General features: G+C 36.5%; 3 protein-coding genes across 3 annotated transcripts; all 3 read right to left on the reverse strand.

Moving 5' to 3' along the window:
- Positions 1-1,348: 1,348 nt before the first annotated feature.
- On the reverse strand, positions 1,349-15,803 carry LOC141398349 (fibroblast growth factor receptor homolog 2-like). The gene is made up of 2 exons (XM_073975638.1): positions 14,238-15,803; positions 1,349-1,828 (listed from the first exon to the last, which is right to left on the reverse strand). Exons 1-2 carry the CDS (start codon positions 15,759-15,761, stop codon positions 1,349-1,351), a joined length of 2,004 nt encoding a protein of 667 aa, XP_073831739.1. The 5' UTR covers positions 15,762-15,803.
- Positions 15,804-44,043: 28,240 nt separating this feature from the next.
- LOC141396507 (uncharacterized) lies at positions 44,044-44,782 on the reverse strand. The gene has a single exon (XM_073972001.1). It carries the CDS (start codon positions 44,660-44,662, stop codon positions 44,300-44,302), a length of 363 nt encoding a protein of 120 aa, XP_073828102.1. The 5' UTR covers positions 44,663-44,782; the 3' UTR covers positions 44,044-44,299.
- Positions 44,783-53,191: 8,409 nt separating this feature from the next.
- On the reverse strand, positions 53,192-65,319 carry LOC141398005 (odorant receptor 2a-like). The gene is made up of 3 exons (XM_073975095.1): positions 64,092-65,319; positions 53,768-54,128; positions 53,192-53,428 (listed from the first exon to the last, which is right to left on the reverse strand). The coding sequence occupies exons 1-3, from the start codon at positions 64,919-64,921 to the stop codon at positions 53,378-53,380; spliced, it is 1,242 nt and encodes a 413-aa protein (XP_073831196.1). The 5' UTR covers positions 64,922-65,319; the 3' UTR covers positions 53,192-53,377.
- Between the last annotated feature and the right edge of the window lie 2,126 nt (positions 65,320-67,445).

The following is a 67,445-nucleotide window of genomic DNA, read 5'->3' on the forward strand; positions in this document are numbered from 1 at the left end:
CTTTTCAACGGTGGCAAAATACCCCTCAGTAATGTTGGCGACATTTCCTGAGTATTTCAGCCATGTAAAACTTCTCTACAAAAGTGGTGTTTTAGACACGCCGTTCGGACTCGGCGATAAACTGTAGGTCCCATATCATTGAGCTTAATATGAATCGGGGTGCACTCATTGATATGAGAGAAGTCTCCCTTGTCCCTTATGGGAAGTTTGTGGAACAATTATATTTATATATTGTGGCATTAGAGTCCACCAAAAAATGTTTAAAAAAATCCACGCCTATTGTGGCCTTAGAGACCACCAAAAAATGTGTAAAAAATCCACGCCTATTGCGGCCTTAGAGTCCACCAAAAAAATGTTTAAAAAAATCCACGCCTATTGTGGCCTTAGAGTCCACCAAAAAAATGTTTAAAAAATCCACGCCTATTGTGGCCTTAGAGTCCACCAAAAAATGTTTGAAAATTTACGCTTATTGTGGCCTTAGAGTCCACCAAAAAATGTTTAAAAAAATCCACGCCTATTGTGGCCTTTGAGTCCACCAAAAAATGTTTGAAAATTTACGCTTATTGTGGCCTTAGAGTCCACCAAAAAATGTTTAAAAAATCCACGCCTATTGTGGCCTTAGAGTCCACCAAAAAATGTTTGAAAATTTACGCTTATTGTGGCCTTAGAGTCTACCAAAAAATGTTTAAAAAAATCCACGCCTATTGTGGCCTTAGAGTCCACCAAAAAATGTTTAAAAAATCCACGCCTATTGTGGCCTAAGAGTCCACCAAAAAATGTTTAAAAAATCCACGCTTATTGCGGCCTTAGAGTCCACCTAAAAATGTTTAAAAAATCCACGCTTATTGTGGCCTTAGAGTCCACCTACAATTTTTAAAAAAAAACACGCTTATTGTGGCCTTAGAGTCCACCTAAAAATGTTAAAAAAATCCACGCTTATTGTGGCCTTAGAGTCCACCTACAAATGTTTAAAACATCCACGCTTATTGTGGCCTTAGAGTCTACCTAAAAATGTTTAAAAATCCACGCTTTCTGTGGCCTCAGAGTCCACCTAAAAATGTTTAAAAATATCCACGCTTATTGTGGCCTTAGAGTCCACCTAAAAATGTTTAAAAAATCCATTCTTAGAAACCTCACTAAAATGTTAAAAACCAGAAGCATGTCACCACTTTTCTCTATAATTATAATTATTTATTGCAGTGCACTGAACCTACCTATATTACTTAATATACTTCTCTGTATATTAATTTATTTTGTTCTTCTCATTGAAATTAACAATCTACTTATGTATAACTTAATAATAAATTAGTAAAACCACAAAACTATTTTGTATTTAAATATTACTTTATCACAATTGAGTCTCAGCCGTTGGCATGTACACAGCATCTTCGATCGACAGCTCTGCCGAGCTTTGATTGAAATTCTCCACTATTTCTGAAAATGTTGGTCTCGTATTGCGGTCGTGTTGCCAACATTGTTGCATTAGCATATAAACAATTTGTGGACAATATTGCGGTTGTTCCATTCGTTGTCCGCTATTCAAAAAGCGATATAATTCTTCTACTGAATTGATGTGTGGATATGGTTCTCCGCCATAGGTGAAAATTTCCCACAAAAGAACACCATATGACCAGACATCAGACTGAGAATTGTAAAAGTTTTCCTCTAGCGATTCAGGTGCCATCCACTTTACGGGTAATATTCCGTCGGTATTTTTTCTATAATATTCACGATCTTGAATATTGCGAGCCAGTCCAAAGTCGGCTATTTTCATAATGTAATTATCGGACACCAAAACATTTCTTGCTGCCAAATCACGATGAATGCACTGGAAATGACAATGAGTTCTTTTAAAATTCAAGTTTGAATTTTGACATTAATCGGTTTAAACCGGTTTTGTAAAATAATTGATAAATATTTGATTAAAAATTTGCGGCAAGGGGTAAAGAAAGTATAACGAATTCGTTATTATATACCCAGCAAAATGTTTGCCTCCAAAGATGCAGTTAAAATATATGTACAAGTAATCTGGAAGTGCATCCAATTATGCATTTTCACTCATGATTTTTACAAGAGCGTGACTACTGAAAGATGCACTCCATAGCACTGCATTTTAACTAACCCTTTGGCACTGCATTTTAACTGACCCTTGGCACTGCATTTTAACTGCAAATGGATGTGATTCTTTGGATTGCATCCAAAAGCGGTTAAAATGTGAGGAATGGAGTGTCTTTTTCATGACTCCGTTTGAACTGCATCAAAACATGCCGTGATAGAAGTAGTCTACATTGCACTGCTTCCAATTTATTTTGCTGGGTAGTTATCTCATAATATCCCTGTTATTGACATTCAACCACGAAGTGGGGAAAGCAAAATTAAGACTGAAATTGTGCTCAGAGAATAGTAAAAACCCTTACATATATAAAATTGTGTACCAAAATAATTAAGTTTACATTTTATTAAGTCTGGATTCTCCCTCTTGAGGTGATAACCTCAAAAATTGGGCGTGCTCGGGTCTTATGGTCCCAAAATGAGTACCTAGGGTCGGACAATCGAAGGGTGGAAGTTCGGAGCAGGGTGGTTCGTTGCAGAGTGGTTCGATATGTAAAAGTTCGGAGCGGGGTGGATGGGAGGGTGTGGTTCGGAAGGTGGAAATTCCGAGCGAGGTGGATCAGAGGGTGGATCAATGCGGGTTGGTTCGGAGGGTGGAAGTCCGCAGCAGGGTGGAAGGTCGAAGCAGGGCGGATCGGAAGGTGGAAGTTCGGGGCGGGGTGGTTCGTAGGGTGGAAGTTCGGAGCGGGGTGGTTCGGAGAGTGCAAGTCCGCAGCAGCGGTGGATCAGAGGGTGGATCAATGCGGGTTGGTTCGGAGGGTGGAAGTCCGCTGCAGGGTGGAAGGTCGAAGCAGGGCGGATCGGAAGGTGGAAGTTCGGGGCGGGGTGGTTCGTAGGGTGAAAGTTCGGAGCGGGGTGTTTCGGAGAGTGCAAGTCCGCAGCAGGGTGGTTGTTCGGAAGACTTAATTTTTCCTAAAATAGCGGTTTTATTAAATCAGACATAGAGGAGGTACCAAACCCCTCCTAAATTCAACACAATGTATAGCCTATTTTAACCACGGGTCTTCCCTGTACATTCACTGAAATTTTCTGGAACATCGGTTCTGTAGTTTTGGGTATGTAACGTATTAAAAAAGTGGGCGTGATAAAATAGGGTTTTTATAAAAATAGGGCATGGGGGAGTTACCCGGCCTCTCCGAAATTAAAAAAAATATATAGCCTATTTTCACCACCGGTGTTTCTTGTACATTCCTTGACATTTTTAAGAAAATCGGTTCAGCCGTTTATGTGTCTATACGGAACATACACACATTGTCTTTTATATATTAGACTAGCTGAACCCGGTGCGCTTTGCTGCCCCGACTACGATAAAATATATTGGAATGTCAGAATTATTTTAACGTTTTTAATATTTTAACAAATAAATATAGGAGATATGAAGGCGTTATATACCTATTCAGGGTTGTTATGGAGCTACTATGGTATTTTTGTATGTTTCAGGAGGTAACACTCCTCCGAAAGCCTTTCCGCCTATAAGTATTCCTAATGATTTAGATATATATAATAATAAAACATAAATCTTACGAAGTCTCTCAAAGACATGATACTTAATAGCTGTAGCCTTGGACATGATACTTAATAGCTGTAGCCTTCCTTCCCGACTATAAGTACTTCTGTAAATAATGATGACTTTTACTGACTGCTAAGACTTCAAAATTTCATTGAAATTGAACATACGTAACAAAAACATGAAATCGACCGAAAATATATATGGGTAGCTATATTCCTATATGAACCGCTGTCGATATAATTTGTCATATTTATATTTGGAACAAATTCCGTCAGACATCCCAAATTTCAGCGACATTGGACACATACAGCGTCTTTAGAGCATCAAATACAGAAAATCGGCCTAAAATATAGATATGAGCAATATCCATATCTGAACCGATTTCGATATGATTTGCCACATTTATGTCTAGACCAAATCCCGTTACGCATTCCAAATTTTTCCGAAATTGGACATAAATTTTGAGTTTGGTTTATAAAATACAAGAAATCGACCGAAAATATATGCAGGAGCTATATCCAAATCTGAACCGATTTCGATATAATTTGGCACATTTATTTCAAGACCAAGTTCTGTAACACATTCCAAATTTCAGCGAAATTGGACATATATAGCGTGCTTGGTGCATAAACTACAGGAAATCGGCCGAAAATATATATGGGAGCTATATTCAAATCTGAACCGATCTCTACATAAGTTAGCACATTTATTTCTGGAACAAATTCCGTCAGACTCTCCAAATTTCAGCGAAATTGGACATATATAGCGTGTTTTGAGCATAAAATAAGGAAATTGGCCGAAAATATATGTGTATGGGAACTATATCTAAATTTATTTCTACATCAAATTCCGTCACGCATACAAAATTTGGAGATTGTATCTGTAACAGTTCTAAAGATATTTGCATACAAAATCTAAATTTTTTTAAGGTACCTCCGGTTTTGATGCTATATCCCTAGATCAACGCGAAATTTCAAAAAATAATATAGCCTATTTTCATTCCAGGCGATGTAGCAATGTACCCTAAACATTTCAGTAAGACCTGTTCAGCGATTTTCGACTCTATAAGGCACAAACAAACAAACAAACCAACAAACAGACAAACAAATTTCAATTTTATATATCAGGAAAAATGTCTAAAATTGTCTTTCCCATTTCAAAAAAATTTGATACTACATCAATGATTTTTGGTACATAGATTAAGAAAAAAATCTGCATTCCAAATCTGTTTTCGTTACTAACGTTGATCGTTGCGCGCAAAAGATATGACCGTTTTAATTATGATAATTAGAAAAAATTCTAAAAAAAATCGCGGCTTAATATAGTTGGCTGTTATATCCTATTATCGTTAACTGAATTCGTAACCTTTGCGATGATGCAAAAAATAATCGCAAAGTCTAAATGGATTCGCGAAAAATCAAATTTGTTAAATAATTTCACGTATTTACAAACATACCCAGCAAAATGTTCGATGCCAAAGATGACATTCAATCATGGGTGCAAGTGATCTAGCATGTCATCTTTTTAGCATCTTCATCGATGAATTTAATATGAGCGTGGACCCCAAAAGATGACGTTCTTTTCTGGATCCTAAGCATGTCATTTTAACCAATGCGTTGACATGTCACTTCCACCAATGCTTTGGCATGTCATTTCCACCCATGCTTTGACATGTCATTTTAACCAATGCTTTGGCATGTCATTTTCACCAACCCCTTGGCATGAAATTTTCATGTCTTGTTTGGAAAATGGAAATGCTGCATTGAAATATGGTTTTCATGAAAAACAAAACTCTTTATTAATTCAAACGAATTCATGAAATAGCTACAATTAATTTATTAGTTTAGTTTTTCAAAAGTTTACATCCAAAATTGCAATGTAATCACCACCGCTGCAACGCAAAAGATTACTTCCTCCGTTCTCCGCAACTGATATTCTTTCATCTTACAAAAGGTTTTTTCAAGTATCTTCCCATCACCAGTTCAGATTTCAACATGGACTCCAAATGCACTCCTTTAGGTATTTTTATTTCGTAAATTACTTTTATTTTATAATTTTGTTATTTTATAACAACATTTTGGTAATTTATACTCTTTTGTTTAGTGACGGAAATATGTAGGGATCTACAACCCGGCTTGCTTTAGGGATCTCTAAGAACAAAATGTAACGAACGGGGAGGAGAGACTTTTTATGGAAAATACCATTTATGCTTAATTAATTTATTTTTATTTGTTTCTTTCCAAAAGTAGTTTCTTCTTTATTTTCAGATTCTTGTTCCTTTTCGTTTCGGACTTTTTTTTCAAATTCCAAGAAGCGAGATTTTATTGATTTCATTCTATGTCAGATTTAGAACAGACAAGGGAACTTTTAAAATAGCAATGTGTGCAGTCCGATACTATTTTTAGCTCGATGGTTGGGACTTCATATAATACCAATTGTTTAGAAATTTTAGTTGTTTGATATGCAGGAAATGTAAGACAACATCACGACGACAGTTCTTACAACTTTGGTCTGTTCCAGAAACTGCAAGAATCTACTTATTTTTACTACGATAACAATTTTTCCTTTATGTTATCGAAAAAAAAATAGTAAAAATTAGTAGATTTTTGCAGTACTGGAACATACCAAAATGAAAATAAACAGGTGTGTAAATAAAAACACAAACATCATCTCTATTGGATCGATGGAATGGGTACAAATGCTGATGAAAAGATCGGATCTTTCACGACTTCCTTGGCATTGGTTCAAATCCTAATGAAAAGATCGGATCTTTCACGACTTCCTTTGAACCAATGCAAAAGATGACATGAAATCACGTCATCGCAAAGAACCCCTTCCGTCAAATTTTGCTGGGATATTTTTGAAACAATAGCGCTCATACTTACGAAAAATATATAAAAAAAATTATAACAGCATCCAGACATTTTGAGGAATAAAATGAAACCTAAGTTGTGAAGGTTGGAGCTATAGTATTCATGTTATTTGCAAAAATACGAAGAAAATATTAGAAAAAAATTAAAATCATATTATTCTAATTTTATTTTTTTTTATGGTTTTATAGGAAAAGTTGGAGAAAAAATTTTTGAGTTCTTCGGCATTTTCGTGAAAATTTCACGCAATAATGATGATATTCCGTTGTAACAAATTTTTGGCTAATAGTTTTCCTATTGGATAATATTATTAAATCACAAGGAATTCCAATTGTGGCATAACGTTAAAATAATGTTATATTGAATATTACAACATTTGAGACGCATATAAACCGCGTAATTATGAAAATGACATGATGCGCATCCGATTTTCCAACACAGCTAATCAATCCCTTTTATTTGATGTACAGTTTGTCAAATTCTATTTGGCGGCCACGATGTAGCATCTGCTGCATACTAGGGTACAAAATACAGTAAAATGGTCATAATTTCGGCGAAGTTCATTTACATTTTATGCGCATCCGATTTCAATAATCACCATTAAAAATACATCATTCTATGCCGTTTCAACGCGATCCATCAAGAACCGTGGATGTAGCATCGCACTCAATTTTTAGAAAAAAATCTATTTTATCTCTGGATTTACGAGAGTTTTTAAATATCTGTTTTCGCGCAGTTTAAACACGCGTATCGATCTATTTATTTAAGTAGAACTGACACATCCAAAACGCGTTTTAATATGCGATATTTTCAAAATAATTTTTTGCAAATTTTCGAAATTTGAGGGGTATCATATCCGCCGATCTAGTGGGTGGATTTTTACGCGTCGTGGCTTGTTAGATTCAGAACGTAAAAAAACTAAATTTACGCGAGTTTCCACGGAAATCGAATGACGTTTGTAAATTTTAAACCAACAAAATAGGTTTTTGAGAAAAATTTACGCACAAAAATTTCGTGTTGGGGCGCAGATTACTATGATCCTGTGAGGGCTACACCCTCATGTTATACATTAAAAAATGCGAAATCGCGAGTACTACAACCAAATAATAAGCTTTTAAGGAAATCCAGCTGCGCGTCCCGGTTAGAGCAAAAATTCAAAAAACCCCATTTTTCAGGTTGCAAAATGTCAGCATCCGTTTGAGGTAGATACAGTGGTTATATTAAAAAATCATACATTAGAAACTTCAACTCTGAAGTGTACTCTTTAACTTCTCCGTTGAGCATTAAGCTCTACATTGTGTTGTAAAACCACTAATTGGAAAATAACATAATGAAACTCGTTTAATTCAACGATTTTTTCCGATTTTTTTACATTAGTACGACCACAGCTTCCGCTCAAATTATTATTTTAAGAAACCCCCCCGTGAATCGGGCTAAAACAGTTTATTTTACCGAAATGTGGTCAAAAGTTATGGTATAGTAAAACTGATCGCGAGTTACAATACCCCATACCTCAGTTTCAACATAAGTTAATTTTCTACAAAAAGCTTGATATATAGATAGATGTAGGACTTTTGGTATTGAAAGTGGGCTATGTAGGTCCACGTTTTCGTATAGCCCCCATACAAAGTGAAGCGTGACCCATCGTCGTCTTAAAGAAATTTTAAGATATTTGTCCCATTTGACCACCGAATTGGTTGTAATTTGTTATTTGGTGTCTCCAGAGGCTAAAAAATTTTTCTACCAAATTTTGTTTATATAGGTCCACGTTTTGGTATAGCCTTAATATAAGGCCCCATATATAGTACGCGTAATTTTAAAAAACATTTATACAAAAGTTTGTTTATATAGGTCCACGTTTTGGTATAGCCCCCGTATAACGCCCCATGAATTTATTAGTCCCATTCGACCACAGAATCGGTTGTAAGTTTGTATTTTCTGTTCCCAGAGGCTAAGAAATATTTCTACCATAAAATGTTTATATAGGTCCAGGTTTTGATATAGACCCCATAGGACGATATCTACCGATTTTAGGTATTTTGAAGCTTTTAGCCTATTTATAGCAGCGAAATGGCTGCTATAAATATGGTATTTTGTCTTCGTTGGGGAATAAAACTTTCCCGGAAATTTATAGGTATAGGTCCTCGCCTTCATATAGACCCCATAGGACGATATCTCCTGATTTTCAGTATTTTGAAGGTAGTGGCCTTAATATTCCACCGAAATAGCTGAAATTTGGTGGTTAGTCTTCATTTGGGGAATAAAACATTCCATTTGAAATTTGTTCCACACCCTCATATAGTCCCCATAGGACAATATCTCCCAATTTTCAGCATTTTTTAAGGTTATAGCTATACTACCAAAATGGCTGAAATTTGAAATTTCGTCCTCTTTTGGGATGCAAAACTTTCTCCCAGAAATGTATCTGTGTCGGTCCACGCCTTGATGTACACCCCATGGAACGATACATCCCAATTTTCGGTGTTTTGAAGTGTTTAGCCTCATTATAAAACCGAAATGGCTAAAATTTGGTACATAGTCTTCGTTGTGGGTATAAAAATTTCCACCTGAAATTAGTCGGTATAGGTCAACGTCTTCATATAGCTCCCATAGAACGGCACCGCCCGATTTTCGGTATTTTGAAGGTTTTATCCTCATTATTCCACCGAAGTGGCTGAAATTTGGTATTTAGTCTTTTTCCAGGCTACAAAAATTTGTCTCAGAAATTTGTCGGTACGTTTTGAAAGAACGGTACCTCCCGATTATCGGTATTTTGAATTTTGTAGTCTCATTATTTCTCTGAAGTAGCTGTAATTTGGTATTTAGTCTTTTTTTTTTTGGGCTATACGTGCAGATTTTGGAGGGTACCCCCATAGAACTGTATATCCCAATTTTCGGTATATTGAAGGTTTTAGCCTCATTATAACACGAAAGTGGCTGTAAGATGGTACTTAGTCTTAGCGGAGGGTATAAAACTTTCCGCCTGAAATGTGTACGTATCACCGACGTAGTCAGGGGGGGGGGCGGGCCCCCCGTAATCATTTTAGTTCCCATAGGATATTAGCTTATGATACACATTTTTTAATTTTTGAGTAAAATTTTAAACTGTTTTAAATTGTTCAAGAAATATGTAAAGTTGTTAAAAGCATTACAGATAATTATTTAACTACATTGGTATACTTATTGTCCAACATATTTGAAAATATAAAAATAATGAATAAGTTAGGCTTTTTGAGCAATTTTATGCATAGTTCTTGTTAAAATTTAAGGTGTTGTTTAAGCGTTCAATCGGAATGTAAGTGTTACTGAGTTCAGAACAAAACGTTTATTTGTATTTATTGAACGTTTGTAACATATTACGTCTATAACTTTGGCTTATAAACAACATCCAGAAAAAGCATTTTTCCGATATTTTGTTTTTGAAATTTTTTTATAAGAGCAATTCAACAATAAAAGATAAAACCGTTGCTTAATCTTTGTGGTTTTAAGTGTTTGTATATTTTCTCTAACACGTTTTTATAATGACCTACATATTTTGAAATTCATAACAATTACAAATTCTTTATTATGTTTGAAATTTGCAATAAATTCTGCAATTCTGTTCCACCGCAGTGTCGTAAATGTCTATTGGACAAAAGGATTTTTCTGTCGAATTTTTATGTTTTGTTCGACTTTTCGAATATTAATAAAATCAAGATTATTGAGCTTGAGGTCAATGTTTATATTTTACTAGCTTAACCCGGTGCGCTACGCCACCCCGAATAAGATAAAATATATTTTGACAAATTTATTTGTAGGCCAATTTTCGTCATTCATTCCAACTTTCATTAAAATCGGGTATATAAAGCGTGTTTTGTGCATCAAATACACGAAATCGGACGAAAATATATATGGGAGCTATATCAAAATCTGAACCGATTTCAATATAATTTGGCAAAATTATTTCTAGACCCAATTCCGCCACACATTCCAAATTTCATTGAAATTGGACATATATAGCGTGTTTAATGTATAAAATACATGAAATCAGCCGAAAATATATATGGGCGCTATATCCAAATCTGAACCGATTTCAATATAATTTTGCAAATTTATTTCTAGACGAAATTCCTGCACACATCCAAAGTTTGGAGACATTATCTGTTACCATTCTATAGATATTTGCATAAAAAATCTAAATTTTTTGGAGGTACCTCCGATTCTGATGCTATATCTCCGGATCAACGCGGAATTTCAGAAATGTTTATAGCCTATGTTACTTTCAGGCCATGTAGTGATATACCCTGAAAATTTCAGGAAGATCAGTTCAGCGGTTTTTGAGTCCATAAACTTCAAACAAACAAACAAACGTACAAACATTTTTCTACTTTATATATATATATATTGATTAATTACATATTATTCCCAATATTTTAAAATTACAATGAATTTCATCTTCAGGGATTTTTCTGTCGATTACTCTTTGAATAAAACCAGAAGAAAACGTCATAGAAACCCACAGCAATTGTATTTTGGGAAGTACATTCAATGGATGCACATTTCAAGAAATGTTAATTTTTCCTCCTTCGGTAAAGGACTTTGTGACGACAAACGAAATCTAAAAACTGATCGGAAACCGTCTCTTCTATGTCAAAATCTCAACAAGTACCAGTCGACTTTGCGGACAGGAATATATCCTGAGCATGTGTGAATTGAAACTTGCATCTATAGACAGATCGAATAGCGGCTACATAGCCAAAATCCTTAAACCCAAAAACTATGTATTAGGAGATTTTCAGAACATTTTAGCCATTTTCGTACGTATGAACTTGCAAACAAAATATGGATTTGTAACATTCATCACAAGTGTTGCGGAGGAGGTATGGAGAAATGGACCGGACCGACATAGTTCATTTTGGGAGTAGATCTTATTTTGGGAGTCATTCCTTATAAAAGATATTGCGCCCACTAGTCATTTCAGTTCGCCACTGTATAATTTTCACCTTTTGACCCTTATATCACGAAACATAATACCGCTCTAAACATAAGGAATACCTTCAGTAAAAATGTCTAAAGATCCTCAAATAGACCTTAAACTGCACTTAAACAACTATTTTGAAGGTTTGTGAGGAAGGTACCCCAGTATGGCCCATTTTCGAGAAAAAACTAAGTTTGGAAAAAATATTACTAAATCCAAAGTTTGGATTAAATCTGTTGCTCCGCATACCACTTTTGCTAAAATTCTTGAAATTTGGGGGGAGAATACCAGTAGAAGTAGACCGAAAAGCACCATCTTCGAATTTTGTATATATAAGTCTCGCTGAAATATTGCGATAAACAAAGTTTGGACCAACGCAGTATCCGGTTCGAAAGATGTCGTCCGCAGCAGCCACTACAAATGATTGCCTTAGGTGTTCTTTACAGCTTTCGTGCCATTTTCTCTGGAAGTATAGACTTGCCTCTGAAAAACTCGTACTGTAGTAATAGGGGCCCCGAGAACACTTGTTGCAAAAAAGCAAAGCGTTTCCAGAGATTTATTTTTTTACTTATAACTAAATTATAAGCATTAAGGAAGTGAAGCCATGACCATTGAGGTCTTAAGCCTACACAGCTTATCCAGGGAGGTCTAAAAGTGCACTTCGCTGTAAATTTTGGAAATACTCTGCGGAAGTTTGCCGAAAAAGTAGATCGATATGGCCCATCTTCGAAGTGTGTTTCTTTCTTCCAAACACATTTTGGCCCTAAAGCTATTATTTTGATGATGCACATTTTGGCTAAAGGCTGCGAGTATAAAAAATGTAGATTGAGAAAATTGTGTTTATGAATTTTTGCTAAAAGAATGTATACATGGATTGGGCCGCATAATTTCATTTTTAAATAATTTAAGACTGGATTCCAGAGTTTCCCTTGTTCCTCATCAATTTATGAGAAAATCCAGGATAGGAAACCAGAATTTCTATAAGTGAAGTCCGACGATTGTACGCCAAAATTAGTCTACCGACAGATGCATGTTTTGGCGACATGACCGCGATTATGTGCTTGATGGATAGACTAACTATTACTCAGCATTAGTTCTCGGCCTTCAGAAATTCTTTGTGATAAGACATCGGATTTGTGCATATATTTGAAAACTATAATGTTAAGAGATTTGAAAATTAAATGTTATGACATTTCTAAGGTTTTCCGATTGTATTCGCTTTCTTTTGGTCTTACCGAAGTGATATCACTGAATTTCATAACATTCACTATAGTTGTGAATTATTTGGGATTATTAATATATTAATTGTTTTGACCATATATTAACTGTGACATACTGTCAAAAAGATCTAAAAACAAGATAAAATTGGCCCATTTGAATTAAAAAATAGTATTGGAAATTATTTAATCAGTAAAATAAGTCCAAAATAAGGTTTACATATTTGCTAAATAAGACATTTTCGCTAACACGAACTTTCAAAATTTTGGTCAGTTGGGACCCCCCGAAATGAAATCCTGGCTACGTCCCTGGTAGGTATAGGTTCATGTTTTCATATAGCCCCCAAAGAAATGTACCTTCCGATTTTCTACATATAGCTCGTTCTCCACCAAAATAGCTGATATTTGGTATTAAGTTTTTAACAGAGATATGAAACATTCCAGCCGAAATGTGCCGGTATAGGTCGACGTCCTAAAATACCCCCATAGGACTGTACCTTCCGATTTGTGGTATTTTGAAAATTATTGCCTCAATATACCACCGATATGACTGAAATTTAGTATTTAAACTGCCATGGGTGTATAAAATATTGCAGAAGAGAATTATCAGTATAAGCCCTTTTCTTCAAATAACCCCCATAGCAGCGTACTTCCCGATTTTCGGTATTTTAAGGTTGTGTCATCAATATCCCATCGAAACGGATAAAATTTAATATTTAGTCTCCGTTGGTGGTATAAAACTTCACACCTGAAAATTTCCGGTATTGTTTCAAGTTTTTATATATCCCGCCATAGAAAGATCCCTCCCAATTTTCGGTATTTTGAAAGTTTTAACCACAATATTCAATGGGAATAACTGAACTTTGGTATTTAGTCTTCGCTGGAGTTACGAAACTTTCCTCCAGAAATTTATCAGTAGAGGCTAACTTTTTATACAGCCTCTATAGAACGGTGCTCCCGATGTTGTTAACTATCTAAATCCAGAATATCCAGTTTTAGGTGTTGTCGGTTTTGCCCAATTTTATGTATTTCGCTCAATTCGGAAAATTGTAAATATTGGTCCATGTTTTGGAAAGAACAAAAATGTCGCCCCATATTAACTGTTTCAAAGGGAGTATTATCAGTTGAGATATATGTACTACTTCACTACTACTACTACTACTTTCATAAACGAAATAAAACTAATTGTTCATATTCACTTCAATACAGTTCGTGGTGGAGGGTATAAAAAGTTCGCCCGGCCGAACTTAACGCTTTTCTTACTTGTTTTGTAATATGAAGTCTGTGGCCTCAATAACCCACAAAAATGGTTTTAATTTGTTATTTAGTCTTCGTGGGAGGTATAAAACTTTCCACCAAACTTTCCATAGAACGGTTCCTCCCGTTTTTCGGTATGTTGAAAGTTTTAGCTACATTATTCAACCGGAATAACTGAAATTTGGTATCTATTCTTCGCTAAAGCGACTAACCATTTATACGCGACGAATATTTCGCGACGAGTTTCTAGCGGTGTGACACAATTAAAACAACCCCTCCATCTAATGATGAAGACCATTTAAACAGATACTTACACGTCGAGAAGTAAGATATTCCATGCCACGTGCTATTTGAAGAGCAAATGTTATCAGCTGCTCCACTTTCAGCATTGCCTGCATCTCCATATAGCCATTGTTGCTTTTCATATTTGTCAAGTTCGGTTGATTCTTTTTGAGGAAATCTTTTAAATTTCCATGGCGTGCAAATTCAACAACGACCCACAGAGGTCCGTTTTGTGTGCAGCAGCCCAACAAGTTAATGATATTGATGTGTTTGCCAATCATTTTCATCACTTCCATTTCAGCAACCAGGCTTGCTACATCAGCATCTGTGTACTCATCTTTGACCATTTTCACAGCCACAACGGTTGTGTGGGGAAATAATCCTGGAGCTTGTGCCATAACGACACGACCAAAAGCACCCTCACCCAGTGTGGAATCCAAGGTCAATTGACTGCGCGGTATTTCCCAATTTGGGTCTAATGGCAATTCGTATTCATTGAAGTCATGATTGGAATCAGCATTCCTAGTTGATCTTGTAAAAACTTTACGTTGTTTTACAATTTTTACGACAGGCACTTGCAAATCATCTGTGTCGCCCTCTGATAATGGTGGTGGCTTATCAACTATGATTTTCTTTGTCCAGCGTTCAACCATTTCAATTTTTTGTTTAAGCAACTTTTCACGTCTTAAGTTACGCAACACATAAAAAATAAGAACCATGCCGATTAGAATAAGCAAAACAACAATAAAGGCAATTATTGTTAGTGATGTTGAATCATTTGGATGCTGTTTTGCATTTTCCGCCGCTATGCTATCCACAACTTTTAAGTAGGCACTCGCCACATCCTTTCCCAAAGAATTCATGGCAACACAAGTATACCAACCTTCATCGTCGTGTGTAACATTCGCAAAGCTTAGTCTGTCTGGGTTCTCCGTATCACGCTCGAGCACTTCAAAGTCATTTGTTGAATTCACATTACCCATTGAAATATAAGCGCTTATAAATTTGTCAAGTTCTTCAGTAGCCAAATATTCCTTAATGGATTTTATCCACACAATATGGGGCCATAGATCAGACACAACACGACATTCCAAGGTGAAATTACTATTTACCAGAACTGTTTGATTTGAGGGAAAACTTTTATCTATTCTCGGTGCTAAAGGGAATTTGTCGATAACTGCAACTGTTGTCGTATGCTCTATGCAGCCATGAACATTGCATATTTTACATTTGTAATCTCCAGAATCTTGAGTCACGGCGTCTTCAATTGCAATTGACCACTTTTTATATGCGCCTTTTCCATTGTGTCTCTCTATTGGTGCATCATTTAAAGTCCATGTTATATTAGGTTTAGGATGGCCTTTTACAGGACAACGCAGCAGTATATAACTACCAGAGGGTTTATAAATATTTTTAAAAAGTTTTCCTGGGTTCTTAAATTCGGGAGCTTTTTCTTCAGCCTTAGTTTCATATTTTACATCTAAAGCATTTGTATGTGGAATCTTGACACCAACTCCGCTCACATGGGCAATCATCTCAGGACGCAGTATATGCATGGCAAATGTGGAGAATATTACGTTTATTAAACACGATCTATAATTTCTTGTTCTCATCCTCGTTTTACAAAAAACACGAACCTGTCAAAAACATGGACTCTCATTTTAAAAATCACACGAAATTAAAGTTATATAGTTTTGTTTCAAATTCAAATGGCATCGATTATTGTATTGAAATGGCAAATGTTATCCTCGGCCAAAGATTTTACATTGTATACATATTTTAAATATGAATTATATTTATTTATTTTTTAAAGTAATTCTGACACATTATGTACCTTCCAAGCGAAGTGTTTATTGTAACTAATGGCATGTAAAATTTTCCTACATACTCGTACTTGATCATATACTTTGTATAAATGAAAACGCATTTGTGGTTAACAAAGATCCCAGATGAAGTTATATTTAATTTGTTTGCTGATTTTATGACCAATACAATTGCACTTCTTTTTTTTAAATTAACAAAGTCAATATTAACGGTTCTCAATTATTAACTGTAGCATCATTCGTTGATCTTGGCCTTTTGATGGATCGAAAATTAAAATTTAATAATCATGTAATTTCTATTGTTAATAAAGCGCATGGAGTTTTAGGATTTATAAAAAGATGGGCCAAAGAATTTTCAGATCCCTATATAACAAAACAACTATTTACGTCACTTGTAAGACCTATATTAGAATATGGTTCTGTTGTATGGGACCCTCAATACGCAATGTATTCTGATAAAATTGAATCAGTGCAGAAACAATTTTTGCTTTTCGCACTGAGAGGTTTACATTGGAATAGCGATTTCTTGCCTGTCTTGCCTTCATATACAAGCAGGTTAAAATTAATTCGATTACCTACATTAAAAAGTAGACGCACAATGTTAAACACTATGATGGTGCATAAAATTTTAATAGGTAATATTCCCTCGGATTTCTTAATATCATCTATTAGAATAAATGTTCCTTGTAGAACAATTAGAAACTATCAACCCTTATTTAGAGATTTCCACCGCACGAATTACTCTATGGGAGATCCTATTAACAAAATGTGTGTAGATTTTAATTCCATGTATTGTAATGTAGACTTTGGCATGAGCCTTGACCTTATAAAATCTAACATAATTTTATTTTTAAATGAATAGTATATAAAAATGTATTAGTAAGTAACTAACTAGCTGATGAAGTAAATTCTGTAGCTGGTTTTCAATTTCCCTCTCATACCCCATCATGATGCGGATCATGGTGTGTACGCGATCCCTACGTAAAAGGGAGGTCGCCCCCTCGGTCGGCAGGGGTGGGAAAGTGAGGCGTGGGAACGTTCGAAAAGAAAAAAAAAGAAAAAAAATACGTCCGTATTCCCAAAACGTATGTGGTGAAAAAAGTAGAACACATGTATTCTTATGAGAACTACCGAAATACGTCGAGCGTATACTTTTTGTAAGTTGAACAAATTCAAGTATGACAGAACGTTTTGTATGCATGTACATATGTATGTATATGTGTGTTTTGTATTTTGAAACCTGTAATGGTCACGAGTATGTCGTGTGAATGCATATTTTTGTAGCATCGAAGCATTCTGGTAGTTGGGATAAGGAAGAACGGGGAGGAGCCTTTATTCCCTAGCTTCAGCCGAATTTGGGGGGTTCTTGTCCCTCTCAGCCCAACCCATGTTCACATAACATTAATTATTAAAGACTCCTTAGTGTATTTAGAGTTAAAACAAAATGGACCAATATATTACTCTATGTAAAAAAAATCCCCACCAAAAAAAACATGATTTTACTAGAAAATTGCTGATATTTGTCGGTGCCTGTCATGTTGGTATACCCTCTGGTAACATTGAGAGTATAAGCCTCAGAACCCTCACCTTCCGTAATCCTACTGGCTGTAAATATTATATGTAGAATCCCTATCGACATGACTACAAATCAATTAACCCATTTAAACAAGAAAACGTCGTATTTTTTCTTTTAGCAATTCACGACTTAAGTTTTGAGGATAATTCAATACAATTTTTTTTTGGGAAGAAAGTATAGGTAACTTATTCTACATACTTTGCTTTATAAGAAATCGTACAATATCAAAGATATTAATGAAAATGTTTCTCCCAAAATGGGTTTATTCATTACAATACTTAAACTAATAAGGGAAGTATGAACAAATTTAGTATCACTCCGTATTACCGTCAATAGATATACGCAACGAGATTGCAAAATTTGGCTATTTGAACTATTGTATTATTTATATGTATGTATATCTATATCTCAGAAAACAAACTGAAAAAATAAGAAGGATTAGTTTCATCACATTTAGAATTTGGAATGCCTTACGAAATTGCTATGACTCTCAAAGGGTTAATATTTATCATTATGTATGAACGGTTTGAACAAAAAAAAATAATAATAAGCAATGACAAAAAGTAAAGAAACAGAATTATTTGTGAGAAATCATAATGTTTGTAGCAATCACACTCAATGTTAACAGCAGAGAATATTACAAATGCAAAAGAGGTAATATGAAATAACAAATAATTACTCTTCTCTTCTGTTTTGTGATTGCTTTACATTATGAAATCTCACCCACAATGATCGACGTATCAAAACAAAATCAATAAGTAAGTTTGTAATGAGTTTTTTGTGGTTTCTGGCTTATACCCTTTCCTCCGGTCTGCTGAAGGCCTCCGCTGGACTGGATGCAGGTGTTGTTTATAATTACTCAGGAGAAATTAAAGAGCTAGATGAGAATTTAAATTATTGATTTTGGAGGGTTGGCGTTTTTTGTTTGGGATGACGACTTCTATTTTGTTTTTCAAAATAGTCAGGCTTAATCCCATAGTCGTTGTTTTAATATTTTATTAAAAGAACTTTAATTTATTAGTGGGAAAAAATTGGCGATGTTTACCAAGGGGTAAGGCAGGGAATACTATAGTTTCAGATCTCGCCACAGATCTTATTATTTCTTGTTTTTCAACAAGAAACTTTTTATGTCAATTGCTAGCTCAAATAGATACATGCGCAAAGAAACACTCTGATCGAGAATTTCTTTGACACTACCTACACTCTAGCAACTTCACTTGCAAACAAAACCAAATCTTTCCCACTGCTATGCGTTCGTCAATTCTCGACGAAAAAACACATAACTAATTTGTTGGTATTGCATACTACAGCAATAAACAACATTTTAACGGTGCCCGGTCTCACAATTAGGAGGGTTGGAGTTTTTTGTTTGGGATGACGACTTCTATTTTGTTCTTCAAAATAGTCAGGCTTAATCCCATAGAGTTTAGGTAGTGCCAAAGAAATTCTCGATCAGAGTGTTTCTTTGCGCACGTATCTATTTGAGCTAGCAATTGACACTTGGGTATAAAAAGTTTCTTGTTGAAAAACAAGAAATAAGGGAACTGATGAAGATCTGTGGCGAGATCTGAAACTATAGTATTCCCTGCCTTACCCCTTGGTAAACATCGCCAATTTTTTCCCACTAATAAATTAAAATTGTTTTAATAAAATATTAAAACAACGACTATGGGATTAAGCCTGACTATTTTGAAAAACAAAATTATTGATTTTGTTTTCTTTTTTCTGTTTATCAATGAAATAATTTTTGTCAATGAAATACTCTTTCTTACGTTTCTTTTACTATTTGGAGTGAGACAATGATTTTTACGCATAAAAAATTATTGTACTGACAAATACGTGAGAGGGACGTAACCCCTATTTAAGACATTTATAGAGGCTTTGAATTTTATTATTTTTTTCTAATATCATAAAATATTGAATATTAATGAAAATATTGAATTCCGAATAAGATTCTAAATTATTGATTTCAAAGAATAAGGCTTTAATTATACCGGGATATACATATATGCAAATATTAAACGAATAATACTTTTAACTTTAAAACATTAAACTTTCTAGGGCCATACGTATTCACTATTGGTCGTAATTAGACTTTAGCTTTATAATTTTTCTCTTTAAAAAAAGCTTTAAATTGAATTACTGAGTACACAAAAATATATCCATTCACTCCAAAATTTCACAGTATACACTTCACTGGGTTTCATACGCTTAGCGATGATGTAATGCTAGGATTAATTTCTGTAGTATTTATGAAGCAATGCATATATGATTGATTCAATTGGCTATTCGATGGAATTACTGGAGAGGATGACATTCAGACACAATTTGTTGAAGATATCCACTCTGGGGCTTGATACTGGAATTTTTCCCCAAGACTCTTATTGACAGAATGGTTGTGAATTTGGGCTGTTGTTTAACACTAAGGGCGAAAAGTTCTTGGCCGGAAACTGGGGTGTATGGGGCGCTGTACTCCTGCGTTTCAATCTCCGGTCACAATCGGTCTTTAAATTTCATTGGAGAAAATTCACTTCTGCTGAGCTTTGGTGGAAAATATCACCAGTGTGAAGATCCAATTGAAATGGGACCTTGTTGTATACCCACTGGCGAACAATACTCTTTAAGTTCCAAGTAATACGGTGGTAAATTCGTTGAGTTTGGTGAAACTTGAAAGTGTAATAATTTCAGTCGTATTTATGTCGATCTGCAGTTGAAAATTTTAGTAAATATTTGTAGATTCCCGTAGAATATGTGTTGAAAATATTGACTTTCCGAAATTTGTGCAAAATAATTATTCGATGGTTTTAGAAAAGTTGGAATAATTTTTCTAAGATTTTTGGTTGTCTTATCACTTTGCTGGCTGGATTAAGAAGGAAGTTTCAAAATTTCTTTTGGCAAGATCAGTACTTGGTTTTCAACCACGAGTTAACGGGACAAAGCGAAATTTCAAATTTGCAAGAACGATAATTAGCAGCGATATCGAACCTCGTAAATCGAATTGGTACTACTTTTTTTTAAGATTTATATATTTTTTGATCAAAGTTGTAATATTGGAATTTGAAATGAAATTTAATGATTTTTTTTTATTAAAATTACTTTGGAACCCGTTTTTTTAAGTTTTTAGAACTAATGAAGAATTACTTCTGAGAACACAAGAATCAAATGCATGATGACTTGTAATGCATGACGGGTGTGTCTGGACTAAGTGTACCGTACACATCAATCTTATGGTTTTTGTAGCTTCAAAAGAGAACTGCCAAATATAGGTATTCTATAGTGATCAAAACAAACAAGCAAATAAGATAAAGTCGAGCAGAAAAGGTATTGAAAAAAGAGGAAAAAATATTTTGCAGTTCATCAGTTTTGTGAGTTTTAATTATTTTGGCTTTTTATATGTACATTCAATATCGAATTTTTCCAGTGCCGTCTCAATGAGGAGGGGCTTCGATAGAAGACAAAATGCAGGTAGCTTTTGTGGCGTGAATCTTTATGTACAAAGGTATAGGAAACGAACTGTATCAAAGTGAAGAAATAATATATTATGGTCTTTTGCAGAAACCAGCCGTGTGGAAAAGTAGATTACCTCATTATGAACATTGAGAAGGCGATGGTTTGAAGAAATTTGAGACAATCCAGAGTTAGAATTTCCACTTCAACTACAAAATTTGTGTTGTGAATATCATCTTGATAACAAATAAAATGTGTGTGATCACAGTGTAGTGATATTAAGTTGGGAGAATTTTACTAATGAAAACATTTAAATAAGTTTTGGTCGCGGATTTGGTGTTTTAAATGTGATTTTGTACTCAACGTATTTGGGTAATACGGACGCTCAGAGAGCGTTGTTGTGGTAGAAAGGTGAAATATTTGTGTACGTCCCGTCGTTATTTAGGTTTAGCAGTTAGTGTCAAATTCCTTACGACATTTTATATTTTTATTTCTATTTTCGATGTATATTAGGGACATATATTTTTTGTGGAAACAATATATTATTCAGAAAAAAAACTATTTCCCGTAAAGACTTCTTCATATCAATGATATGAAACCTCCTAAAAGTTCGAACGACGAGCCGCATAATAAAATACCGTTTATAGAGGCCGTACAACATTTGTTGTTGAGGTATTTTGATAAATTTAAGGCCTAATAAACATGTGCTTCTTTGATTTCAAAAACAAAATTTTGAAACAACTTCTCCTTTTTCAATGAATTTTTAGCGACACCAAACATTTTTGGAAAAATTATACTTTCTGTGAGAAATTATCCATTTAGTGGAATGATGTGGATACTTTCAAATTGAAAATGTTTCATGTTTCCCAAAATATTCAATCAAATGTGAAAAGATATTAGTTTTATAAATTTCAATAATGTATAGACATCTTCTTGTTTTGTCTACATGTACCGGTGACACTAACATTACAAACAAAAACAAATTGCTATGTGGTTGTTGTATTTGTTGTAGTATTTACTCTACCTTCTTTGTTCTACCATGCCCTATACCACTATATGGGGACGGTATTATAAGTTGGTTTTGGCCAAAAAGTTTGTATCGCATCGAAATAATACCAAAATAAATGTCACGACGAGCTGAGTCGATCTGGCTACGTGTGTCCGTCCGTCCGTCTGTCCATCTAAACTTTGTAATCACGCTACAGGTCGCAATTTTGATCGGATCGTCGCCAAATTTTGTGTGTTGATGGGGGTTCCGAGGGGGAAGAAGCCTATTGATGGTCGTATAATATTTAGTGATCGGAATGGGCAAAAAAGTTATTTGGAGAAAAAGTCAACGTTTTTTTCCAAAGAGAATATCTCAGCTTCTACAGGGAGAAAAACAAGGCCTCTCTAACATATTTTTCAAATATATTTTGCAGCAACCATATATTTGTTTGCATTCAGTCCCAAGCATAACATATGTTTGGGTCCTGCAAACAAATTTATGTTTGTGTGCAAACAAATATTTGTTTAGATATAATATAAATACAGACCCAAAAGCCAAAAAACACATGCACCAGTGGTCGCTTACTGAGAGCAAGAGAGCGTAAATTTCAATGTAAAATACTTTGAAATGTATGCTCACATGCTCTCAGTAAGCGCTCACTGGCTATGTGGTTTATTCAAAGGCATAGAAATACCAAATACAAAAGCAACAACAGACACATAGGTACATAAAAATTCCAAAGAAATACATAACAGACTTTAATAAAAGACAAGTAAAAAAGTATCAGTCGGCTTTGCCGACAGAGATATACCCTCAGCCTGTGCAAATTGAAACACTTTTTTCCCAAAAAAAAAGTATGTCATTAGGGGGTTTTCAAAATTATGGGCGTATGATCCGACAAAAATGTGGATTAGGGTTAAAGTTCAAAAGTGTTGCCAAGGAGGCATTTAAAGAAATGGACCGACATAGTCCATTATGGAAGTGGATCTTATTTTGGGAGTCATATCTTTGCGATAGATATCGAGCCCACTAGTCATTTCAGTTTGGACCAGTATGCCAGGAAGCATGGACTTGTCCACGGAAAACATAATATCGCTGTAAACAGGACCACAACGAACGGCATCGGTATACATTTCCAAAGGATCTTCGAACAGACCCTAAACTGCACTTAGACAGACACAAATGTTGAACTTTTGTGGGGGAAGTACCCTAAGGAGAGGACCGATATGGGCCATTTTAGAAATTAAACTAAATTTTAACAAAATATTAGCAGATCCAACGTTTAGTCCGAAATGGTTGTCCCGTTCAAGAGATATCGTGCATACCATTTTAATGACTTTTTCAAAATATTGGGGGAAGTACCGGAAGTTGGGAACCGGTATTGCCCATCCTCGAACCTAAAAATAAATTTTGACAAAATATGACGAAGGCCAAATTTTGGACCAAATCGGTTGATCGGTTCGAGAGTTTTCGTGCTATTCAGCCACTACATATGGTGACATAAGGGGTTTCTACGCCTTTCGTGCTGTTTTCTCAAAAAGTATGCAAAAAAACTTTTACCGTCGTATCTGAAGCAGCGAAGGCAAGTTGCTTCAACAAAAATCAAAGTTATTCGAGAGCAAGTCTCAAAGTGAACTTATCCAAAATTTTGTATGGGAGTTACCTGAGGGAGTTGACAAATATAGTCTATATTCAAACCTGATCTATATCTGGTAGAAATATAAGAATATGTAAAGTATGGACCAAATCGATTACTCCCGTCAAGAGTTATCGTGCGCACAAATTTTCCGAACAGTTTCGAACTTTTGTGGGGGAAGTACCGGAAGGAGTGGACCGATATGGCCCATCTTCGAACTTAAAATAACTTGGACAAAATATTACGAAGGCCAAATTTTGGATCATACCGATTCATCCGTTCGAGAGTTATCTTGCGCTCCAACCAATACACCCGGTATCATAGGGTTTTTGCAACTTTCAGGTTATTTTCTGAAGAAGTATGGACTTGCCTCTGATGAAACTTATACCGTCGTATGAAGGGCAGTGAATACATGTTGCTACAACAACAATCAAAGCGATTCGAGAGCAGGGCCTAAACTGAACTTTTCTGAAATTGTGTGTGGGAGGTACCCGAAGGAGTGGACAGATTGAGTCCATATTGGAACCTCATCTAAGTCTGCTAGAAATTTTACGATGCGCAAAGTATAGGCCAAATCGATTACTCCCTTCAAGAGTTATCGTGCGCACAAATTTTCCGAACAGTTTCGAACATTTGTGGGGGAGGTATCGGAAGAAGTGGACCGATATGGCCCATCTTCGAACCTAAACTAAGTTTATACAAAATATTACGAAGGTGTCATAACTCGACTTGGGTTTCCTCTATGCAAAGAAAATTTGACCATGATCACTTTTACGCCCACTTTTTAAATTTTCAGGTTTGATCATTTCTACAAAAACTACTGAACCGATTTTCCTGAAATTGCCAGGGAATGTACAGGGATGACCCCCGGTTAAAATAGGCTACAATATTAGTTGAATTTCGAAAGGGGCGGGGTAATTTCCCTGTACCCTATTTCTTTAAAAATGCTATATCTATATAAATAAAAATCAAATGTCGTTCGTTAGTAATGGCATCAGTTGAGAACGGCTGGACCGATTTCGATAATTCTTTCGGTGAAATGTTCGCCAAAACCCAACCTAGGTTTTTATGTAAAACAATTTTGACCACGCCCGCGTTTACCCCCACTTTTTTCAATTTTAATATTTTCTATAAAAACTATTGAACCGATTTTCCTGAAATTGCCACAGAATGTGCAAGGATGTCCCCCTGTTAAAATAGGCTACAAATTTAGTTGAATTCCCCTATACCCTATTTCTTTAAAAATGCTATATCTACATAAATAAAAATCACGACATTTGCAAAATGTCATGTTTGCAAAAATTATGAATGTTGAGGTTGGGTACCTTTCCCATGCCTTTTTTTAAAACGCAATATGTATAAACCAAACGTATGATTTGGAGCCAAAATAAATATGTTATATCTAGAAAACTGAATACCACTTCCACCCTTTTCAATACATATTTTTCCAAAACTACTGAACCTAATTTTATGAAATTTTTAAAAAAATTTCAGCAATGTCCCGTGGTTCAAAATGCTATATGTATATTTATAAACGAATTTCGGGGGCCTATTGTTTTTTAATCGCTATATTTGCTAAACTTATGAGTGCATCGGCATGAAAATTGCGATGGTTGCGCCCTCGATCAAGAATAACGATATATTTACAAATTTCCTTAAATGGTGAGGTTCAACTGTCCATCAGACATGAAAAACTAAAACATATACATAAGTCTCAATAAGCGGGAGAATTAGACTTACATTTTTTTAAACTTTTACAATTAGACTGATTTATTGTAAAGACATGGAACGTGGACGATAATAAATCCTAAGCAGCACCAATGGGCACAAAATTCGACAAAGTCCATAAGAGAGAAGAAAGGTTCGAGACAAAATCTGTTGATAAATTCAAAATCCTCTTCGGTTTGACAATGGACCAAAGAAGTGATGTAAAAAATATCTATTTTTGAATTGTCAAGTATAAATTCCATAAAAAAATTGTCAATAAAACTAATTACGACGGGCCAGCAACGCGGGCCGGGGTCTGCTAGTAATGTAATAAATTGGTAATCCATATTTCAAATATATGCATGTAAATGAAAAATTACCAATTATAAATGCGTTTTCTTCCTTCTATACACACCATCCTTGCATACACACCACCAAAGCAAAAACAATATTTTTCATCCTCCTGTCGTCGCTTCTATGTCTTCTATTGCACAATACACACAGCTTTTTCCCAGTGGCAAAATGGGGAATGTATTACCTTTGTAATCGAGAAAGGAATGCAAATGATCAAAAAATTGCACATTGATTACCCACTATATTCCCAAATCCAAAGGTAATGGAATTAGTACACAGACAATTCGTAGATTACATACATTCATTTCTTCTGGACACAAGAAAATAATGTGTTATTTTCCTAGGACATGGTCCGTGTTAACAATAATGTATTCTGGAAGCAATAAACCATAGTGTTTCTGCTTTACCTTCTCATTTATCATTGCTTCCATTTTCCCACTGGATTATTATTATGAAATAGCGAGAGCCCTGTTGTTACGCTCTTTGACAAAAATCCTCTCTCTCCACCCATAAAAAATATGTTCTAACATAAAAAATATGTTGGTACACAAACAAATAAAGTTGAGATATGTTAGAAACTGTTGCAAACATATATTTGTTTGGATCCAAACATATTTCTAAAATATATTTTTCTGCGTGTACAAAAGCCTCAATATGAAGGTACCTCCAGGTTTTTGTTTAAAAGAAAGAAAACTGTTCCATTTTACTTCAATATAACTAGTGGTGGAGGTTATAAAAAGTTCGGTAAGGCCGAACCTAACGCCTTTCAGTCTAAAGTTGCGGACACGAAAGAAAACTAATTATTTCATTGTAGTTCAAAACAGTTTATGGTTTTCGGCCCAGCTGATGACGTTGAGGAACCAACAACCATAATATGCTTCTTTACATGGCAATGTTTACACAACATTAAACCCTTCGCAGCTCCGAGGTCCTGTTGCTCTTTTCATACCACATACTACACCACACCGGCAAGTCAAAGCTTTGTTGTTGCCGTAATAAAATCAACAATAATTTCCTTTTCTAGTCAAACTTATCTCAGGCTAAGAAACTTTTTAATCTCAATGACTTCAAAATTAGTCTATCTGCCAGTGTCGTTGTCCGCCTATTTAAGTCCATGCCAAATCCTCGTCATCTACTCTTTATGGTTAAGAGGCCAATTTTTTGCCAAAAAAGAACTGAAAAACGCTGCAAGAAAGAAAAACTCTGATGCAAATACAAGTTCGTCAGAGGAAGTCAATTATTCTGAGTTGTGGCAGGCAGTTTTGTTTGGTGTTGAGATGTTATCATGACTAGCTAGCTGGCAGTTGTCAGTCATCAACCGGTGCGGTTGCGGACTTAAGCGTTTACAATGAAGGAGCAATTGTTTGTGTTTTCTTTTTTCACAATCAAGTTCCCACAAACAGCCTGTGGTTGTTTAGTAAATCTCGCGTATAAAATGTTCTGCGACGTTGTTTTATTTGTTGAAAGCTACTTTTTGGCACTTTTCCAAGTCTCTCAAAATACTTTCGAATTATTTGGCTAAAAAAAAATTTAACATAAAGTTTTTGGGTCGGTTTAGTATGACCTCAACTAACTGTGTTATGATGAAGACCATAAAGCGAATTGAAATTAGAAGAAAAAATATTTATTTTAATTTCAGGAGGATTTGCAAAGTTATAAACAATTAAATTAGTTTATGATTGAATTTGTAAAAGACAAATTAAATTAATGAAATTGTATTGGAATGGGAAGGTTTTCTGTCGCAAACAAATACATACATATGTATGTAGGTACATATTTCCAACCGTACATGGGTAGGAGTGGGGTGATAGTTCCCAGCAAATTTTCTCATTACCAACTAACTGTTTTATATCGTATTTTTTGATCAATAAAATATATTTTGTGACCGCAGATAACGAAAATGTGAATAAAAAAGCGAACGCTTCTGGAGATGTTAAATATTATAGCTACAAATTTCTTTTGATCAGAGACTCATAACGAAATTTGATTTGGAACATTTCTTCCTTTGACACAATCCCCAAAAAGTGAAGTATTTTAGGACATTTTAGCTCAGTATGGAATACATTTTACATTTGGGTGCCACCGTGGTGCAATGGTATGCACGCCCGCCTTGCACACAGAAGGTCGGTGGTTCGATTCCCCGGCCAGGCAACATCAAACATTTTTCAACGGTGGCAAAATACCCCTCAGTAATGGTGGCGACATTTCCTGAGTATTTCAGCCTTGTAAAACTTCTCTACAAGTGGTGTCTTTAGACACGCCGTTCGGACTCGGCGATAAACAGTAGGTCCCATATCATTGAGCTAATATGAATCGGGGTGCACTCATTGATATGAGAGAAGTCTCCCTTGTCCCGTATGGGATGTTGTGGAACAATGTGTGTATGGAATACATTTTAAATAAGAGTCTAAAAGTTTAACAAATAATTTCTACCTATAATATCTAATTTTGTAACGTCATTTTCTTAACAAAGCATTTTACTCAGATATCTAGTTTGTTCTGGAACTTATAGTGAAATTTCTTTTAACACCTTTCGTCTAAAACTAAATTTCATGATACTTTCATGAATCAAACTTGATGTATATATTTTCTTAATATATATTGTAAATACATATTTCTTTTATTCGGCGACTTATATTGAAATTCGATGGAGAATATTTTTGTCTTTGACGTCTTCTATCTAGAATGAAGATTTGCGGCACAAAACATAATAAACTCAGATAAAGTACAACATTAACCCTAAAACGTGATTTTACTTCTGGCAGATTCCTGGCGTTTAGGTACGATTTTGAGTTTTGGTGTATTCGGGGACCTATAGTAAAATTTTATGAGAAATAATTTTGTAGAATATTTTCATCTGATACGATCACTTTTTAATGAGTTTTTCAACGTTTTTGAAAAAAGAGACCAAAAAGACCCGTTTAGTGACTGGCATGAGGGTTAATTTTTTTTCATAAAAAGATACCCCGCATTATTGTCTGTAATATTGCCAAAGACACTTTATACCTAAAATACAAGGTTTCCAAGGAATCTGATGTCGAATATTTCAAAATGGGCGGGACTTGCCACGCCTATTTAGGTTACTTTCCGACGTAAACTTTCAAAACGCCGACACACGTGTCTTCTTTTTTTGGGTCCTCTTTCATAATCTGGTCGAATTGTTTTGTAATTATTTTTGGTGTTGTACAGTGTAGCCAAACTATTTACAAATCATCATTGTCTTAGCAAAAACAAGTAAGAGCGGGCTATAGACGGACGGAGCCAACCATGTCATTCCCGACACCGCTAACCCTGGGTGCTAGTTTTCCACGGAATTTATTTTATATGACTGCGACATTTCTTAGCCGTACGGCCATACATCTTAAACCCTAAAAAGTACCGAAAATCGTGAGGTACCGTTGGGGGCTATACCATAACATGAGCCAACATTGACAACTTTTGGTGGAGAAGTTTCAGTACCATTGGGAATGGTATTGGTATATCTACCATATAACGGTGCCTCAAGATGTTCGGTATTTTGAGAATTTTACCTAAAATTTTTAACGGAACTAGCTGTAATTTGAAGTCTTTAGTGGTCACGAAACTTCTTCACAAAAAATCGTCAACATAGGTCCATGTTTCGATAAAGCCTCCATATAAGCATACTTCCGGAATTCCGGTATTTGAGGATTTTAGCTAACTTAACCGAACTAGCTGTAATTTTACATTTAAATTTCTTAGGGGTCACTACAATTCTTCACCACAACTTGTCAACAGGGGACCATGTTTGGGTATAGTCCCCATATAACGATACCTCCAGATTTTCGTTATTTTGAGGTTTTTAGCTACAATTTTTAACCGAACTAGCTTAAATTTGGCATTTGAGGCTCTCAGACCCCTTTTAACAATACCTACCGATTATCGGTATTTTTAGAATTTTATCAACAATTTTTAACCATACAAGCTTTAATTTAGCATGTGAGGTTCTCTACGGTCATAAAACTTCTCCACTAAAAATTTTCAACATGATAAGGCCCTCATATAACGATACCTTCCCGATTTTTGGTATTTTGAAGATTTTTGCTAAAATTTTTTAGCGAACCAGCTGTAATTTGGCATTTGAAGTTTTCAGTGGTCACGAAAGCCTCCATATAACGGTACCTCCCGATTTTCGGTGTTTAGAGAGTTTTTAGCAACAATTGTTAACCGAACTAGCTGTTATTTTATATTTGAGGTTCCCATTGGTCTAAACACTAATCAAACACAAATTGTCAATGTAGATCCATGTTTAGGTATAGTCCCCATATAACGATACCTCCCTATTTTCGGTATTTTGAGGTTTTTATCTACAATTTTTAACCAAACTTTGTTTAATTTGGCATTTGAGGTTCTCAGTAGTCACGAAACTTCTTCACTAAGAATCGTCAACATAGGTATATGTTTTGGTATAGACCCCATTTAACAGTACCTCCCGATTTTCGGTATTTTTAGAATTTATAGGTATAGCCCCAATATAACCGTACTTTCGGAATTCCGGTATTTGGAGAATTTTAGCTATAATTGTTAACCAAACAAACTGTCATGAAACTTCTCCACTAAAAATCGTCAACATAGGTCCATGTTTTGATAAGGCCCCCATTAAACTATACCTTCCCAATTTTCGGTATTTTGAAGATTTTAGCAAAAATTTTTAAGCGAACCAGCTGTAATTTGACATTTGATGTTCTTTATGATCACGAAACTTCTCCACTAAAAATCGTCAACGTATGTCCATGTTTTGGTATAGCCCCCATTTAACGGTACCTCGACCTTTCCGGTATTTTGAGGATCTTATCTACATTGTATGATGGAACTACCCGTAATTTGACATTTGAGGTTCCCTGCAGTCACAAAACTTTCCCACAACTTGTCAAGATTGGTCCACACGTTGATATAGCCCCCATATCAAGTTACCACCTGGTCGAACACATTTTTTTTTAAATTGGATAAGATATTTTAGACATTTGGGATACCCATGGTCGAAAAATGTTTGCACCTAATACTGTAGAGTCGGGATAATACGTAATTAAAGGGACCAGCCAATTTTTACGAAGATTTTTACGAGGATTACGAATTAACGAGGTTAAAATAAAGAAATACGAATTATAGAGGTTATTTTATTTACCCATTGAAAAAACTCTAATACATATTTAGAAACCGGTTTTATGTTCTAGGGATATTCAGGTAATTTTTGACGCTTTGCTTTGCTACTAGTCAAAGATTGTTAAATGAATTCTCTTTTTTATGCCCTCATCCTTTAGGCTAACGAGGGTATATAATGCTTTTACACCCCATGCGTGTTTGTACGAAATCTGTTTCAGACAATTTGGAGACGGTTGTACCATGTCTGTTTGGCTGGCTGCACCAGCACACCGCACGTTAACTCTCGAACGGATCAAACGATTTGGTTCAAAATTTCGGAAAAGTGCAGTTTAAGACCTGTTCACGAATTGTTCTGTTTTTTTTTTTTTTTTTGGGCAACAGTTTGTTCATGGCTCCAGTTTACCGAAGTTTAAGATTTTTCAGGAACAAGTCCATACTTCCCGAGAAAATGGAACGAACGCTGTAAAAACCCCTGGTGCGCAGAACAACATTCGGACAGGATACTGCGTTGCTCCAAATTTGATATCGTAATATTTTTGCATAAAGTTTGGAAATACTTATTATCGGTCCACTACTTTCGATCAACCGATTTGGTCCGAACTTTGGTTCTCATAATATAGGCTATATCGGTCTGCTTCTTAGGGTACCACCCTCACAAAAGTTCACAATTTTTCTTATGTGCAGTTCAAAGTCTGCTTGAGTATTCTTTGGAAATTTTTACCGAAGATACTCCTTGTACTGTTTAGAGTGATATTTTGTTTTTCGTGAGCAAGTCCTTGCTTCCTGATATAATGGCAGAAAAGATCTAAATTATTCGGTGAACAACTGAAATGACTGGGAGGAACGGTAACTATAGACAGGAATGTCTCCCAAAATAAGATCCACTTTCAAAATGGACTACGTCGGTACATTCCTCCGCAACATTTTGAGCTTTAATCCAAATCCATATTCCAGCCTCCAAAAAGGACCACAAAATTCTGGAAACCCCCTAACTACAAAATTTTTGACGAAAATGATTTTTGTTGAGTAGCCGGTATTCAATATATCTATAGATTAAAGTTTCAATTCACACATGCTGAGGGATTGTGTAATTTCGCAAGATTTATTGATGCTATGCTTTTGGTATGTAGAAATGTCTGACAAAAAGATTTTAACAACAAAATTGTTCAATTTTTATGAAATTAGAAAATGTTTTGAGATGAAAACCTTTACGAATTATAGAGGGGACCAAAATGCGTATAATTTTTACGAAATATCGCGTTTTTCAGGAGACCGGTAGATTGTTACGAATTATTGAAGATTACATATTATCGAGGTACGAATTATCGCGATTCTACTGTGTTGTATACAGGAAAGGAAACTAGTTATTCCATTTTAGTTAAGAATATTTTATTGAGGAAGGTATATAAAGTTCGGCCCGGCCGAACTTAACGACTTTTTACTTGTTATCTTTCACGTCCCACTTCTCCCGATCATTTAGTTTAGTTTTTTCTTTTTCTAAATTACACATTTCTGACTGCATTAATTCGTTCAAAAACTATACACAACATAGTTAATATGTATGTATGTGTGTAACCATCAATAACAACATTTAAGGCATATGCTGTCAAAAATAGCTAAAAGACAATTAAGTTTCCATCACATATGTATTTTATTAGGATCATCTTCATCTGCTGTTGCCAAGATTTATAGTACAAAACATATTAAAATTTGTGCCACATATATAAATTACAGCCTTATTAAGATTTATTAAATTATAACTTTACACTAATTGAACTCATGGGACAAACGAGGGAAAAGGTCTAAAGAAGAGTTGTTGGTTGGCTCAATCTCGCACTGATACATCCATACGACGTGTGTCCGTCTGTTTGAAACATAAGGTCCTTGTGTCACTGTGCTGCTGCTGCTGCTTCTGTTGCCACAGTTGAATGATGACATTGAGCAGAGGGAAATCTCTCATTTGAATAACAGCAACTTACAACAACAACAACTAAAGCATTAGAATATATCACATACAGCCTCAAGGGATCCTATCTAAATTACATTGAACAATGACATGAATGCCACGCCAGACATAACACTTATTCACATTTATGTGTGTATGTTTGTAGGCATGTAACTACAAGGCCACAAGCATAACTACTAGTTTGCTTCTTATGGACATGCTAGACTTTATAATTCGTTTTAAGCAAAACCAGGTAATTTCGAAGAATATCATATTTACATATATTAATTATGAAATTAAAATATTAAGTCAACAAACACGTACATACATACCTTTAAACATAACAATAAGGAACGGTAACAATTGAATAATAAACTGTTGAAGTTTTGAGACATTAATATTAATTACATAAGGATTCAATGACTTCAGGGATATGTCTTAGAAGAGTTTTATTTAACTCGTAGAGTATAAATCTTTGTCGTATGATTGTTCCAGTCGTTCTATGAGCAATGGATTTCCAAACGCTTCAACTTTTTAAATTTAATTAGATGTTTCCTGTTTTGACCTCCCATACCTACTCTGCGGGGAAATAAATTACAGTCGAAATCGCTTATAACGTCGGTCAAGGGACCGGCCAAAATCGGACGCTATAAGCGATAGTCGTTATAAACGATATTTATAAAAGAGGTAATATAATATTATGTATAGTGACATTTGGGTATAAATCAGGGTGTCGGAGTCGGAGTCTACGCGTCGGAGTCGAGCAATTTTGCTGGAGTCGGAGTCTGAGTCAAAAAAAAAAAAAACACGACTCCGACTCCGGGCAAAATTTTGTTGCACGTTATAGAAATATAACATTCAATTTTGAACAAGAACATTTTTTTAAAAATCATTATCTATATTAAAAGAAAGGTATAAGAAAACATATATGCAAACCGTATATTATACTAAGTTAAGGGACAATTTACAGGATATTTACTATCCTCTGAAGTGTAAACTATTCATCCCTATTTTGTTGATCCAATTTCTTTACATTTTTGCAAACAAAAGTAAAGTTTTTTAAAGTAAAGTAAAGTTAAGAAATCTTACTGGTCTTCTCACTAAGGTCTATTAGTATTCTCGTATTGTTTTTATGAGAAGTCATCCTTGTCTTCTATTAAAGACATTGTGTTCTCTATGGGAAATCTTACTGAATACCCTGCGACACAAAATGGAAGTCAATATCTAGGGGTGGAACAATTCTTGTTCGGAATGAAAGCCCCAATGGAGAACCCCCAAAGGATCCCATAGCTGAAATTTCTGAGTTATGACAAAATGATCAATCAATCATTGAGAAAATAGCTTTATATCTCTGTTTGGAGATATTGTTTCATAATTTTTAGATTACATGTTGTCAGTTAAATAGAGTGAAGAGCCTTTCTGTCGAACATGCTGTCCTTCTAGCTCAATTCCTTCCATGTCCTTTTTGTTCTTGAACTCAAAAAGTAAAACAAATCGATATTGTCACGTTTTCATTGTCCTTTCTCATTCATTGTTACTTTCTCAAAAACCGTATGTTTATGTATTTCGGTAAATTTCGCATAATCTATTAACTATATATGAAATTCGGATGGTTACGCTACTGAATTAGGGCATCATATTCGTCGTTGGTCAACGACAGATTCATTCCGCCAGAACTCAGAAGTCTGACAAACGGCGAATCTTTCCTCGAGGATTCATTTAGATGTAGACATTCAAATAACAGGATCTGTCTGCCAGGAACAGAGATAGTTCATGTGTATCCGAGTTTTCTACACAATCAATATCATACACGAAATTCAATGAAATATATAATCATAGAGTTTTCATGAGAAAGGATCGGGTAAAAGTGATAAAGGACATTGAAAACATGACAATATAGATTTCTTGTCCTAATGGACCGACCCTACATAACATTGTTTAGCAACATTTTTGTAGAATATTTTCATGCACGAAATCTCATCGTCTGCTAATTTTTCAGTTGCTGAAAACATCCATCTGCCTACGTGTTGGGTAGTATACACAATATATCTCAAATATTTCAATAAAATTATTCACTCCACACCAAAGTCCAAATTTTGAGCTCTGGATTGTAGTTGATCCCTACTTATAAATTTCAGAAAAAAATAGAAAGTATAAATTTCATAGAATACGTGGTCAAGTTTTTAAGTTGATCGGAACAATATTGCCTTAGTATGAGCGTTGGATGGGAACAATTTATTTTATTTTGTATGCCACATATAATCTGTGTTTTTCTCGAAATCGGCCACATAAATATATGACAATTGATTTATTACTTTTCGAGCTAGAGTTGGCACCGCACAATGCTTTTATAAAAACAGGATTTAGTAGATGGCCTCAAAACTTCCGAATATTTTTCTCTGTCAGATGAAGAAAAAAATCTGCCAAAAAGCTCCGTAGTTTTCTCGAAAAAATCATGATAAATGCTTTTTATTGAGCTTTACAACAGGAGTTCTCCTTTTGAGGCTAAGCACCCTAAAATGTTGGCTCACATACAGTTTGAAACTTGGTCATGATTTGCTTATAATTTTTATTGCATGTAGTCCTTATGATTTGTATTGCCCCTTCATTTTCACATATTTTGAAAGTCCAGAATATCTGTGCAAAAAAGGAAAACCGACTAAAACTTTTTAACTTTGCTGTTTTTCAATGTAAGATTCGGCAGAAACAATATTGATATGCTCGAATGTATTCCAACGAATGCCTTTTCTAATGAATATGTAAGGATAAACTAACACATAAGCCGATATAGGCCAAAATATACGAAAAAGTTAAAATTTTGTGCATATTTTATTCATTTTTAGTGGTATAGGAATTCACTCTCGGAGTCGACCCGGAGTCGGAGTCGTAGCCGGAGTCGGGAAAAATAACTCGCCTGGAGTCGGAGTCGGAGTCGAGCCAAAAATACCTCGACCCCGAAACCCTGTTTTATTAAGTAAATAAATAAAATCAATTCAATTTTTTACTTTTTCATTCTATAAATTACAAAATAATAAAAAATAACGATATTAAATTTATTCTTCAGGAGATCGCCTTCAAAATATCACCTTTAAATAGGATATGGTTCTATTTCTAAGAATCTGTTATTTTAGTTTGTGCTTTTGAATTCCGACATAAGTTTTAAATTTAACTCAGATCTGAGTTTTGAAAGGGTTTCCAAAACACATTTTTGTTTGTAACGTCTTCTGAGTAAATAATTTTTGGAAGAGTTTCTACAGCTAGACACGCCTCTGACACTTACAGCATTTGAAACTCTGTTCATTAGAATTGCCTCCATCTAAAACTTCCAATTATGTATTCGTCATTATATAAGGCAGATGTGAAAACTTTGTCATCGATGGCAAATAATTCATGAATTGAGACCGCCGTCTTCGAACATGTTGTGCATAAGTTTTATATTTTGTTGTTGTTTGAGTTTGTAAAAATATACATAGTACAACAAATTATTAAGAGATAATTTCGTTCTTCGTATGATTTGACGTTATAACCGATAGCAAAATTCAAATATTTCACAAAAAACCGACGTTACAACCGATATGACGCTATAAGCGATGACGTTATAAGCGATATTTATTTGTGTGGAATATAAAGGGCAGAAATTCGGAACTTTTGGATTTCGTCGCTATAAGCGATATGACGTTGTAAACGACGACGTTATAAGCGGTTTCGACTGTAGTTTAAAAGTAATTTATAACTAGTTTAAAAATAACCACAACTGGTTATTGTTTTGATTATTTTCCATTACGCCAACTAACTATTTTAACATGGGGATGAGCTAGGCAGTGGACAATTGTCCATCTCTGCATTACTTTTAACTAGTTATAAACCAACTAATTTTGACTTTTTATAGTCAGTTTACTCTTAAAGAGAGTAAAACAAAAAATTTGTTTATTTTTTTATTTCCTTTTAATTTTCTCTTTTGCTTTTATCTTTGACTTTTTATTTCGACACCAGTTATTTCTCAGTTATGTTCCCTTGCTGTTCCTCTTTTGGCATGTCGAGTCTATCAAAACTAGCTTGTATAATTGTATGTTGCATTTATATCAAAACATTTACGAAAGTGTATATGTGAATTATTTGCATCGAAAACACACTATTGAACATTCAACGTTTTCAACTGGTTGATGACTTTTCAACAAATTTATTGTTGGTTGTAGAATAATTGCTTTTTAACTGACTATTTTCAAACTGGTTGATAACTAGTTGAAAGCAGTGCAGAGATTGTCAGTTGTAAATTTTTTTAGTTTTTAACCAACTATTTTTTCAACCGGTTGAGAAAAGTCCCGCAGGAAATCTAATTGTATAAACGGTACCAACACATAGATTTTACTATGTATATGATGGACATACTCGTACCGCTTATTTAATTTTTCACAATTAATAAAATATCAAAAGCTTGCTTTAAATTGGAAAGTGGATTTGATCTTAATTCTGACCATTCACCAATATGTATGACAATTCACGAATAGAACAAATCCGCCATACTTATTAAACAGATTCACAGATTGGCAATATTTCCAGTGTGTGTTAGAAAGTGCATACGTAAATACTGTGGAACCTGAAACAATGGAAGAAATTGAAGAAGATGTAGAAAATGTCACAAATTTGATATAACCCACAGCATGGGAAAGTACTCCAGATGTTCCCATCAAGCAATATGTCACTTCATATCCACCTTATATTTATAAAACAATTGATATATTATAAACGCCGGTTAAGAAAAAAATGGCAGCGATCTAGATTTCCAGCCGATAAGACTTTACTTAATAAAGTGACACAGCAATTAAGTATTGAAATACAGAAATTTAAAAACAAAAACTTAACCCAACATTTGCAAGGGTAGCGAAAAATCAACAGACTACTCATTGTGGAAAACTTGCTAAAAACATAAAAAGGCCCATTACTCAAATATCTCCGGTACAATCGTCAACTGGAAGCTGGGCAAAAACAAACTCTGAAAAGGCTGATTTATTCTCTTGTCATCTTGCTGAGGTATTTTCTAAAAACACTGTGAACACAAATTTTGGGGCAGAGATAATTTCTTTTGGAGATGAAAGCCCTTGGTGAGTATATTAAGAACCCCGAAGGACAGATCCGCCGTGAGTCGAACTTCCGCGTTATGGCGTGATGAAGTTTTGCTAGAGACCCTGTAAGCAATCAGGAATTAGCGTTATACCTTTGTTCACTGTTGCTTTAGCTTATTTTTGAGATGACATGTCTTCAGTCAAATCGAATGAGGATTATTTTCGTACAACACTTCGACCTTCTAACTCGCTTCCTTCAATGTCCTTTTCGTCCTTTATTTTAAGAGCCGCTATAAAAGTACCAAAAGATGACGTTTTTCAGCTTCGAAATGTTCTGCAAAAATGTCGCTCAGAAAATTTTAGGTACGGTTCTCATTGACAGCTAATCGATTTTGTCGCGTTTTCGTGGGCGTTTTGTGCATTTACCCTGTTTTTGTTCAAAGAAGAAAAAATTGTTTGCTGTACCGTCTTCTTGGATGTGTCACAAGCCTTTGATAAGCAAGGTTTTCCACACGGGCCTTTTGTAAAAACTCAGTACACACTTTCCAAAATCATACTGCATGCTGCTGAAATCATATTTGGAAGATAGATATTTCCGAGTTAAACTTGAAGATGAATATTCCCAATTAAAAAAATAAAAGGGGATCTCACCAAAGAAGCATACTGGAACCCGTTCTGTTTTTAATATATACCAGCGATATCCCAGAAACTGCTGAAACGACTATAGCCACATTCGCTGATGAAACAGCTATTTTGTCAGTGCTAGAACGGAGAGTGAAGCAAAACAGAAGCTACAAACAGCATTAAACTCTGTAGTTGACTGGACCAAGAAGTGGAGAATTAGTGTAAATAGGTCGAAATCAACTCATGTAGATTTCAGCAATAAAAAGGTGACGTGTAGCTCTTTATATATCGATTGCAGACAGATATCTTATGCTAAAACAGCTAAGTATCTCGGTATGGCTCTAGATGCAAAAGCTTCGATGGAACGAACATGTTAAAATTAACGCTGCACAATTAACACTAAAGTGGAGAAAGCTAAATTGGTTAATTGGACGAAAATCGAAATTGTCGGTTGAAAATAAACTTACAATATACAATCAAATGCTAAAACCTATATGGACTTATGGTGCACAATTGTGGGGATGCACAAGCAATAAAAATATAAATGTTATACAACGCTTTCAAAACGAAGCACTCAGGTGCATAGTTAACCATGGTACATACCCAGCAAAAATACTCATTACAAATTCACCTACTTTCTGATTATTTTAGCAAGGACATGTCATTAGAGTTGTACAATCTAGTTCATTTGAAAGATCTAGTTCAATAGCTCAGTTCTTTTAACTGAACTAGTTCAGTAATCTAGTTCATAGCTCAATCATTCGGATCAGAACCGTTCACGGGCTCTTAATCGTTCGCTTGATGAAAACACATAGTCTCTACTATCTATCTACTTTTTATTGGCCAGAAAATAAGTACTGATTTCCTATGACATGCCCTTTTTTAAAATAATCAGAAAGTAGGTCAATTTGTAATGAGTATTTTCGCTGGGTACGTAAAACCGATTTACATCGTGATCTCGGTGTTAAAACAATCACTCAGGAGGTAGAAGATATTGCCACAAAACACACCACCCGATTACGGGTCCACGTGAACTCGGAAGCATCAACACTTGCTGATCCCATTGGTTTGGAGCGCAGACTCAACAACGGACCTATAGTAAAATTTTATGAAAAATAATTTTGTAGAATATTTTGATCTGATATGATCCAGTTTTAAAGGAGTTTTTAAAATTTTTTAAAAAAGGTACCAAAAGGGCCCGTTTAGTGACACGCATGAGGGTTAATTTTTTTCGTAAAAAGATACCCCGCATTGTTGCCAGTCTGTGTAATAATCCAATCGGAGCGAAATTGAAAGAATAATTACAGTTTAAGATAAAGAAGAAGCTTGAAACTTAACATGATGATCAGATAATAATTAGCGGGTTTAATGGACCAATACTTTTGGGTGAAATATCTTTATATATAAAACTCAATTGTCGTTTGTTGGTAATTGAATCAGTTGAAAACGGCTAGAGCGATTTGGATAATTTTTTGTGGAAATGTTAGTCATAGTCCAGTTTAGGTTTTTATGCAAAGAAAAATTGGCCACGCCCACTTTTCCGCCCACTTTTGTAAATATGTTATATCTACGGAACTACTCAATAGATTTTCCTGAAATTTGCAGGGAACGTAGAGTGATGGCCCCCGGTTGAAATAGGCTACATATTTGGTTGAATTTCGGATCGGGCGGGGTACCTCCCCTATGCCCTATTTTTGTAAAAATGCAATATTTGCAACAATTACAAATGTATCGCCTTGAAAATTAATTTCCGAGTCAATGGCGATTGTGTCTCCGATCTTACGTGCTTATTTGGGGCATTAAGACTGGACAACGCCCACTGTTTTAAATATGTTATATCTACGAAACTACTAAATCGATTTTCCTGAAACTTTCTGCGAATGTACAGGGTTGGACCCCGATAAAAATAGGCTACATATTTTTTGACCTTCGGATCGGACGGGTAGGGCATAGGGGCCCTATTTTTGTAAAAATTCAATATTTGCAACAAATACGAATGTATCGGTTTGGGAATTTATTTGCGAGTCAATGGCGATTGTGTCTCCAACCTTACGTACTTATTTTGTGACTTAAGATCCGACCACGCTCACTTTCTAATTAGGTTATATCTAAAGGGGATTTTCAAGAAAATCGCGATTTGTCTAAACTTTTAAATCTTTATAAATAAAAATCAAATATCGTTCGTTGGTAATGGCATCAGTTGAGAACGGCTGGACCGATTTTCGACTTGGGTTTTTATGCAAAGAAAATTTGACCATGCCCACTTTTACGCCCACTTTTTTCAATTTTCTTTTTTTATCATATCTACAAAAACTACTGAACCAATTTTCCTGAAATTGCCAGGGAATGTACAGAGATGGTCCCCGCATAAAATAGGCTACAAATTCAGTTGAATTTCGGAAAGGGCGGGAAACTTCCCCTATACCCTACTTTTTTAAAAATGTTATATTTACAATAATTACGAATGTATCTATTTGGAAGTTAATTTGGGAGACAATTGTGGTTGTGTCTCCGACCTTACCTACTTTTTTAGGAACCAAAGACTTGACCATACCCACTTTTTAAAATATGTTACATCTACAAAACTACTGGACCGATATTCGTGAAAATGTCAGGGAATGTAAAGGCATATTTTCTCGAAATTTGAAGAGGGCATATTTAAAAAAAATCCTTACCTTTATGAATAAAAATAATATGCTGTCATAACCCAACTTAGGTTTTTTGGAAAGAAAAGTTTACCACGCCCCCGAAAACAGGTTACATATTTTATTGAATTCCAGAGGGGGCGGGGTACCTCCCCTATGCGATATTTAAAAAAAAACGTTATATTTGCAAAAATTATGTATGTATCGGAATAAAAATTTACGGATTAATCTACAATCTAGGTACTTCTTTGGGGCCTATAGGCCCGACCAAACCTGTTTTTTTAGTATGTCATAACTCCAATACTACTGAAGGGATTTCCATAAAATTTGCAGCAAAAGCTCAATGTTTGCCGTTGTTATGTGGGGTACCTTCCCCATGCCTTTCTGTTAAACGCTATATGTATAAGCCAAACTTATGATTATATCGGTTTCAGCATACATTTTGGTAGGCAATGAAGTTGTGTGAACCCTAGGACCGGACCAGGCCCACTTTTTTAAATATGTTATATCTTGAAAACTGATGACCACGCCCACTCTTTTCAAAACATTATTTTTCCAAAACTACTGAACCTAATTTTCAGAAAATATTCAGGAATGTCCCGTGGTCCAAAATGCTATATATTTGTAGACGAATTTCGGGGCCTATTATTTTATAATCGCTGTATTTGTTAAACTTATGAGTGCATAAGGTTGCAAATTAGTTTTCGAGACAACGGTGGTTGTCCCCCGATCAAGAAAAACTATATATTTACAAATGTACTTAAATGGTGAGGTTCAACGGTCCATCAGCCATGAAAAGCTAAAACATATATGTAGGTCTAAATAAGCGGGGGAATTCGATTTAATAATTTTTTTAACTTGACATGGACGATAATAAATCCTAAAAGGCACAAATTGGCGAAAAATCCGACAAAGTCCGTAAGAGAAAAGAAAGGTTACAGACAAAATCTGTTGATAAATTTAAAATCCTTCTCGGTTTGACAATGGACCGAAGAAGTGAGGTAGAAAATACCTACTTTTGAATTAAAACTCATTACGACGGGCCAGCAACGCGGACCGGGATCTGCTAGTTTAATATAAAACATGTTTATTACAATTACTATATATTTATTACTTTAATAACACTGTGCAACACTGGAAATGCAAACAACTTCTAATGAACATTTTCTGAAAGTACATATTGAGACTAATAAAACCTTAATTGGGTTTTGTGTTCTTAGATCGGGTTTAGATTTTATGGCCTCATCTAAACCGACAGATGATCTAAATAAACAGATGAACTAGGAAAAACTGCATCTAGCGCATCAAACTCGTTAAAATATAGAAAAGTTTACATAATTTCTGAAATTCTGGTCAGTATATTTTCCCATAAGGTAACATTAAGAAGAATTCATCATTTTGGGAGATACGCTGCGAAATATACAGAAATTATAGAATTTTTAGATATATTATAAAATTTGAGGCAATAAATGCAGTTTTTCGAGTTCACTATTCCTTCCTCTTCTTGCTCTTATCTACAAGTTTGCTGCAGATGTCAACACAATATGCGTATTGGTTTCAGAGATACAGCCCCGATTTGTTTGAAAAATTCTATCTTTACCCATGTTTAGATGAGGCCATAAAAACCGAACCCGATCTAAGAAAACAAAACCCAAATATGGTTTTTACCTATTGGTCCTCTACTTTCATAAAATTCTGGACAGAAGTTGTTTGCAAGCGATTGGCTCAAAAATGTTGCACAGTGTAATAGTAATCTTAACAGACAGAAAAAACAGTAAAACTTATGACTTTTTTACAAATGTTTTAATATGTGAGGTATTTGAACACATACAGCATCCCAATTAGTATCAATGAAAAGGTCAGAAGTTCATCTGTCATAATCAGTTCGCTTATAAAGGAAAATAGATTTCAAATGTAAATTTTCGTTGCAATATAGAAATTATCAGATTATATCACCCGATTATTATCCGCCAAATATCACCCGATTATCATCCAAAGGTGTAGGCTAGTTGTTTGCATTGTACCCCAACCATGGATAACGTTAAACATTGTATTTGAACTACATTAGCTGTAATTTTTTTTAAAATATACGTTTTCCTTTGGACTTACAACCATTTCGTACTCGTTTTGTGGACTTACGACCTTTTCCGACAAGGACAAAACCTATAGAAAAACGCGACACTCTACAATTTTCTTTGTTTCATACGACGTGTTTTGGCTTATACTATCATTCTGTAACTAAAACGTGATTTCCAAAAAAGTGGACTTACGACCTTTTCATGCGTAGCGGACGATATTTATTATACACATGTGTCGTGAATGTAGCCTACACAGCTTCACATAAATCTGTATCCAAATACGAAAATTTTGTGTGAACAATTTTCTAAAAATCATATTTTTCGGGTCTAATTTCTACAATTGACATTCGATTTACTGACATTCGATTTTTACGTTGCTAATAAATCTAACAAATCATTACTCGTGAAAATCCATCTACTAAAGCGTGAGATACAAGAAATTCCAAGGTAGGAAAATCACCTAAAATTGTTTTTTAAAATACATATTGCAGCATCTTCGTTTTTGCGGAAACAGAGATTTAAAAACTGCACTTGGGCAGATCCATGTTTTGCAAAGGATCCATGTTTTCTAATGGTTTTCAACATAAGTCCATGTTTTGGAATCTCGACAAACTTTTTTTAGCCCAATTTTCCTGTGTTAAACTGCGATTTTTATTCTCCCGGGTTGGAGTTAAGAACGTTTATATTTATTATTTTTTGCAGTCATAGTCTGACGAATATTTTTACATGTTTCAAATTCATATCTTTTTAGTTTCCGACCGGAAACTAAATCACATTCCGTAGTTCCAATTAAGTATTTTTTCATTATTCGAATTAATAACTGCACATCACTGTTATCTACAATATTAGAATTTATTCAGGCCACTGTACAATTTAAAGATAATCCTTTTTAAGGATGTTACGAGTAATTCAAACGCAATTTGTAGCATAATTTTAATTAAAAATAAACAACCATTTCTGTTGCACAATACTAAATTTGTCATCATTCTGTTACGGAGGAGCCAATGAAGTTGATGATATTTCTTTTTGTTAATGCTTTTCATTCATCCCTTTGCTATCATCTTCAGGTTGCAGCAGATTGCATTGTCTACGAATAACAATGACATGTATCACGACGACACATTCCCATCCAGTGTTTAAGATTTTCACAATACTCCTGGCACTTGGGATAATGAGGATGGTAACGTGACTGTTCACGACACAATTCACGATCCAAAGTTATGACACGTGATTTGATTGCCACCGTTTTTAAATCTTTCATTTCATCATCGCCATTGTCAACTCCAAGTGCCTCCTCGGAAATTTCAATGCCAGCTACATCATCGGAATCGGCATCTTCCACACCATCTCCATCAGCATCGATGGCCATGAGGCGACGATTTATGTGCGATGCTTCTCCATAGATAGCAAACAGTGTCACCAAAATCAAACAGATTTTGAATAGTTTCATTGTTTTAAAATTTCAGGTCTCCTTTTCTTTCTTTGATCTCAATGCCCGTTGGTTGTGTACGTTGCGCTATTAGTTTGAAAACTAAATTTTTAATTTGTTCTTCTAGAATTCTATCCACAATTAAATCGAGCTTTGTTTCCTCTTGGCGTTGGTGGTTTCATTCCATTTTCATTATTTCTTATCAGTTCAATGTCAAAATTTATCAAATTCTTTTCTTTATTACAAAACAAAAACAATGCTAATTATTAATGTGTTTGTTTTTAGTTAGTACTACGCTTCACAAAAATACAATAAAACAAGAAGAAGAAATTTCACTACATAATTGTAGTTCCTGATATCAAATATGGGGTGGTGCATTTCGATATCACAAAAACAAAAACAAATTAGAAAGAAGTGTAGGATTTGTTTACGTTTTTTTTTTTTCTTTCATATAGTCGCACATTGACGACGTTTGGCACAATCTTTTAATTGGTTGTTTTTATGCGATTTCGAAAACTTGAAAAAAAAGGTTTCTGGAAGAAACCATCGATAACAAAGGTTATTTTTTAATACAACGCGTTCGTTGCAACGAAGCGAGACCTTAGGTGCAACAGAAGACGACTATTGGCGGATTTTTAAAGACAATAAACGTGGATTTTTAAAGGATTTTTAAAAACAATAAACATGGATTTTTTAAGACAACAAACGTGGATTTTTTAAAGGATTTTAAAGACAATAAGCGTGGCTTTTTAAATGATTTTTAAAAACAATAAACGTGGATTTTTTAAATGATTTTTAAAGACAATAAACGTGGATTTTTTAAGGATTTTTAAAGACAATAAACGTGGATTTTTTAAAGGATTTTTAAAGACAATAAACGTGGATTTTTTTTAAGGATTTTTAAAGACAATAAACGTGGATTTTTTAAAAGACTTTTTAATGACAATAAACGTGGATTTTTTAAAAGACTTTTTAATGACAATAAACTTGGATTTTTCAAAGTATTTTTAAAGACAATAAACGTGAATTTTTTAAAGGATTCTTAAAAACAATAAAAATGGATGTTTTAAAGGATACTTAAAAACAATAAAAGTGGATTTTTTAAAGGATTTTAAAGACAGTAAACTTGGATTTTTAAAAACAATAAACGAGGATTTTTAAAAACAATAAACGAGGATTTTTAAAGGATTTTAAAGACAGTAAACTTGGATTTTTAAAAACAATAAACGAGGATTTTTAAAAGATTTTTGCAGACAATAAACGAGGATTTTTAAATGATTTTTGCTGATAAATAACGTGGATTTTTAAAGGCTTTTTAAAGACAATATTCGAGGATTTTTGAATGGATTTCTAAAGGCAACAAACGTTTAATGTATTTTTGGGTTGGGTTGTATAACATTGCCGATGACACTGTATACCTAAAATGCAAGGATTACAAGGAATTTTAAGTCGTATATTTCCAAAAATCGTCTAAATCGATTCTGAGATTACCTCCCAACTTAAATTTTTAAGACATTGATACACGCGTCTCATATTTTTCACTCCTCTTTCATAATTTGCCGTATTATTCTTGTAATTGTAGAACAAATTAAATGTTGTTGTAGATGTATTTTATTTAATTAAACGGTTGTCGTTCACACATACACGCGCACACATATCCTTTGGCCACAATGTTATTATTGCTTATATCTGAATTAAATTAACTTTATTAAAAACAGTATAAACTGAATAAGCAGTTTCAATAATCTGCAATTGATTGAACGACAACAGTTGTATATTAATATTATTAATTGGAAGTAAATATAGAAAATTATGATGAGAACATGTTAAAGAAAGAATGTTTACACACGGTGTGCCTTAACCAAATTTAAATGGAAGGTGCTTGCACCTGGGAAGTTTTTGCAGATTCTGAAACTACAATGCTCATAGATGAGAAATATCAAGAAACAAAAAAAATCGCCGGAGGGATTTTCAAATAAATCGCGATTTAAGTTTACATTTTTAGGGGTTCTTTAAGTTTTCACGATTTTGCTTGGAAACCGCGAGTCCTATGTAAATGAGCCTGAAGAAAATGTTGTAGCTGCGAAAATTCTCCACAAGATTGGCCTTTATGATATTTTTGTAGGTTTTACCGTTTTTGAGATATAGAAGTTCAAATTGAGACAGTGCACTAACTGTATCCCCTCCTTATAAAACAATTTCATTACTGCAATTTCCCAAATTAAACTTATGTATCTTGAAAATGGTACAACCTAGGAAAAAATAAATCATCCAATCTTTTAGAGAATTTTCCCAGCTTCAACATTTTCTTTAGTCCCACTTTGATATGACTTGCGGTTTCCAAGCAAAATCTTGAAGACTTAAGATAAAACCCTAAAAATATGAACTGAACCTCTATATCTCAAAAATGGTAAAACCTACGAAATAACCTAAAGATCAGTCTTGTAGAGAATTTCCACAGCTACAACATTTTCGTTAGACTCATTTCGATACGGCTTGCGGTTTACAAGGCAAAATCGTGAAAACCTAAAAAACCCCTAAAATTGTGAATTTTGATCGCGATTTATTTAAAAATCCCTCCGGCGATTTTTTCTCTTTTTTTATTTTTTTTATCTATGAACATTGCTGTTTCAGAATCCACGAAATATTTCCATGCGTAAGCGGTTTTCGTCAAAAGTTAGTAAATGCGCAGTGCGCACTGAGCATGATATTGTTTTACAAGGAGGCGAAACAGTCAGTACATTGTCTCAATTTGAACTTCTATATCTCAAAAACAGTAAAATCTACGAAAATATCATAAAAGAGAATCTTGTGGAGAATTTTCGCAGGTACAACATTATCTTTGGGTCCAATTACATTGGACTCGCGGTTTCCAAACAAAATCGTGAAAATCTAAAGAACCCCTAATAATGTGAACTTAAATCGCGATTTATTTGAAAATCCCTCCGGCGATTTTTTTTTTTTTTTGTTTCTTGATATTTCTCATCTATGAGCATTGTAGTTTCAGAAACTGCAAAAACTTCCCAGGTGTAAGCACCTTCCATTTTAAATTAGTTAAGGCGCACCGTGTACATTATGCACAATTACATTTAAATAATTCATAGTAAACAAAGTCAAAACAGAATGAAAAATACAAAATGTTGGATGTGAATACAATAAGTGTGTTTGCGTTCCCGATATATTGCTCAGGACTCTAGAAATACTGCGATTGGAGTTATGTTGCTACTTGCTGAACCGGAACATCTATCAGAGTATCTTCAATTTCGTCTCTCCAACAGCAACAACAGAAGCCTCATATGGAGGCTTTCTATTCCACAAAAGCCTCATATGGAGGCTTTCTATCCTATAAAAGCTTCCAACGAAGGCTTTCTATTCTATAGAAGCCTCCTATAGAAGCTTTCTATTCTAAAGAATCCTCCTATAAAAGTCTGCTACGGAATCCTCCTATAGAGGCTTTCTATTCTATTGAAGCTTCATATGAAGGTTTTTTATTCTAAAGAATCCTCCCATGGAGGCTTTTAATTCTCTAGAAGCCTCTTATGGAGGTTTTCTATTCTTTAGAAGCAACCTATGGAGGCTCTCTATTCTACTGAAGCTTCCTATAAAAGTTTCCTATGGAAGCCTCCTATAGAGGCTTTCTATTCTATAGAAGTATCCAATGAAGGCTTTCTATTCATAGAAGCTTCCAATGGAGGCTTTCTATTCTATAGAAGCCACCAATGGAGGCTTTCTATTCTATAGAAGCTTCATATGAAGGCTTTTTATTCTATAGAGTCCTCCTATGGAGATTTTCTATTATCCAGAAGCCTCCTATGGAGACTTTTTCTTATATAGAAGCCTCCTATGGTGCTTTTCTATTCTACAGAAGCCACCTATGGAGGATATCTATTCTATAGAAGCCTCCTATAAAAGTCTCCTATATAAGCCTCTTATAGAGGCTCTCTACTATAGAAGCCTCCTATAGAGGCCTCTTATAGAGGCTTTCTTATAGAGGCTTTCTACTATAGAAGCCTCATATGGAGGATTTCTATTCCATAGAAGCCTCATATGGAAGATTTCTAGTCTATAAAAGCCTACTATGGAGCAAGTCTCTATGCAGGCTTTCTATTCTATAGAAACCTCCTATGGACGCTCTCTATTTTATAGAAGCCTTATGCTTTCTATTCTGTAGAAGCCTTCAGTGGAGGCTTTCTATTTTAAAGAAGCCTCCTGTGGAGACTTTCTATTCTATAGAAGCCTCCTGTGGAGGTTTTCTCTTCTATAGAAGCCTCATGCTGGGGCTTCCTATTCTATAGAAGTCTCCTATGGATACTTTCTATTCTAGAGGAGCATCCTATGGAGGCTTTCTATTCTATAGAAGCCTCCTATGGATGCTTTATCTTCTATAGAAACTTTCAATGGAGGCTTTCTACTCTATAGAAGCCTCCTATGGAGGTCTTCTATCCATAGAACCCTCCCTTGTTGTATCGACAACAACGATCACCATTGATCCTACAGGTTAAACTCATCTAACAAAAATTTGAAATCCTCCTGCGATTGTTTGACCACGGTCGGATATTGAACGCTCTGAAGATTTAGAAAGCTTCTATAGATTAGACATCCTCCATAGTAGGCTTCTATAGAATAGAGTCTTCTGTTAAATAGAAAGCCCCCATAGGAGTATTCTAAAGAAAAGAGAGCCTCTATAGGAGGCTTCTATGGAATAGAAAGACCTCCACAAAAGGCTTCTATAGGACGCTGCTAGATTGCTCAGAAACGAGCTGTTACACTGTATTTTTTTTTCAAATGCGGAGTACGCCGATTTGGTCCACATTCAAACCTGATCTATGCCTGACTGTAATGTTACAACATGTAAAGTTATGACCAATTTGGTGACTCCCTTCGAGGGTTATCGTGCGCACCATTTCAGCGAATTTTTTTACTTTTATGGGGGATGTAGGGGATGAAAAATACCAAGGAACGCTCCTGACCGGCTTTACCATGGTAAAGTCCAGGATTTATTTTGGTCCCTCTCTCATCTGAAGTGGACACTGACCTCCCCGTGGTGTCACCTGGGGAGTTGCCTTTAACACCCGTTAAAGGTAGTGAGCTAACATGTGCCGCGCGTTCACCCATAAGAACGTTAGAAACTTGGGTTTGGGCGTCGAGCTAGTAACACTCCCCTAGAAAAAACAGCATACTATGAAAAAACGAAAGAAAAGAAAAACAAACCCCTCTAAAGGTGACGAACCCCGCAAACGTTTTAAGGACCATGATCTGCGAACCTACACCTGCAATGTTCGCACTCTTTATAGAGAAGGTGCAGTTTACGCGCTGGCAGATGTACTTGAAAAGTACAAGGCCGACATTACTGCCATACAGGAAATACGATGGACTGGGAAAGATGTCAAAACAACACCTAAAAGTGTCGCACTGTATTATAGCTGCCATGACACAAAGCATGAGTTTGGTTGCGGATTTGTAGTTGGTCGGAGGTTAAAACATCTGGTCTCCAGCTTCACCCCAGTGAATGAAAGACTTGCTGCAATTCGACTAAAAGCAAAATTCTTCAACATCAGCTTTATCTGCGCTCATGCTCCAACCGAAGACAAGGACGAACAGACCAAAGATATATTCTACGAGCGCTTAGAAGAAACATATGACCGTTGTCCTGCCCATGACATTAAAATTGTTCTAGGCGATTTTAATGCCAAAATTGGAAAGGAGAATATCTTTGGACAAACAGTCGGGAAATTCAGTCTATATAGTGAAACATCAGACAATGGAATGAGGCTAATAGACTTCGCAGCGGCAAAAAACATGGTAGTTAGCAGTACCAGATGTAAGCATCTCGATATTCATAAGTGCACTTGGCTGTCTTCAGATCAAAGAACAAGTAATCAAATTGATCATGTTGTAATAGATGGAAGACATTCATCCAGCGTGTTGGATATACGATCGTTCCGAGGCGCAAACATTGATTAGGACCACTACCTTGTTGCAGCAAAGGTACGTACCCGTCTAAACGTTGCAAATAAAGCACGAACAGACACAACGCGGAAGTTGGACATCGATAGGCTGCAAACACAACAGATAGCCACTAGCCCAATTGCTTAACACGAGCACTCCTTGTCCCGATAACATAACAACACAATGGCAACATATTGCCCACTCCATGCAAACAGCCGCAAAATCCATACTTGGATTCCAGAGACCTCCACAAAGGAATTCATGGTATGACCAGGAGTGCCGTGCTGCTACCAAAGAGAAAAATGCGGCATATAGAGCTACTTTACAATCAGTAGCAACGCGTAGCGCACGAGAGAGATATCGGGAGAAAAGGAGAGAAGAGAAACGTCTTTTCCGCAAGAAAAAGAGAGAAGTGGAAAAGCGGGAGTGTGAAAAATCGAGAGGAGCCAGAATGAAGTCCGAAAATTCTACCAAAGAGTGAAACATCAAACAGATGGCTTTGGTACAGGCACATCCTCCTGTAGAGACCAGCAAGGTAATTTGGTAACTTATACAGATAGTGTGCTCAGGATATGGAAAGAACATTTTTTAAAACTGTTGGTATCCGATAGCAGTGAAGACGGCGAAGATACCACAGATCCAATCCCAGAAGATGGTATTGAATGTATACCGCCCAGCCAAGATGAGGTAAGGATAGCAATAAACCGGCTGAAGAATAATAAGGCGGCAGGAGCAGATGGCCTACCAGCCGAGCTGTTCAAAACCGGAGGCGACACGCTGATAAGGTGTATGCATCAGCTAGTTAGCACCATCTGGCAGGATGAACGCGTACCCGACGATTGGAACGCGAGCATCCTATGTCCAGTCTACAAGAAGGGTGATAAGGCTGTGTGCTCCAATTACAGGGGCATAAGTCTGCTCCCTATTGCATATAAGATAGTATCTGGCATATTGTGTGAGAGACTAAAGCCTTTGGTCAATGAAATTATTGGTCCCTATCAGTGCGGCTTTAGACCTGGCAAATCCACCATTGACCAGATATTTACCTTGAGACAAATCCTGGAAAAGACCCAAGAAATGCAGATCGACAAGTTCCATCTTTTCGTCGATTATAAAGCAGCATTCGACAGCCCTATACGTCCAAATGTGTTCCAAGCCATGTCTGATTTTGGTATTCCTGCAAAGCTCATTCGACTGAGACGAGATCCTCAGTTAAAATAGGAAAGAACCTCTCCGAAGAGTTTATTACCAAAAGAAATTTTAGACAAGGAGACGGCCTGTCGTGTGATCTATTCAACATCCTGCTGGAAAAGGTCATACGAGACGCGAAGGTCAAAAGAAATGGAACGATATACACGAACAGCCATATGTTACTGGCTTATGCCGACGACATTGACATCATGGTTCGATCGGTAAAGGAAGTAACTGACACCTTTGCAAAAGTCGAAAGAGAATCTGTTAAAGTTGGTCTGGTAGTAAACGGCGAAAAAACCAAGTTGATGGTATCGACGCGTAATATGTCCACAAACCCCGCACCATCTGTGAATGTTGGTACCTACAATCTTGAGATAGTAAAGGACTTCGTCTACCTCGACACCGCCATAAACACAACAAATAACATCAGTTGTGAAATACGAAGAAGAATAGTGTTGGCTAACATATGCTACTTTGGGCTGAGTAAGCAGTTTAGGAATAAAGCCACATCTCGTCAAACAAAAAAACACTTTACAAAACACTGATACTACCCGTGCTAATGTATGGTTCCGAAGCATGGGTACTTGCTCAAGCAGATAAGGCAGTGCTTGGTGTGTTCGAGAGAAAAATTCTTCGAAAGATCTACAGGCCAATCTGTGTTGACGGCGAATATCGGCGTCGTATGAACAACGAGCTGTATCAACTATGCAATGACATCAATGTAGTTGAACGAATCGAGATACAACGATTGCGATGGCTAGGCCATGTTATAAGAATGAGTGATGATGAACCCGCTAAAAAGGCGTATAAATACGGGCAGCATGGAGATTCTCGCAGATCTGGAAGGCCAAAGCTTCGTTGGAGCGAAAAAGTGAAACGAGATATCAGAAAGGTACATATCCCAGATTGGGGAAATACAGCAGCAAACAGAGAGGATTTGAGATTTTTTTCTTAGTTCGGCTTATGAAACAAATGTTCTGTAAAAGGCCAGCTAAGTAAGTAAGTATGGGGGATGTACCGGAAGGAGTGGATCGATATGGCCCGTCTTCGCACTTGGTCTAAGTTTGGACAAAACATTAGTAGTGGCAAATTAGTGACCAAATTAGTCGATCGTGAGTTGTGGTGCGCACTAGACAACTAGGCAAAAAGAGGCACGGACATGACTATATCAACTCCAAATTGTCTGAAACGGCTTGCGTCCAAACATACTTGGGGTCTAAAACCATTATTTCGATGAGGCACAATATTGGTCGGATCAAAGTGTATAAACCCTCTTTAGCGCTAAAGACTGAGGGTATAAAAAAGTTGAAAAGTCTTTATTCCAATGGAAACCCTTTACAAACCCCAAAAACCTCTCTCGTCGACAAACCGGCAATTGCTGAAAGGTAAATAAATTTTCTAATGTAATTTTGGACTTATTGATAATTTTATTTTATGAAATTTGAATTCATTTTGTAATAATGACACAAACAATAACTGACAAAAATTGTAATTATGTATGTATATGTGAGTATCAATCGATTCATTTATGCTGCAAATTGTTGCACATCCTTCCAACGTTCACATTGTGGTTACATAGATTGTTATGGTCATTTAATTAACTTCGTTTAATACCGTAAAAGCTGAATAAGCAGTTTTCATAATCTGTAATGGAATAAACAGCAAAGTAGCTTATTAATATTTATTAATTGAGGGTGAGTGTGAAAGAGTATGGGAGTGTGTGAACAAAAATCATCGATATGTATGCATTCTTTGGGGACAAAGTATTGACATAATCCGATAAAATATCTATTAATTAGTTTTACTTAAATAACAATAACAACAACAATATTTACTATGAATATTATAATGACCACATTCTACAGATACAAGTGGACAATGTATTGGTAATTACATTTACAACAACAACATTTTACAGATACAAGTTGCATATGCATTTATAATAATTATATTTCCATACACCATACTACAACACTCACTCACCTTTACAAATGTTGGCAATCGAACCGGTATCAAACTGCCAGCCATTAAACATGTCGCCTGTTGTGAACGTTGCAACAGCAGCAGCAGAGCCTTTTTAAAACGTTCATCCCGTTCAATCCAATTGCAATCGTAAATGGCATCGATTAGAAATTCATTGGCACGACAATACAAATCTCCAAAATAACATAAAATTAATATTTCAATTGTTATGGCACCCAGGAACATGAAGCTATTGAGGAGACGTGAAAAATCATCTCCCACATAGAGAATGTAAATACCAATGGTGCACTGAGCCAAACCCGTGGCCACAAATTGTGCCAGGCATGTTTTCGATATGCACTCCTGAATGGTTAGAAAAAGTCTGAAAACAAATTAGGATAGGATAGGAGAAGTTCCGTGACTACGGGGAATCGCAAATGTCAGGTTACGGGTAGTTCAGTCAAAAACTGTAGCTAAACCCCTCAAAATGCCGAAAATCGGGAGGTACCATTATATGAGGTCAATATCTAAACATGGACCTATGTTTACAATTTTTGGTGAAGAAATGTTGTGACCCCTAAGAACTTTAAATGACAAATTATATCTAGCTGGGTTAAAAATTCTAGCTAAGATCCTCAAAATACCAAAAATCGGGAGGTACCTTTATATAGGGGCTATACCTAAACGTGGACCTATGTTGACAATTTTTTATGAAGAAGTGTTGTGGCCCCTTCGAATTTTAAATGGCAACTTAAAGTTGGTTCGGTTAAAAATTTTAGCTTAAATCCTCAAAATACCGAAAATCCGGAGGAACCATTATATAGTGGTTTTACCAAAAACATGGGCCATCTTCGAAGTTGAACTGCCTATGTCAAAAGTATACTCGTGTGCAAAAGTATAGATCTCTAGCTCAATTTTTCTGGACGAAAGAGTAATTACAACAGACGGACATGTCTAGATCGACTCAGAATTTAGTCCTGACCAAGAATATATGGAGGATTCTGAGAGATCAGACACTTTTTCAAAAAGTGATTGTTGGTGGTGACATTTTTTAAATATTAGGGGGAAGTAACGAAAGTTGTGGACCGGTATTACCCATATTCGAACTGAAACTAAGTTTGGACAAAATTCGGATGATAGGCTTTTTTAAATCTTTCGGGGTTTTTTAGCACCTTTCAGACTATTTGCTCAGGAAGTATGGACTCGCACCATCGTATAGGGGACAGTGAATACAAGTCGTTACAACAAAAATCAAAGCGTTTCTTGAGGAGGTCCTGAACTGAACTTTTCCGAAATTTTGTGTGGGATGTACCCGAAGGAGTGGACCGATTAAGTCCATATTAGAACCTCATCTAAGTCTGGTAGAAATTTCACGATGTGCAAAGTATGGACCAAATCGGTTACTCGCTTCAAGAGTTATCGTACGCACAAATTTTCCGAACATTTTCAAACTTTTGTGGGGGAGGACCGATATAACCTTAACTAAGCTTGGACAAAACATTACGAAAGTCACATTTTGGACCGAATCGGTTGATCCGTTCTAGACTCTAGAATCTAGAGTTATCTTGCGCTCCAGCCAAACAGACAAACAGACAGACGGACGGACAGGACTAAATCAACTCTAAATTGTCTGAAACTGATTTCTCCTACACGCTCACAGTAATCTTAATACCAAATTTCAGGATTCGAGCTCTATCCGTTCACACATATCCAAATTGTACCAAATTTAGTACCATTTAGTACTTTCCGTACCCATAACTATGAATTTCCAAAACTACCTCAATTCTATACTCCAAAATTAATCTTAGTTTCATATTTCAGGATTCTAGTTCTATCAGGTCATCCAAATCAAAGTTGTACTAAATTTAGTCCAATTTAGTACTTTTCGTACACATAAAGTACGAATTTCCAAAACTATCTCCATATCTAAATCCTACACTTCAAAAGTAATCTTAATTCCACATTTCAGGTTTCCACCTCTATGCGTTCACCTAAATCTTAATTGTACTAAATTTAGTACCGTTTAGTACTTTTTGTACACACAGATAAAAATTTCCAAAACCATATCCTTATATCAACACCACTTCTCAACCTTTATTCCCATACCAAATTCCAAGGTTCTAGCTATATCCGTTCCAAATGTTCAATTGGTACCAGATTTAGTAACTTTTTGTACTTTTCGTAGTACACTTGTAGTTCGAATTTTCAAAAACCCTTTGGTACATCATCTTTCTATCTCTCCATTAGTGACCCTCATTCCAAATTTCAGAATTCTAGCTCTTCCCGTTTGCCTAGTACCTTTTAGTACTCTTCGTACGAATTTCCAAAAACCCAAGCTTATCTCACCCATACACACCAACAACTTACTTAACTGGTCCATTACAGAACATTTATTCCATAGACCGAACTAAGAAAAGATCTCCAATTCTCCCTGTTTCGTGCTTCGCTTTTTGGAATACCGCGCCTTTTTATTTCTTCATCCACTTGTATGCTCCACCGAAGCTTAAGCCTGCCGATTCTGCGTGCACCGCCATGTGGCATGTATTCATACGCCTTTTTAGCGGCTTCATCATCGCTCATTCTTATGATATGGCCTAACCTAATCGTTGCATCTTGATACGTTTTACTATATTCATGTCTTTGTATAGCTGATACAGCTCGGGGTTCATACGACGTCGATATTCACCGTCAACGCAAATCGGCCCGTAGATCTTTCGAAGAATTTTCCTCTCAAACACACCAAGCACTGCCTTATCTGCTTGCGCAAGTACCCATGCTTCGGAGCCATACATTAGCACGGTTAGTATCAGCATTTTTATAGTGTTATTTTGGTTTGACGAGATGTGGCTTTGTTTTTAAATTGCTTACTTAAACCATAGTAGCATCTGTTGGCTAATACAATTCTTCTTATTTCACAACTGATGTTGTTTGTTGTGTTTATGGCGGTGCCGAGGTATACGAAGCCTTTTACTACCTCAAAATTATAGGAACCAACTTCAACAGTTGGTCCGATCTCAATGGACGCATTACGCATCGACACCATCAAATTGGTCTTCTCGCCGTTACCCGCCAGACCCACTTCAGCAGATTCTCCTTCGACCTTCATAAAGGTATCAGTTACTTCTTTTACTGATCGTCCCATGATGTATATATCATCAGCGTAAGCAAGTAACATGTGGCTATTGGTGTAGATTGTGCCACTTCTTTTGAGGTTTGCCTCTCGTATAACCTTTTCCAACAAGATGTTGAAAGGATCACACGAAAGGCTGTCTCCTTGCCTGAAACCTCTTTTGGCACAAAACTCTTCGGAGAGGTTCTTTCCTATTTTAACTGAAGATCTTGTGTCAGTTAGAGTCATTTTACAAAGCCGAATGAGCTTTGCGGGGATACCAAATTCAGACATGGCTTGGAATACCTTTGAACGTAGTGGGCTGTCAAAGGCTACTTTATAATCGACAAAAATGTGGTAGGTGTCGATCGAATACCAAATTCAGACATCTCTTGGGTCTTCTCCAGGATTTGCCGCAGGGTAAATATCTGGTCAATGGTGGACTTGCCAGGTCTAAAGCCGCGTTGGTATGGTCCAATTATTTCGTTGACCATGGGCTTTAGTCGTTCGCACAATATCCCTGACACTATCTTGTAGGCGATAGGAAGAAGACTTATGCCCCTATAGTTAGAGCATAAAGTCTTATCTCCTTTCTTATGGACGGGACACAGGATGCTCAGGTTCCAATCGTCGGGTCCTCGTACTTCCTGCCAGATGGTGCTAACTAGCTGATGAATACACCTTATCAGCGTGTAGCCTCCGGTTTTGAACAGCTCGGCTGGTAAGCCATCGGCTCCTGCTACCTAATTGCTGTCTTTACCTCATCTTGGCTAGGCAGTATACATTCAACACCAGCAGATTGGAAAAATGTTCCTTCCATATCTTGAGCACGCTATCTGTATCTGTTGCCAGATTACCTTGCTGGTCTCTACAGGAGGATGTGCCTGTACCAAAACCCATCGTTTCACTCTTTGGTAGAATTTTCGGACTTCATTCTGGCTCCTGTACATCTCGATTTTTTCACACTCCCTTTCACAGATGGAAACATCTCTCTCTTTTTTCTGCGGAAAAGGCGTTTCTCCTTTCACCTTTTCTCCTGATACCTCACTCGTGCGCTACGCGTTGATACTGATTGTAAAGTAGCGCTATATGCCGCATTTTTCTCTTCGGTAGCAGCACGACACTCCTGGTCATACCATGGATTCCTTGGTGGAGGTCTCTGGTATCCATGTACTGATTTTGCGGCTGTTTGCATGGAGTGGGCAATGTTTTGCCATTGTCCTGATATTTTATCGGTACGAGGAGTGCTCGGATTAAGCATTTGGGCCAGTTGAGTGGAATATGCTGTGGCTATCTCTTGTGATTGCAGCTTACCGATATCCAATTTCCGTGTTGTGTCTGTTCGCACTTTGTTTGCTATGTTTAATCTGGTACGTACCTTTGCTGCAACAAGGTAGTGGTCCGAGTCTATTTTTGGAACGATCGTACATTCAACACGCTTGATGCATGTCTTCCATCTATCACAACGTGATCAATTTGATTTCTTGTTCTTTGATCTGGCGACAGCCAGGTGCCCTTATGAATATTGAGATGCTTAAATCTGGTACTGCTAACTACCATGTTTCTTGCAGCTGCAAAGTCTATCAGCCTCATACCATTGTCAGATGTTTCACTGTGTAGACTGAATTTCCCATTAAATTCGCCTAGTATAATTTTACTGTCATGGGCAGGGCAACAGTCATAAGTTTCTTCTAAGCGCTCGTAAAATATATCTTTGGTCTGTTCATCCTTGTCTTCAGTGGGAGCATGAGCGCAAATAATGCTAATGTTGAAGAATTTTGCTTTTAATCGAATTGCAGCGAGTCTTTCATTCACTGGGGTGAAGCTGGAGACCAGATGTTTTAACCTCCGACCAACTACAAATCCGCAACCAAACTCATGCCTTCTGTCATGGAAGCTATAATACAGTGCGTCACCTTTCGGTGTTGCTGTGACAAATTTCCCGTTCCATCGTATTTCCTGTATGGCAGTAAAGTCGGCCTTGTACTTTTCAAGTACATCTGCCAATGCGTACACTGCACCTTCTCTATAAAGAGTGCGAACATTCCAGGTGCAGATTCGCAGATCATGGTCCTTAAAACGTTTGCGGGGGTCGTCAACCTTTGAGGGATTTGTTTTTCTTTTCTTTCGTTTTTTCATAGTAGGCTGTTTTTTTAGGGGAGGGTTACTAACCCGACGCCCAAACCCAAGTTTTTAACGTTCTTATGGGTGAACGCGCGGTACATGTTAGCTCACTACCTTTAACGGGTGTTAAAGGCAGTTCCCCAGGTGACACCACGGGGAGGTTAGTGTCCACTTGCCATGTTAAAGCCGGTCAGGACCGTTCCTTGGTATCTTCCATACCCTACGTCACCCATATGTTAGAGAGACCGTTTTTTCCTCCTTGTACTATTGAACGTTTTTATATAGCCCCCTAGAACGGTAGTTCCCGATTTTCGGTATTTTAGACTCATATTCACACCGCAATGGCTGAAAGTTAGTATTTAATTCTTCGTTGGGGGTATAAAACTTTCTATCTGAAATTCGTCGGTATAGGTTCACACCTTCATATAGCCCCTATAGGACTTTCGGTGTTTTGAAGGTTGTAACCACATTTTCTCACCGAAATGGTTGACTTTGGTATTTAGCCTTCTTTGGGGCTAAACAAACTTTCCACCCGAAACTTTATTAGTATAGGTCCACGTATGGATATAGCCCCCACAGAAGTGTAGCTCCAGATTTTAGGTATTTTAAAGGCTTTAGCTGCATTATCCTACTGGAATATGAACAATTCAGTATGTTTTGCGGCATAAATTAATTATACGGACAGATGGCAGAAAAAAATTACCATGGGTAGAAAATTTTGTTCCTGTTCCCGAGATTTGCTCCTATACATTGGAGAAAAGTTAAAACCCGGCCGAAGGCCGGTTACTTGGAAAAAATTACAATTTAAAAGAAAATTTTGTTCCCTGTCCATAAGAGAAAGTCTTAAATCCCCGACCGAAGGCCGGCTATTTAGAGATATATTGTATGGTAACATTTGAGATTTTTCTGTCAGTTGTTCGAATAATCAATTTGCTCCATGTTGCCTTCCTGCTAAGAATTAAAGAAGGTCCACGTTTTGATATGGCACTTGTAATAGGTACCTCCCGATTTGCGGTATTTTCAAGGATTTTGTCGCATTATCCTACAGAAATTGGGAAAATTAGGTAAATAGTATTCGTTGGGGACATACACGTATTCCTGTCAGAAATTGTCGGTATAGGTCTACATTTTGATGTAATCCCATAGAATGTAGCTCACGATTTTAGGGATTTTGTTGGTTGTAGCCACATTATTGTACCCTCAGCATTTATGCTAACGAGGTTACATACACTTTCATACGGAAGTGTAAGAAAAATGTTTGGACGAAATCCATTTCAGACAATTTGGAGTTGATTTTGTCATGCATGGCTGGTTGGTGCGCACGAAAACTCTCGAACATTTGGCTTTCGTAATATTTAGTCCAAACTTAGTTTAAGTACAAATATGAGTCATATCGGTACACTCCTTCAGGTACCTCCCCCACAAAAGTTCAAAAATGTTCGGAAAATTGATGGGAGCGACTTTTGATGGGAGTGACCGATTTGGACCATACTTTACACATCCTAATATATCTACCAGATATAGATCAGGTTCGAATATCGACTATATTTGTCCACTCCTTCGGGTACCTCCCATACAAAATTTCGAATAAGTTTTCTTTAAGACCGGCTCTCGAATCACTTTGATTTTTGTTGAAGCAACTTGCATTCGCTGCCTCAATTACGACAGTAAAAGATCGAACGGGGTAAAAAAACCCCTATTACACTATATGTAGTGGCTGGAGATCACAATAAAATATGGACATCCCGTATTTTTTCCACATTTCGTTTCAGTTCGAAGATGGACAATAACAGTCCACAACTTTTGGTACTTCCTCTCAATATTTAAACAATTAGGCCAAAACTTTGGATCTCCTAATATTTTGTCCAAATTAAGTTTAACTTACGTCCCCACAAAAGTTCAACATTTGTGTCTAAGTGCAGTTTAGGGTCTGTTCGAAGATCCTTTGGAAATGCTTTAACGTGGCAAAGACCAGGATTTATCTTGGTCCCTTTCTAATCTCAAGTGGACACTGACCTCCCCGTGGTGTCACCTGGGGTAGCTGCCTTTAACACCCGTTAAAGGTAGTGAGCCGAAATGTGCCGCGCGTCTCCCATAAGAACGTTAAAAACTTGGGTTTGTGCGCCGGGTTAGTAACCCTCCCGTAGAAAAAAGCAGCCTACTATAAAAAAACGAAAGAAAAGAAAAACAAATCCCTCTAAAGTTGACAAACCCCGCGAACGTTTTAAGGACTATGATCTGCGAATCTGCACCTGGAATGTTCCCACTCTTTATAGAGAAGGTGCAGTGTACGCATTGGCAGATGTACTTGAAAAGTACAAGGCCGACATTACTGCCATACAGGAAATACGATGGAACGGGAAAGGCGTCACAGCAACACCTAGTGCGATACCTCACTGTATTATAGCTGCCATGACACAAAGCATGAGTTTGGTTGCGGATTTGTAGTTGGTCGGAGGTTAAAACATCTGGTCTCCAGCTTCACCCCAGTGAATGAAAGACTCGCTGCAATTCGTTTAAAAGCAAAATTCTTCAACATCAGCATTATTTGCGCTCCTGCTCCCACTGAAGACAAGAACGAACAGACCAAAGATATATTTTACGAGCGCTTAGAAGATTTGGATGCCAAAATTGGAAAGGAGAATATTTTTGGCCCAAAAGTCGGGAAATTCTGTCTCCACAGTGAAACATCTAACAATGGTATGAGGCTGATAGACTTTGCAGCTGCAAGAAACATGGTAGTTAGCAGTACCAGAATTAAGCATCTCGATATTCATAAGGGCACCTAGCTGTCTCCAGATAAAAAAAAACAAGTAATCAAATTGATCACGTTGTGATAGATGGAAGACATGCATCAAGCGTGTTGGATGTACGATCGTTCCGAGGTGCAAACATAGACTCGGACCACTACCTTGTTGCACCAAAGGTACGTACCAGATTAAACGTAGCAAACAAAGTGCGAACAGACACAACACGGAAATTGGATATCGGTAAGCTGCAATCACAACAGATAGCCACAGCATATTCCACTCAACTGGCCAAAATGCTTAATCCGAGCACTCCTCGTCCCGATAAACTATCAGGACAATGGCAAAACATTGCCCACTCCATGCAAACAGCCGCAAAATCAGTACTTGGATACCAGAGACCACCACCAAGGAATCCATGGTATGATCAGGAGTGTCGTGCTGCTACCAAAGAGAAAAATGCGGCATATGGGGCTACATACATTACAATCAGTAGCAACGTAGCGCATAAGAGAGGTATCGGGAGAAAAGGAGAGAGGAGAAACGTCTTTTCTGCAGGAAAAAGAGAGAGATGGAAAAGCGGGAGTGTGAACAAATCGAGATGTACAGGAGACAGAATGAAGTCCGAAAATTCTACCAAAGAGTGAAACATCAAACTGAGGGCTTTAGCATTGGCACATACTCCTGTAGAGACCAGCAAGGTAATCTGGTAACGGATATAGGTAGTGTGCTAAGGATATGGAAAGAGCATTTTTCCAAACTGTTGGTATCCAATAGTAGCGAAGTCGACGAAGATACCACAGATCCAATCACAGAAGATGGTATTGAATGTATACCACCCGGCCAAGTTGAGGTAAAGACAGCAATAAACCGGCTGACGAATAATAAGGCAGCAGGAGCTGATGGCCTACCAGCCGAGCTGTTTAAGACCGGAGGCGACACGCTGATAAGGTGTATGCATCAGCTAGTTAGCTCCATCTGGCAGGAGGAACGTGTATCCGATGATTGGAACCTGAGCATATTGTGCCCCATCCATAAGAAAGGAGATAAGACTTTATGCTCCAACTATAGGGCATAAGTCTTCTCCCTATTGCCTACAAGATAGTGTCAGGGAGAATGTGCAAACGACTAAAGCCTATGGTCAATGAAATAATTGGGCCATACCAATGCGGCTTTAGACCTGCCAAATCCACAATTGACCAGATATTTACCCAGCGACAAGTCCTGGAGAAGACCCAAGAGATGCAGATCGACATCTACCACCTTTTTGTCGATTATAAAGCAGCCTTCAACAGCCCGCTACGTTCACAGGTATTCCAAGCCATGTCTGAATTTGATACCCCCAAAGCTCATTCGGCTTTGTAAAATGACTCTAACTGACACAAGATCTTCAGTTCAAATAGGAAAGAACCTCTCCGAAGAGTTTTGTGTCAAAAGAGGTTTCAGGCAAGAAGACAGCCTTTCGTGTGATATTTTCAACATCCTGCTAGAAAAGGTTATACGAGAGGTAAACGTCAAAAAACAGTGGCACAATCTACACCAAAAACCACATGTTATTTGGTTATGCTGATGATATATACATCATGGGACGATCAGTAAAAGAAGTAACCGATACCTTTATGAAGGTCGAAGGAGAATCTGCTAAAGTGGGTCTGGCGGTAAACGGCGAGAAGACTAAGTTGATGGTGTCGACGCGCATCGATGCGTCCATTGAGCTTTACCCAACTGTCGAAGTTGGTTCCTATAATTTTGACGTAGTAAAAAACTTCGTATACCTTGGCACCGCTGTAAACACAACAAACCACATCAGTTGTGAAATAAAAAGAAGAATTGTATTGGCCAACAAATGCTACTTTGGCTTACGTAAGCACTTTAAAAACAAAGCAACAACTCGTCAAACAAAAATAACGTGCTGATGTATGGTTCCGAAGCCTGGGTACTTGCGCAAGCAGATAAGGCAGTGCGTGTTTGAGAGAAAAATTCTTTGAAAGATCTACGGACCAATCTGCGTTAACGGTAAATATCGACGTCGCATGAACCACGAGCTGTATCAGCTATACAACGACATCAGAATAGATAAACGTATCGAGATGCAGCGATTGCGTTGGCTAGGCCATATAATAAGAATGAGCGATGATGAACCCGCTAAAAAGGCGTATAAATTCGGGCCACGATAAGGGATAGGGGTTCCAAAAACAAAAAAAAAACATTTTTTAGGTCCCCTATTATACACCCGCTATAGCTATATGGCACGTTTTTCCTTTCGATTTATTTCCTTAAAATTAAATTTTTAACAGATTTAAACCTAGTTGTTATTTTGCTACCACCCCTTGCTCTAATAGCTCTTACAATTCATGTGACTTACTCATGGATAATTTTATGATCCTTAACACAGTCAACCAATTCCCCATACAATTCATCATCGGTAAATTGTCTTGAAGTCCCTGCTGTTGCAGACGATGAAGAAAGCGAAGAACCCAACGCTTTGATACGTAAACCCAATGCCCGAATATGAGCAATCAATATAACGATATAGGCCTGCGGATATGTGTCACTGCCAAGATTTTGCACAGTCTGCACCGTCACCGTATAGACCTGATAGCAATGAGCAAATAAGAAATTGCGTTTCGATGCCTTCCAATCCCATGGAAACCATGATGAATACATTAGTACCCGTTCTTTGGAGAGATAGACGACCAGTTGACTGGTTATGACGGCACACGTATAGAAACGTAAAAATGCCATAAACCATTTGTGGGACGTTTGAATGCCAACTCGCAACTCTCGCCGTTGTTCAGGTGAATTTGCACGCTCATCCAAATGTTCCAATATTCGACGCACCTCCCACAGTTTGTGACGCACCGTAAACACATTGATAAACTTCAAGTTGCAGGTCACGTCGGTTATTGTCACATAGAGATTCTCGCATAATTCCGTAAGACTTTGCGAAAGTATTAAATCAATGATGAGGGTGATGGGAAACATTAGAGTGACGGTGACATTTAGGACGATGGCATAAATCAGGTATGGCTTAAACCATTTGGAGTCACGTTTTGGCGGTTGTAAGCCACAACATTTCCATAAAATCCAGTGATAGCGAAATGCTTGCCATGTGTGAATTTTATTAGAAGGCGACGTCGAAGATGATGGCAATGGTGTCGACGATATTGGTGTTTTTGTTGCCGGCAATGACATTTTGTCCGTCAATAGATTGTTTTGAAGCTAACACCACCAAAAACAAATTGACGCATAAATTTCTCACTCTGATTTCCCACTTTGATTTTTAGTAGCCGTCAAACAAATGGTAGTGCTTCGTCCGTCTACTGCAATGTGTTATTTCCGTTATCCGCTGCTTTAGCGTTCGTTTCCGTTTCACTTTTGTTATAGCCGCTCATAAACCGAATTTTTCAATAAAAACCCGGACAAACGAGCAACGTGAAATTTTTGATGCTTTTAACGATGGCCACAATGATGCTCTTCGGTTTTTATAGGACGCAGGACGCTGGTTTCAACAGTCAACAACGACATTAACAACCAGAACCAACCAACGAACACCACCGCCACCTCCACACATCAATTTTTCAATGCGCCAAAACAGTGTTTGCTGCACGCAATCTAAACGGCATAGCAATGTTGCTTCTTACCATGCGAAATCGAACAGTGTTCGGAAATGTGAAAAGTTTCCAGAAAATATAACAAGTAAAAAGTCGTTAAGTTCGGCCGGGCCGAACTTTTTATACCCTCCACCATAAAATAGTCTTAATTAAAATGGAATAATTAGGGTCCTTTCACAATTGTAGATGGAACAACTTTTCGACAATGGATAGAATACTACTTAAAATTTTTAAGCGGAAAAGTTTTATAGCTGCAGGGAGCTTCAAGAGTCAAATTGAGGGTAGTTTCATCAAAACAATGTAGACCCTCAAAAATGGACCCATGTTGACGAATTTTAGTGAAGAAATTTCGTGACCACTGAAAATTCCCGAAAATCGGGAGATGTTTCGTTGGAGATGTTTTATGACCACTGAGAACTTCAAATGTCAAATTACAGCTATTTCGGTTAAAAACTGTAGCTAAAATTCTCAAAATACCGAAAATTGGGAGGTACCGTTATATGGGGGCTATACCAAAACATGGACCTATGTTGACGATGTTTGGTGGAGATGTTTCATGACCACTGAGAACCTCAAACGGCAAATTACAGCTAGTTCGGTTAAATATTGTAACTAAAATGCTCAAAATACCGAATATCGGGAGGTACGGTTATAAGGGGACCATACCAAAACATGGACCTATGTTGACGATGTTTGGTGGAGATATTTCATGACCACTGAGAACCTCAAATGTCAAATTGCAGATAGTTCGGTTACAAATTGTGGCTAAAATTCTCAAAATACCGAAAATCGGGAGGTACCGTTATATGGGGGCTATATCAAAACATGGACCTATGTTGACGATGTTTAGTGGAGATATTTCATGACCACTGAGAACCTCAAATGGCAAATTACAGCTAGTTCGGTTAAAAATTGTAGCTAAAATTCTCAAAATACCGAAAATCGGGAGGTACCGATATATGGGGGCTATACCAAAACATGGACCTATGTTGACGATGTTTCGTGGAGATGTTTTATGACCATTGGGAACCTCAAATGCCGTTATATGGGGACTATACCAAAACATGGACCTATGCCCATATCCTTTAAGATATAAGTTTGCTGATCACTAGGAACCCTAAGTGCCAAATTATAGCTAATTCGGCATGCCAATGTGGCGAAGATCGTCAAAATACCTCAAATCCGGAGGTACCGTTATATGGGGGCTATACCAAAGATGGGACCGATATAGCCCATCTTCGAACTTGACCTGACTATGAAAAAAAGACCCTCGGGTGCAAAATTTCAGCACTCTATCTCAATTATTGCGGACGCTAGAGTGATTACAACAGACGGACGTGGCTAGATCGTCTTAGAATTTTATCCTGATCAAGAATATATATACTTTATAGGGTCGCAAATGATGTGTTACAAACGGAATGACAAACTTAATATACCCTCCATACTATGGTGGAGGGTATAAAAAGATTCTATGGTTAAGAGGGATATTTAATTTAATTTTAACTGTATAAAACGTTGACCTGTATCGAGATTTTTTTTTTGTAACTGCAACCAGGACTTAGTACCAAATTTCAGTCATTTCAGATGGAAAGTTGTATACCCCCATGGAAAAAGAAATTCTAAATTACAGACATTTCGTTGGGATCGTTCTATGGGGCTATATGAAGGCGTGTACCCATGCCGACAAATTTCAAGTGGAAAGTTTTCTACCCCCAACGAAGACTAAATACCAAATTTCAGCCATTTCGATGGGATATGGGGGCTGAAAGTTGTATACCCCGACGAAACTAAATTCTAAATTTCAAACTTCAAAATACGGAAAATAGAGAGTTAACGCTCTATGGGGGCTATATGAAGGCGTGTACCCATACCGAAAAATTTCAGGTGGAAAGTTTTATACCCCCAACGAAGACTAAATACCAAATTTCAGCCATTTCGATGGGATATGGGGGCTGAAAGTTGTATACCCCGACGAAACTAAATTCTAAATTTCAAACTTCAAAATACGGAAAATAGAGAGTTAACGCTCTATGGGGGCTATATGAAGGCGTGTACCCATACCGACAAATTTCAGGTGGAAAGTTTTATACCCCCAACGAAGACTA

This window comes from Musca autumnalis, unplaced genomic scaffold, assembly GCF_047663935.1.
Source record: "Musca autumnalis isolate F117 unplaced genomic scaffold, ASM4766393v1 scaffold_3, whole genome shotgun sequence".
In the NCBI taxonomy this organism is placed as follows: domain Eukaryota; kingdom Metazoa; phylum Arthropoda; class Insecta; order Diptera; family Muscidae; genus Musca; species Musca autumnalis.

What these genes read in the sequence shown, in the direction of transcription:
- LOC141398349 (XM_073975638.1), bottom strand. Translation starts at nt 15,761, where the DNA reads ATGCATATACTGCGTCCTGAGATGATTGCCCATGTGAGCGGAGTTGGT. An exon ending in AATATCTTACTTCTCGACGT is followed by an intron (nt 1,829 to 14,237) that starts GTAAGTATCTGT and finishes TGTCATTTCCAG; the next exon opens with TGCATTCATCGTGATTTGGC.
- LOC141396507 (XM_073972001.1), bottom strand. Translation starts at nt 44,662, where the DNA reads ATGAAACTATTCAAAATCTGTTTGATTTTGGTGACACTGTTTGCTATC.
- LOC141398005 (XM_073975095.1), bottom strand. Translation starts at nt 64,921, where the DNA reads ATGTCATTGCCGGCAACAAAAACACCAATATCGTCGACACCATTGCCA. An exon ending in GATCATAAAATTATCCATGA is followed by an intron (nt 54,129 to 64,091) that starts GTAAGTCACATG and finishes ATTTGTTTTCAG; the next exon opens with ACTTTTTCTAACCATTCAGG. An exon ending in GATTGCCAACATTTGTAAAG is followed by an intron (nt 53,429 to 53,767) that starts GTGAGTGAGTGT and finishes ATTCCATTACAG; the next exon opens with ATTATGAAAACTGCTTATTC.